The 71,603-nt window shown below is 45.1% G+C and overlaps 1 protein-coding gene and 1 long non-coding RNA gene across 2 annotated transcripts; one reads left to right on the top strand and one right to left on the bottom strand.

Annotated features, from left to right (window-relative positions):
* Positions 1–31,071: 31,071 nt before the first annotated feature.
* Positions 31,072–36,815, bottom strand: LOC103101611 (uncharacterized). Its single transcript, XR_468289.2, has 2 exons — positions 36,346–36,815; positions 31,072–31,967 (listed from the first exon to the last, which is right to left on the bottom strand). It is a non-coding gene; the product is annotated as an uncharacterized LOC103101611 (long non-coding RNA).
* Positions 34,643–62,847, top strand: PGRMC2 (progesterone receptor membrane component 2). The gene is made up of 3 exons (XM_001365537.5): positions 34,643–35,441; positions 60,713–60,868; positions 61,726–62,847. Exons 1-3 carry the CDS (start codon positions 34,982–34,984, stop codon positions 61,821–61,823), a joined length of 714 nt encoding a protein of 237 aa, XP_001365574.1. The 5' UTR covers positions 34,643–34,981; the 3' UTR covers positions 61,824–62,847.
* Positions 62,848–71,603: the final 8,756 nt, after the last annotated feature.

Genomic DNA, 71,603 nt, shown 5'->3' with positions numbered 1-71,603 from the left:
GCTCACTTTCTCCAGGACTTCTTTCTTTCCCTTTGGGCAACCAGTTCTTCCTTTGTGGGTCAGAGTCAGACTGGGCCTGCTCTGTAGGGCAATGGCAGCTCCCAGTCGTCACCGGCTGTGGGCTAAGCCCTGAGGAGCCAGAGAGCCAAGAAGCAGGAAACTCCGGATCCAGGGAGCTGAGGCCTTTCCTCGAATTTCCGCCTGGCAGTTAGTTTAACCCCCCGCAGTCTGGACTCCTCGGGTTTGCTCAGCACCTGAACTCCCAGCCTCAGTTCCGATGTTTTCCTCGAATCTTCTGTGAAATGACCCGCTTCGAGCTCTGCTCCTCCGTCTGTCCTGCGCTCAAAGACCCAAGGCTGCTTCCCCCGAGGTCCGGCTCCCAGAACGGATGCAAAATGAAGGGAGCAGAACTAGAGGAACAACAGGAAGAGCAACTTTGACAAGGGAATCCCCCAGGGCAAGACGAGCTTCTCTGGTGGACTCAACCCTCTCCACGTTCCAAAGGATGGAAAATGCTGTCCACTTCCAGACAGTGCCGATGGACTTGGATCACAGATGGGAGCACGTTTTCTTTTCTTTCTTTTTCTTCTTCTGTGTGTGTGTGTGTGTGTGTGTAGCATGACTGTTTGGCCTCATTTCACATGCAGAACGGGTGTTGCAGATCTCGCCTTCCAGGGGACAGGAGAGAGAGAGAGAGAGATTGGAACTAAAATTCAATTGAACTTTAAAAATTCAATTAAAAATCTTTAGGAAAAACCAGAACATTCCATGGATAGCACCCAGTATCACTGAGACTACCCACAGGGTATGACCTACTCCCTAGACAAGACTGACCCACCTCCCTACCCCGTGGGACATCTCCGGATTAGGAGGCCAAGCCAGTCTCTGCCATTTGCACACACTGCTTCTAGCACTCAAGGTGAATGGGGCAAAGGTTGCCCGGAGCCAAAGAACGCAGGCTGCTCTTTGTCCTGCTCTTTGCTCTGCTTGCTGGGGAGAAGGGGGACGTTGGCCAAGGAGCATGAAAAACAGAGCTAATGGTGAGCATCAATGCACGTGATGGGCCCCTCCCTGGCCATTTCCCATCCATACCCCCCAGACATGGGGCCATCTTCCTCATTCCTCTCCCATCGCTGCCTCTGAACCCTGGCCTCTACTAGGGAAGCTTTGGCCTTATCTTCCTTGAAACTAGGTCACCAGCTATCAAAGATTAAGAGGTAGCAATCTGGAGTTAAAAGGGCAAGTCACCAGATCCAGGTGAGCCACATTTTCCAGGGCTGTAGGAAAAGAAAAGGTCATAAATTTTGCATTAAAAACAGCAATCAAGCCAGCATTTATTACTTACCCATTATGTTCTAGGCACTGAGAAAAGCCTCGGACATACAAAGACAAAAACACAAGCATCCCCGTCCTTATGGAGTTTATGTGACAAGAAGGCACCTTGCTATAATTCATAATAAAAGTTAATGCTGGCTGGCACACAGGAGGGGGCGAGGGGGGGCCTCTTGCCAAAGGTGCCTCTTGGGCTGAGCCCTGAGGGAAATGAGCGACTCAGAGAAAGAGAGGTGAGGCAACAGAACCTCCAAACATGGGAGACAGTCCAAGGCATCTACATAGGAGGTGGCACTGAGGAACATCCAGAAAGCTAATGTGACTGAGCCAGAGAGTGAAGGGAGGACAGGAAGACACAGCAAGGGGTAACTAGCGGGGCGCCATAGTGCCAGACCTGGAATCAAGAAGAGTCCTCTTCCCAAATGCAAATCTGGCCTCAGACACTGACTAGCTCTGTGATCCTGGGCAAACCTTTTACCTCTGCCTTGGTTTCCTCATCTGTAAATGAGCTGGAAAAGGAAATGGCAAACCACTCCAGTGTCTTGGCCAAGAAAACCCAAATGGGGTCATAAAGACATGACCAGGAATATTGAAAAACAACAATAAGCAGTAAGGAAAGTAGATTGCTTTACATGGTAGAGAGACTCGTACCCAGTGCAGCTTGCCTGACCCAGAGTAGGAAAATGGGATTCCACTGGGCCAGGGCAGTTCCAGAAAATCTCAATCCCTCACTAACAGCAGGAAACAGTCAGGCCAGCACCCAGGCAGGTTCTGCTTGAGCCACAAAAATGGGCAGTTCTATCCCCCAAACCAGGCAGCCCATATTGGATCCAGAATCATGTAGGTGGTCCTACATGAACCATATTGGGAGAGAGGAGCAGAGAAGCATGTGGGAGACAAAGGATCTGCTCTCACTGCAGTCAGCAGGATGTGGTGTCAGAGTGTGCCATGGTCCCAGCAAGAAACAGAGCCAACTCTGGGCTCAGGACAGTGCCAGGAGGGGCCGAGCTCTAAAACCTGAGTTGGGCCACCAAGATTGAGCCGAAGAAAATACTGCACATGATGAAAAAATACTATGGATTGATAGAAGCCAAAAAGACAAACCCAGAAGAGAGGAACCCCACACCAAGTCTAAAAAGAGGTTCAAAGTAAAAATGACCTGGCCACAGGTTTGAAGAGTATGAAGCCAATATGAGATACAAAATATGATGCTAAGTGAAATGAGACCTAAAGAGGACAAAAATGATAAGTTCCTTAACCCCCATTGCCTAGCCTTTCCTATTCTTCTGCCTTGGAACCAATATACAGTATTGATTCTAAGACAGAAGGTAAAGGTTAAAAAAAAAAGAGGACAAAAAGGGAAAAAAGAGAACTTAGAACAGAAAGTGGTAAACCTTACCAGAGAATTAAACTCCCTGAAAACTAGCATAGAACAACCAAAAAGAACTGCCTCTGTGAGACAAGATATATTATTTCCTATTCTGTTAAACTTAGCAACATATTTTTGTAAATATTCATCCATTTGTTTAAGATTGACAGCTTTTTTTTTTACAGAGTTGGATAAAAATTCTCCTAATTGCTTTAAATTTATCTTCATTGGTAGTGCACCCACCCTTTTCATTTTTGATATTGGTGATTTAGTTTTCCTCTTTTTCATAATCAATTTAGCTAACAGTTTATCTATTTTGTTGTTTTAAAATAGCTCCTAGTTTTAGTTAGCAATTCAATGGGATTTTTTTCCATTTTCAGTTTTGTCTATTTCTCCTTTGATCTTCAAAATTTCTATTTTGGCATTTAATTGTAAGTTTTTAATTTGTTGACTTTCTCCTTTTATAAATTTGAATGCCAGTTTGTTCATCTATTCTTTCTATCTTATATTGATGAAAGAGTTTAAGAGATAAAAATTCTTCCCTAAGACCTATTTTAGCTGTATTCCACAAATTGTGACATATTGGCCTATTGTTATCATTATCTATAATTAAATTATTGATTGTTTCTATAATTTGTTCTTTGACTCATGTTCTTTCAGATTATTACTTAGTTTCCAATTGATTTTTTCATCTTTGCTTCAAAATTACATGAAATGTAATTTTTATTACATTCTTCTTGTCCCTTCTCCCCTCTCCCAGTACAGTCTTCTTCCTTGATACCATCTGAACACAATAGAATCATACCCAGATCCCTCTAACCAATTAGACTCTCTCTATGACCCCTGGTGATGATAATTTTCTGAGGGTTTACATGGATCATCTCCCCACATTTGTTCTCCTTTTCATGCTTCTCTTGGCTCCTGGGTTTGTATCTTTAATGATAAAATGACAAAACCTAAATGCTTTACCAGTAAGATCATCGGTGAAGCAAGGACATCCATTATCACCATCACTATAGAATAGTACTAGAAATGCTAGCAATAGCAATAACATAATAAAAATAAATTGAAGGAATAACTAACTATAGGCAATGAAGAAACATCACTTTTTGCTAATGATATGCTGGTTTACTTAGAGTCAACTAAAAACCTAATCAAAACAATTTAACAACCTCAGCAAAATCTTGGGGTATAAAATAAACCCACACTAATGATCAATAGTTCTGTATATGGCCAACAAAAGCCAGGAGGAAGAGAGAGAAAGAGAAATTCCATTTAAAATAATTGCAGGCAGTATAAAGTACTTGGGAGTCTATCTGCCAAGATACACATAAGTACCATATGAACACAATTACAAACTCTCGACATGCAAAGAAAGACAAGTTTAAATAATTAGAGAACTAGTAATTGTTCGTGGGAAAGGCAAGCCAGTATAATAAAAATGACAATACTACCTAAATTAATTCAATTTTTCAGTGCTGCTCCAATCTCTTTTCCTTCTCCTTTTTGGAAAAAGAAATTAAACCAATCAAACCACCAAAGAATACTTATATAATAACAAAATTCATCAGGAGAAACAAAAAGTCAATAATATCAAAGTAATCAATGGAGAAAATTGGGAAGGAAGGAGCCCTCACAGTATTTAATCTTAAACTATACATTATATATAGTAGTCTCTCGGTGATCGAGAATGACTATTGTCTTTGTGCAGTTTCATCTTCGGTGTACCCTCTTTGGAGTCCAAAGGCTGAGGCGCACAGTCTGTGGCACATGGGGCATGGGATACCAGTTGTTACAGGAGGTGCAGTTGTGGCCTGGTGTCGGCGTTCATGCGCAGCAGCAAGACATCGACGTCGCTCATCTTCAAAGGTGGTGGTGGCCTGGTGAATGTGGGTTTGCCAGCTGCTTCTGTCAGAGGCAGCGAGTTCTAGTTGCTTTGGTGTCATGCCAGCCCACTTCAAGTTGGACTTTAGCTGATCCTTGAATCTTCTCTTTGGTCAGCCTTGTTTCCTGAGTCCAGCTGACAGTTCACCATAGAATACCTGTCTTGGTATTTGCTGTGGGTCCATGCGGATGACGTGTCCAGACCATCGTAGCTGGGCTTTGAGGACCAGGACTTCGATGCTGGTGGAGTTGGCTCTGTCGAGGACTTCCTGGTGGGTGATTCGGTCCTGCCATCGGATCATGATTGACCGGAGGGAGCATTGGTGGAATTGCTCCAGCTGCTTCATGTGCTTCCGGTACAGTGTCCATGTCTCACACCGTGCAGGAGCGAGCTGAGGACCCTGCGTTGTACACTTTGAGCTTCGTAGCAATACTTACACCTCTGTGTTGGAAGACTTTGCAGCGCAGCCGCCCAAGTGTCTGGCTGGCCTTTTGGATCCTGGCATTAATCTCGTGGTCTAGGGACCCGTCGTTGGCGATGGTGCTGCCCAGGTACTTGAAGGTGTTGACGTTAGAAAGCTGCATGCTGTTGATTGTAATGCACGGCTGGTTCGTTGGCCTCCCTGATGCGGGTTGGAACAGCACCTCTGTTTTGCTGAGGCTGATCGTCAGGCCAAACAGTTTTGTTGCAGTGGAGAACATGTCCACAATGGTTTGGAGATGATTTTCTTGGTGGGCCATGAGAGCAGTCATCTGCGAAGAGAGCTTCCAGGATGAGCCTCTCTGTTGTCTTTGTTTTTGCAGTCAGACGGCGAAGGTCGAATAGTGAGTGAGCCATCCAGTCGGTATTTGATGTAGACGCCCAGGTCTAGATCCATCACAGCATGTTGTAATACTTGGGTGAAAAATAGGTTGAATAGTACTGGAGCGAGGACACAGCCTTGTTTCACGCCATTGGAGATGTTGAAGCGATCGGAAGTCTCTCCACCAGATAGGACTTCCCCTGTCATGTCGACATGAAAGAGCTGGATCAGTTTGACAAATTTTGCTGGGCAACCAAGCTTGCTGAGGATCACCCACAATGCGTCCCTGTTCACTGTGTCGAACGCCTTTGTCAGGTCTATGAGGACAATGTAGAGACTCAGGTTCTGCTCAAGGCATTTTTCCTGCATTTGCCTCACCGTGAAGACCATGTCGATGGTGCTGCGATCTGGTTGGAAGCCACATTGTGATTCAGGCAGGTTCTGCTCTGAAACAGATGACAGGAGTCTGTTGAGTATAACACGGGCAAAGATCTTTCCAGCAGTGGAGAGTAGTGAGATACCTCTGTAGTTGTCACAGGCTGCTCGTGAGCCTTTGTTCTTGTATAGGGCTACGATGGAGGCATCTCTGTCTTCCTCTTCCCATATGCTGGTCAGCACTATGTGGAATGCCTGGAGAGCCTTTCCATTTAAGGCCTTGTACACCTCGGTTAGGATCCCATCTTTACCGGGTGCCTTGCCTGCACTCATTTGTTTAATGGCTTTTTGGACTTCCTCTATTGAAGGAGGGACATCAAGTTGTTCAATGGTGTGGTTTTGGGGGATCTGGTCAAGGGCGCTTTGGTCGACTGAAGAGGGTCGGTTGAGAAGCTGACTGAAGTGTTCTTTCCACCTGTTGCTGATGCCTATTTTATCTTTTATGAGAGTGTCACCGTCAGAGGATAGCAAGGGAGTGGTAGTGGGTTTTGATGGCCCATAGACAGTCTTGAGGGCACTGAAAAATTGTTTGTAGTTTTTCATATCAGCAAACCGCTGGATTTCTTCTGCCTTTTTTTCCCACCATCGGTCTTGCATCTTCCTGATCTCACGCTACGCCATGGCTTGGAGAGACTTGAATCTGTCCTTTTTAGGAGCAGAGTTTGGGTTATTTTGCCACTCCATAAAGGCTTTGTTCTTCTTGCTCAATAGGTCTTCAATAGCAGTGTTGTTCTCCTCGAACCAGTCCTGGTGGTTGCATTGTTTTGGGCCTAGGACTGCCTTTGATGTTTCCTTCACTGCGTCTCTGAACTGGTTCCATTTCTCGGTTGAGCTTCCAGTGAGTGGTCCCTTGGCAGACAGCTTGTTGTCCAGGCAGGACTGGAATGTTTGCAAATAAGATGGATCTCTAAGACGACTCACGTTGTAAAATGCGCGAACTGTCTGGGCGCGTTTTGGATTGCGGGGCGCAATGTGCATTTGAAGAGTCGCTCTAACCAATCGGTGGTCTGTCCAGTATTCAGCTCCTCTCATGGCTCTGGTGATCTTTACATCCTGGATATCTCGCCGGCGTACAATGATGTAGTCAATGAGATGCCACTGTTTTGATCACGGGTGCATCCACGTTGTTTTATATTTGTTCATCATTCTGAACACAGTGTTCGTGATGGTGAGTTCGAACTCTGAGCATTTGCTGAGTAGCAGTAGGCTGTTGTTGTTCATTTTGCCCACGCCGTGTTTGCCGAGCACTCCTTTCCATCTTTCATGGTCCTGGCCAACGCGGGTGTTGAAGTCTCCCAGTAGTATCAGCTTGTCATTGGTGGGCACTGAGTGCAGGATGGCACTCAGGTCAGAGTAGAACTGCTCGATGGTCTCCTCTGTGCTGGTCAGTGTTGGGGCATATGCGCTGATGATTGTGGCATACCGGTCTTTGCTGAGAGGCAAAAGGATCTTCATGAGCCTCTCGCGGATGCCCACAGGCAAGTCTGGCAGCTGTTTGAGCAAACTGGTCTTGATGGCCAGGCCAACACCGTGGATTCTGTCTTCATTTGAGGCTCTACCTTTCCAGAAGAAGGTGTATCCAGTGGTGGGTTCTCTGAGTGATCCCTCTTCTGGTAAGCGTGTTTCACTTAGGGCTGTGATGTCGATGTTATATCACGCCAGTTCTTTACCAATTAGAGCTGTTCTTCTCTCAGGTCTTGGGGTATTCTCTCTATCAAGTAATGTCCTGATGTTCCAGGCTCCTAGTAGGAGTTTCTTTGTATTTTTTCTTTGATTTCAACCACTTAAAGGGATGACCCGCCAGACGCGGTGTGCTGACCGGGTGTTTATAGGGCAGGCAATGTTTGGGATACCTTTTCTAGTTCCCTCCCTTGATTAGGGTGAGCAGTACTGTCCTAGAGAGGGCTGCTCAGTCACCCAGGATGCTGCCGAATGTCCCTGTTGCCCACAGGGCCAAGCGACCACTGGTCCGTGGGCCGCCTACATGCAGGATCGTGACTACAACTGCCAGTGGTCACCTCCACCTGTTGCATCGCCACTCCCCCATCGCCACAGGTCTTGAAGAGGGTGGACGGGGTTAGGATAGATGAGTGTGCACAAAGACACTTGTATGTGAGGGAGATTTAAGTGGAACAGTCGATGCACAGAGACAGTCCCACTCTCTCGGCGCTGGAAGCCTGGGTCCAGTGGCACGAAAAGTCGTTACACCTGGAGACTTCCTCAGCTGCATTGGATGGCCGTGTTGTCTTTTGTGCTCCAACACGCCCTCAGCACTCCACAGTGCTTTGCTGCGTCGCCCTCTCAGCCGTTGAACCTTCTTATTGGTTTCTTCCATCTGTTCGGCCGAAGCAGTCTTCACATGCTGGGTGAGCAAAGCCCTGGTTCACCAGGGGTCGATGACCCGATGGCTACCCTCACATGGTTTAGCTGGCCTGTCGAAACCATTGCCCGGGGTGTGGCCGCTGCCGCATGCTAGCAGCTACTGGGAGCCACCAGTGAGAGCTGGGGGTCAGGTGGGGGTCAGAGGCTGAGAGCTGCCCTAGGAGGGCACGACAAGCCCTCCACACCAGGGATACTACCCCTCCCTGAGCACCCCATACTCATCGAAATAATTTGGTACTGGGTAACATAGAGAGAGGCTGATCAGTACACAGTATAAAGAATCAAATGAACAAGAGCCCATTTTTAGGGAGAGAAATCACTATTCAACCACACCATTAGGAAAACCAGAAAACAGTCCAACAGAAACGACATAAAGACCAGCATCTCCTGGTGTATACTAAGATAAGCTCAGAATGGTACGTGATTTAGATTGAAAGGGGGACATCACAAGCCAATGAGGGGGACACAGAAGAAGTTACCTATCAGACCTGTGGATGGGGGAAAGTTCATGGCCTAACAAGAGGTGCAGAGGCTCACTGGAGGCAAAATGAATGGTTTTATTGGATAAAGTTGAAAAGGCTAGCAAAAATAAAACCATTTAAAATGCGAAGAAAAGCAGGAAACTGGGCAGAAAGAAGGTTTGACATTTCTCTGATAAAAGTGTCCTTCCTAAGGTACGTCAGGAGCTGAGTCAAACTGACAAGAATCAAAGCCATTCCTCAACTGCTCTTGCGACACAACAGGTAACTTTCAGAGGAAAAAACCTAACCCCTCGTTAACCACAGGAGAACAGGCCCTAAATCACTAGTTATTAAAGAAATGCAACTCTAAGCGACCAGACCCTTCGGACTGGCTGGCATGACGGAAGAGAGAAATAACAAATGCTGTCGCTACTGTGGGGGCAAAGCACACTAACATACTAGTAATTGTGGAGTGGTGAGCTAGTTGAACCATTCTGGATCGTCGTTTGGAACAACTGGAAAAGGTAACTAACTGTGCACCTTTTGAGCTAGCACAACTGTTGCTCGGCCTGTGCCCTAAAGAGATCCCATAGAGAGGGAAGGGACCTCTGTGCTGCTGTCACACAGCAGAGCACGAATAACGACCTAACAGCACGGATCCCCAGAACCCTAGCCGTGGTCAGGATACGTGGATTCACGAGTTCACGAGCTAGGTGCTGACAGTGTGATCGTTAGCTGTGAACTATTCATTACTAACAAAAATAGCTACTCAGCTGAGGATAGTCATAGTACGGGCAGATAGGATTAGTTTAGGAGATTTTATTAAGATGGGGCTGTGGTAGATAGATTAGAGTTTAAGACTGATAAGATAAGGCAACACTGAATTGCATTACAAAATACATTACAACCCATGTAACAGCATGCGATACATGGTACATATGACATATAACATCACACGTGCAAACATGCAGATACATTGTAAATACTGTATGTTATCGTTAGGACTGTAAAATCAATGGTATTATGGTATAGGCATATGCAACATATATGTAAACATGATATGTATATATGTATGGCATGCGTGTACATATTGTGTGTGTATTATATGTAGAGATGTAAAACTTATGTGCAGAAATCATATTTGCTAAATTCTTAACATAGAATATGGTTATGTTTTGTTTTCATCTATTGTTAAATGTATTTTTGCATAAGTAAGGTTGATGTTTTGGTTTAATTTTTTGTAAAACTTATGCAATGTTGTGTTTATTGTATTTTCCAAAAAGTTTTGTCTAAGTTTGCAGTTTATGCATTACAATAATAGCAGAATTTTCTGTATTAGTTGAGAAGAGTAGTATTTCATAACTTTAACGTTTTGCATGAAATTTGTATTCGTATTTTGATGTTATTTGCTTATTTTGCTTTTGCATGTGTTGGATCTGTACTTTGAACTTTGTAATTGTTCATTGTATACTTTCCCCTTTTTTCCTTTCCTTGATTAAATCACTAAAATAGGATAGTATTAGATAGGATAAGATAGATGAGTGTAGGTTGTTTATTATTTGGGGTAGAAATTTTAGTTTAAAGAAAATATAACTTTGTTAGTGCACGAATGCCAAAATTGTGTTTTCAACATGATTCCAGCTTTGTGCGAAGGGGGGGAACTGTGGTAAGGGATTTTAGCAGGAGATCCTGCAGGCCAACATTCTGGAGCTCTAAGGAGCTGAGGAACTGATCACACAGACAGTTTCTGGGAGCAGTTGGTTGTCTTTTCTGGAGGAGAGAGGGAGACGTGAAGCTGCCAGGAGACTGGACCTTCCTACAATCAAAATCATCTTAAGAACGTGGTAGAGATAGTGGATAACAATTACACTGGTGGACTTTATGTGCTAATCCATCACTCCCCTTTTGATCCTGATTCCTGCAGTACTACTCTTCATACTGGGACTTTTGCTCGACCCAAAGTGGACTCCAGTTGTGTGAGATTAACTTTAACCCTTATTCTTGCTCCTACCAAACCCTCCCCAATATTAATTAGTAATTAAGGAGTTAGTTTAGAATAGGTATAAAAGGTTGTTAGGGTTTTAGTCTCTGATTTGGATGTAAAGTTAGATATTTCCTGATCCCTTTTCCCTTCTCTCTTTAGTTAAATAAATCTGTTCTTTTGTTTTATATATATATATATATATATATATATATATATATATATATATATATATTTAGTTTTTATCCTTATTTAACCCACCTATTTCAGTATGCAAAACTATTTATACCAGCTCTGTTTGTGGTGAACAAATATTAGAAACTGAGGGGATATTCATCAATTGGGAAATGTTTGGGTAGATTAGGGTATTGGAATATGATGGAATACTATTGTTCTGTAAGAAATGAAGACAATAGTTTCAAAGAAACCTGGGAAGAACTGTATAAACTGATGCAAAGTGAAGTGAGCAAAACCAGGAAAATAATTTATCTAGTAACAACACTGAAAAGATAATGAACTTTGAAAGACTTAGTAACTGACTGACACAGTGACCAACCACAGCTCCAAAGAATGATGAAATGTGTCCATTTAGATAAAAAAAACTAATAGTCAATAAATTATAGCATCTTTTCTTTATTGCTTTCTTTTTTGGGCTTGGTTAAAATGGGAATTTGTTCTGTGTGACTATACATATTTTTCTTCTCAATGGGTGGGGGAAGTGGTAAAGGGAGAAAGAGAATTCAGAACTAAAAATAAGATAAAATTGAATAAAAAATGTTAACACGTAAGAATAAGTAGATATTTCTTTAATATGGTAAGTAGAATAGATCTGAAACCAAGAGTCAACATTATGTGTAGTGGAGAAATGATCAGCCTTTCCAATAAGGAGGGGTAAAACAATTCTATCTATTATCACCACTTTTATTTTATATGGTTTCAGAAATGCTATAATGGCAAGAAAATAAAAAAGAAATTGAGAGAATAAGCATAAGCAAAACTATCACTTTTTTAATATTATCTTTCTTAAGAAACCTTAAATGTGCCAACTTAAAAAAAAGCTGAAATAATTTTTAATCAGCAGAGTCAGAGGATATAAAATAAATTGACATAAATGATTAACCTTTCTGTCATCAACAAAATCCAGTAGGAAGAGAGAGAAAGAGAAATTCTGTTCAAAATAACTATATAATGTACAGGAACTATACATATATATATACAGGAACTATATATACACACATATATATATAACTATACAATATTTAGGAAATAGGTAAATAGGGGAAATCTTTATAGAAAATTTTCTGATTGTAATTATTGAGAAGCCAGATAATTTCTTAATTTTAAAATTATTTATTAATTGGCTGCTCAAGGAAATCGAAACTAGTCAGAGATTCCCTCCACATGCTGAACAGACCCCAAGTACAGCAAGCAGGGCACATCTTGTATACCTCTTGTGATCCCATCATCAGGGACTGCCCTTCCCTGGACCTCCCAAAATATCTCCAATTGGTAAAATGGTAAGCCATTGAGGAGGTGGATTTAGAGACCTCATTTCCTCCCTCGTTGTTTCATCACAAGAAGAGGCAGGCAGGTCTTAGGAAGACACCAATATACCTCCGTCCTCCTCACCTGTGGCTGGGTCACCTCAGTAAAATATGGCAGCCAGAGCTTGCTGAAGTCATCACCCAAGAAAGCTCTTCTTTACAGATAAATAAGGAACGGGTCTTCTCCACTCGGCTTGTGACAAAGCCAGCCCAATGAGAAGCCTCAAGTCTGGGAGTTGATCTTCAAACCCAAGAAAAGGCTTCACATAAAAATCATTACAATTCAATATTAATTTTCCATATGATAATGGTCTCATGTCCAAGATCTACAAAAAGGTGATTCAAACATAGAAGAACATGAGCTGTTTCCTCATTTACAAATGGTCAAAGAAGATGAACAGGCAGTTCTCAAAGGAAGAAAGACAAGCTATGAACAACCAAAGGAAAAATATCATCCAAATTACTACTAAGAAGATACAAATCAAAGGAGCTCTGAAGTCATAGCCCTCACCTACCAGGCTGGCAAAGATAACTAAATGGAGAGCGAGCACTTGGAGGACTTCAGATAGACAAATGCACTAATGGTAGAACTGTGATGTGGGCACCTATTCTAGAAAGCAATTTGGAATTTTGTACAAAAATGTCATTAAACCACGCCTATTTTTTGGCCCAAACCTAACACTACTAGACCCATATCCGAAAGCAATCAAAGAAAGATAGAAGAGACCCATGTGGATCAAAGCATTTAAGACAACTATTTTTGTGGAAACAAAGATGTAGAAGCACAGGGGGAATGACTAAACAAATTAAGATAGATGATTATAATGAAATACTATTGTGCCATGAGAAATAATGAAAGGAACATTTGGGGGGGAGGGAACTAGAAACACTTAAATGAACTCCCATAGAGTGAAGTGAATAAAAACAAGAGAATAATTTATAAAATTAATCATTTGGACCATAAAGAAAAACAACTTTAAAAAAACTTGAGAATTTTGTTCAGTGAACAATGATGATTCCAGAAGACCAATGAGGAAGCCATAGTTCACCATTTCATGTATCATTTTCTTTTTCTGCTCTACTAAAAATGATCATTTTATTTTATATTTGCTAAGTTTGGAAAATGTTTCTGAATAATAGAAGGGATGGAGAGAGTTGTCTTGTGGCCCATGTAGCTTATAGATCTGCATGGGTCTGTCTTGTGTAAGATAATTTTAGCTTTGTGACTTGAAATCTAAATAATTGGTCGCCAGGGAAAATTCCCAAATAATAAAATACCCAAGTTAGCTGGGAATTGTGGTGATTTTAATTAATAGAGAACAAATTAAGGAAAGGAGAGAGAGACAGAGACAGAGAGAGACAGAGAGAGAGAATTAATTTAAACTGCTCTGGCTCAAGATGAGCCAGGCAGTAGTTAAAGGCCTTGACTAAAGTGGCCTCCCTGAGCCTAATTAGGGTGGAGTAATTTTCAAGTTTACAATCCATTCCTGATTCTGTTAGAACAAGTATCTCCATTGTTACAATAAGGAAATAGCTAAATCAAATCTTCTAAAGTACAGTGTGAGTAGTTTTTAAAATTCACACTTGATAAAGCTCACAAGGAGACACAGAGAGATAAATGTTGAGTCTCTGCCACTCAGGGGAGACTATTGCCAGGATGGAGAGGAAACAGGAGGCTGGGACTAGAGGCTGCTCACTCACTCTGCTCTCAAGAAAGTGCCTCGCTAGAATTACACCAGACTGGCCCCCTGAATATGGCTGTGATGGGGATATCATGTTGAGGCCAAGCTGTACTCAGGATCCCTATCCCGTACCAGGGAAGGAGTGTTCCATGATCTAGAGCTGAACCTTTACTCCCTTCCCACCAAACATCAGCTCTACAAAGATCACACCTAGCAAATAGCAAATAAAAACTTTTATCCACGCTGACATCCAACAGAATCAGAATAGATGGACAAATGAGAACATACCAGAAAACACACAGTGAGAACGAGCTCTCCCACCAGCAGAGAAAGCACCACCCACAGACCATCCAAGCTGTCACCTTGAGGGGAAAGCACACCAAGTCTCTCAGGAGGAAACAGGGACATGGGCAAGGGGCCAGTGACTCTCTGTGCTGGTTTCTTCCTAAAGAGAAGGGAAACCATATTACTTCTCTCTCCAAGCTGGAAGCTCAGAAATCAAGATCTCTCTTCTCTGGAACTTTCCACAACATAGCCCTCCACACAAGGACAAAGGATGGAGGAATTAGTCTCCACCAATAAGAAAAGACTTTAACAATTGGGTTTTGAGCCAAGAGTTACAATAAAGTAAAATGGAGGAGCCGGCCTATGGGGCCTCTATGGCCCCTTCTGGCTCTTGATTTGTGATGTGTAACATGAGAATAATAATGCCTATAAAACCTGTGGAGTAAAAAGAATACCCTACATCATTGTTCTGAAAAGAAAATGTCCATCTTACACTGAAGAACCAGTTCCTATTCCCTTCCCTGGCCCCCTACCCATAGAAACCCTGAAGGCAAGTCATCACATCCTGACATATGCCAGGAGTCAATAATGACCCCAACCCCAGAAGTCCTGTGCAGAAGTTCCTGGTCCCTCCAGTGTATAAAAGGATCTTCAAGCCTCAGAATCAGGGCTTGAGTCATATTAGAGTGCTGAGCCCAAGCTGCAGTTTGTTTAATAAACTCCCTCTTGTGCGTTAAATTGTTGGTCATCATTTCATCCTTTGGATTGATCACCGGGTACTTCAACACCAACATGTAAAATGAAAGGCCCTCTCTCATAAAAGGCCAGATTTATAGAGCATGTGAAGGTTGCCAAATAGTTTGATCCTCATAGCAACCCTGTAAAGTAGCTGCTATTACTATCCCCATTTTACAGATCAGGAAACAGCCAAGTAAGACTTCTGGATTCCTAATTCAGTGAGCTGCCCCCTGGGCCATAAAGCAGATCCATTGCCCCTTATTATTATTCCTCAGTGGCAGAGGAAAGCAGTAAGAAATCACTCTCCAGTTCTCAAATAACATGACAAATGGGAAATCTCTTCTAGGTTTTTTTGGCCCCTTGAGCTCAGATGAAGTCTCAGGAATCCACCACACATGCGTGCACACTCATGGGAGGGGGCGAAGTTCCTCCAAGGCCTGTACTTGGGAGCACAGAGCCACCTTCCTGGAGAGAAGAATCCCAAAGCCTGGGCAAGGTGGCTTTGAGGGAACCTCTGACATCCTCTCAGGCCAACCCCCTCCCTGAACTCCTACTCTGGTGCTGCCTAGGAAGAGGACCCAAGGGCAGAGCAGGCAGGGCCAGCTAGGGCCCTCCTCTCCATGGACAACAATCTTCTGAAGACAAACAAACCAAAAACTGTCTCCCTGCCAGAGAGGGCTCACCATAGCAGAGGAAACACAGAAGAGGCCCAGGAAGGCCCCCTGCCCCAGTGGTCCTGCCTACTGGAAATTCTTAGGGTATCAAATCCAATTAAGGGAGGAGGAAGTGCATTATCCCATCAGCCAGTCGCACCATAGTGTGAATCCATTTTTAAGTCTTTTGTGAGCAGAAATAACAGCATTCAGGGAATCAAAGTTGTTATTTGGGGGGAGTGGAGGAAAAGATCCACAAATGTAAAAAGACTTAAAAAGCAAGCAGACCTAAAAAATGACAAGTTGATCAATTCAAAAGGAATTGGCGATTGCCTTGTACCAATGAAAAAACAGGCTTCTTTTTATGCTATGTGTGTGTATGTAGGAGTATATAGGTGTGTGAAATAGTTTAGATAATATGTAAGTTAGCTAGTGCACAAATGCCAAATCCAAGATATTATACTCAAGGCAAAACCCACTGTAATTTTGTCTTGGAGATCTTATGCCCACGCTTATACAATTCTATCAAAAGAATCTTGCTATAGCTGAGACACACGTTAGCACTTGGGGATGTAAGGAAGATATCATCAACAAAATGCACTATTTTACTTTCCTGGAATGTTATGTTTTTTAGATCTCTATTTAAAATTTGTGAGAATTGGGTCGGTGAATCAGTGAATCCTTATGGAAGACGAGTCCACGTCCACTGAGTTTTTTCACATGTAAAAGCAAAGATCTTTTGAGAAGCCTCATGGATTGGTATGGAGAAAAATGCTGAGCATAAATCTACCATGGTGGAATATCTTGCCTGACTTGAAATGGAAGAAATTATAGCAGCTGGACTGGGTACAATAGGATATGTCTTTACCCCATAATCATTTACAGCTCTTAAATCCTGTATGAATCTACATATCACTTTGCCATTTTGATCTAGCTTTGGTTTCTTCATTGGAAGTATAGGTATATTATATTCTGAGAAGCAAGGTATTATTATTCCTTGTTGGATTAGAGATTTAATGATTGGTTGGATACCCTCTATTGCTTCTTTACTTAAGGGATATTGAGGTACACTCAATTATTAAGGAACTGGTCCTTTCTTAGTCCTTACCCTCATAAGATTAGCTAATTTCAATAGACCTACATCTATGGAAGACTTTGACCATAAATCTTCAGGTATATTCTCAGGTATAAGATAGATTGAATCTAAGTCATCCTCTGTACTGACTGAATCTAAGAACAGCAATGGAAAATCTTTCAGAGATTCTTCTGGTAGATGTAATTAAATATCACCAGTATCAGTACATTGGATTGTTGCTCGTAATTTACATAATAAATCCCTACCTAGAAGATTCATGGGACAATGTGGCATACAAAGAAATGCATTCTCCACAGATAAAGAACCTAAAGTAATAATTTTAGGTTGTAATTTTGGTACTCTCTCTGGTTTTCCAGTAGCTCCTTTTACTTCTATTGTACCAACAGCTCTACAATTCTTGGGAAGACTTTGCAAAACTGATTTACTGGCTCCAGTATCAACCAAAAGATCATAAATCTGATCGCCTATAGTGACAGATACATATGGTTCAGAACTGTTTGGAGGCTGAAATGTTTCTAAAACTGGTGCTAGCACAGTAACATCAGAACAAAGCTCAGTCATTTCCTATCCATCCAAGTTTACATCTGCTTGAACTACATGATATTCCCAGGATTTTGCATCTTTAACTCCATCATCAGCTTTTTCATTCCTCCCTTTTGTCTTTATACTCTCTATCTTGGTATCATCGTTCTCATTTACAATTCCATTATCATTATCCAGTTTACTTCTTCACTATTTTCCCTTATTTTACATTCATTAGAATTTTCTACTAATTTTACATTACAATTTTCTTTTTCCTTACAATTAGTAACACTAATTATCCTTTGATTCAAATAATTCATCTATAACTTCATTAATCTTATTACTAATACATGCATTTTCATTTACCCTCAATTCATTATCCCTTAATTTAATTACAGAACACTGGGGAAACCTTCATAAGGAACATACTCCCTTGCTCTGATCACCCTTAACCACCTGACTATATTTAGGCCTTGCTCCAGACTTAATGCAGTCCTGCATTGTGCTCAGATCTGGTGCTTGGGGTCCTTGGCAACAGGCATTTTGTCACACATTTCCATGATTTCTTCTTGAATTATTACTATTATTATTACTCCAGTCATTATTAGTATTACTTTAGTTATTATTGTTGTTCCAGTTATTTTGCCTATTAAATCCTCCATACCTCTTCATTTGCCTTGCAAACTAGCCTCTGTACCTACATTCCTTTACAAAATGACCGAACCTATTGCAGAGGAAACAATGTTGGGGACCTGATCTTCTATCCCTAGGCTTATAATAATTGTTATTAGGTTTCATTGATCTTAATGCAGCCACTGCCTTAACCTCTTTAATCTCACTTTCTTTAGCTTCATCCTCTGCTTCTCTGTTTTCTTTTAAGATCTTCCACTAGAGTGTCTCTATTCTCATATTAATCCTCATTATCTGTGCTCAAGTATGTTGCCTTCCTTCAAATATCTTCAATTTCCATCTCCTCCCAATAAGGATAAATGTTTTTAAAGAATAATTTTATTTGGGGAATAGCATTTTTTACAAAGATTCTCTTTAAATGTGCTATTGTTCCCTCTTCTAGGACATCTATTTTCAGGTAAGTCTCTGCAGCTTCAGTGATTCAGTAGAGGAATGATGTAGGTGTTTCAGTGGGTTTTTGTTTTATCCCTTCAAATCTGGACCATGCATTCAGTCTCTTAGTTTGTCTACCCATGACCTCTAATATTGCCTGCCTGTATTCCTTCATCCTGTCATACTGGACTTTGCTGTTCATGTCAGTGTCAGAATAATCCTCCAGCCATGGTGTCAACAAGTGCCTGGTTTCCTCTATGAACCTATTTCTCTCCCTTTTTGTTAAAAGCTCCTTCATTAACAGGGCAAAATCTTTGTAATCTGGGCCAAATAAATCAATAGCCCTCCTCATTTCCTTAATTACCCTATTAGGTTTGTCAACAAAGGCAGGTGTTCTTTTCTTTATCGATTCCAAGTCCTCTGGTGTGAATCTTTTATATGTCTTAACTTGGAAGATTCCATCTCTTGAAACTACTGGGAGATCTCTTAGGGGAAATAAATTAACCATCCCTTTAGCCTCTTCCTGTTGTAATCTATTTAGATTTCCAGGTTCACCAGTAATTTCTTTTGCCCCACAACCATATCCAGTATTCCTAAACCTTTGATCTTTTATATACACTTCCATTTGGTCCAATTGTTTTTTCATAAGTGTAATCATTTTTTTTTAGCTCAGAATCTTTAGTTAACCAAACCATTGACACTTAAAGCCATTTGCCAATAAGAAAACACAAAGACAAATACATAGTATGGGGATATAAGATAAAACAGTTTGTATAGTTATTCACATGAGGGGTTTCATCCTACATAATCCAATCCTATATAACATACCTTGGAGAATAATGTGAATAATATGTATGGGATGTGCAGAACACACTCCCATAATACTACCAAAAGATCCATCAACATGTCCCCAGACATATTCACATTCATGATCAACAGTGTATACACAAGTGAATCTGTGTTTTTAAATTCCACTTGTTCCCCTTATTAATAAACAATTAAGGAAATGGAAAAAATTTTAATTCAAAAACAATTCAATATGGCCACTTATATCATGTGGCAAAAGGTTTTTTAAACTTTAAATGTCTCTCCCAGCTCAGTTAGAGTCTCAGAGTTCCACTGGACCTTGTAACTGTGAAAATGTGGTTTTCCAAGACTGTGAATTGTCAAAACTGTAAAGATAATTTTAGTGTCTTGATTTAAAATTAAAAATAATTGATCGCCATGGGAAAAATTCCCAAATATAAAAATACCCAAGTCAGCTAGGTTTTATGGAGATTTTAATTAATACAAATGAAGGAATTAAGGAAAGGGAGAGAGACAGAGTAAGAGGAAATAGTACGAAAAGGCCTAGGCCAAATGGCCTAGGCCTAAGCCTTAAGAGAGACTAGTCAGTCTTATCCACTCACCACAAGATTTTGTCCAAGCAAAATTCCAACTAAGTTCAGAGAGCCAGTTCCTCCACACTAACTCCAAAACTCCAACTACCCGACCTCCTTGAACTGGTTCAAACAGCTCCTTTTAAAGAGAAATTTCTCTTATGTCACCTCCCCTAAATTTTCACATCTACCAATCACAGTAGACTTTTCCTACAGTACTGTCCATTCTTAATTCACATCTTCTTTTGTTATCACTTTCCCTGAGTAGACTAAAACTTCACACCTCTTGCTAAGCTTGCCCTTTGTAAGTTGCTTGACCTTTTAGTGATTAATTTAACCTTTATAGGTACTTAGTACCCTTTTGTATTAGATCTAAAAATAGACCTAGCTTAAGGGTTTTTTCTTCACTAAAAGTATGAGTTAGGGACTTTTTCATTGTTCCATCAGGAGTTTACAACTTTATCTTCTCCTAAAGTATTCCTAAGTATGGGTGGAGTAAAGTTAAAATTCCCAATATATTCCTGACTAAGTACCTCCATTGTTACAATAAGGGAATAGCCTTAACCAAATGTTCTAAGGTAGAGTCTGAGCAGTTTTAAGATTCACAGCCTCACTGTGGAATGTTCCACCTACTAACTGCTAGATGGATTCTTCCAATCTAACTGACTCTTGGTTCTATATTTCGAAGTCCTACTCCTGGATGGCTTAGCCAAACTGTTAAAATGATTTCTAGGAAAGGGAGGAAAGGAAGGTTACACAGAGGGAGAATTCACATATAAATAAAAAATGAATTTATTATCAAGTAAGGGAAAGGTTTTGGGAATGAGGGGAAAAGGTTAGCATCTGACAATTAACCCAGTTATTAAACCCACTATCTAAATACCTAAGTTTCCTAGGGGTAAGTCCAACGGGGAACCAGCTTTCTCACAAACGAAGAGTCCTTGGTGGGTCAAGTACAGGGATCCAGCTGAGTCCTCAATTGTCCCAGGGAAAAGAGGGTTTTCTCTAAGTTTCACTCTGTCCACCCCAGAGTGTATAGAGATATTCTCTCACCCTTGGTTAGTGGAATTCAAAGAGGCTGCTTGCTAGCTGTCCAGAGGAATCCAGGAGAGATCAAATCTTCACCTTTCAGCTCCAATGTGTCAGTTGGCAAAACTGTTCCTTGGAACTCTGATTCAACCAGCTCAGCATAACAGTTAAAATTATAGTTGAGACTGAAAAAATAAATCTACATTTAAATGGTCGCCTAGGGAAATCCCAAATAATAAAATACCTAAGTCAGCTGCCAAATTTTTATGGTGATTTAATTACCACAGGAGGAAGAAAATATTAGAGGGAGAGAGAGAGGGAGAGAGAGAGAGAGAGAGAGAGAGAGAGAGAGAGAGAGAGAGAGAGAGAGAGAGAGAGAGAGAGAGAGAGAGAGAGAGAGAGAGAGAGAGAGAGAGAGAGAGAGAGAGAGAGAGAGAGAGAGGGGGAAAAAAGGGAGAGAAGGAAAGAGGGAGAGAAGGAAAGAAGTTTAACTCAGAACCACTCTGGCTCAGGCTGAGCCAAAGCAGTCTTTAAGGCCTTGGAGAGCCAAGGCAGGGAAAGGGGTCAGTCCTTATCACTTATGTGACCAATCTGAAGGAAAGCAGTCTGCAGGGCTCCTCCAACCTCAAGCTCCTAACTTCCCTCTAGCCCTCCTCACAGGAAGTCCCAAGAATTCCAGAGGCTGTTCTCTACCTCACTTCCTGCGTCTCACATGTGCCAATAGTGGCTCAAGCTTGACGTAGGACCACCCAGAGGTCTGTCCTTTTTATGCACATGTCTGTTGAAGGCCATTTTCTCAAATAATTAAATCTTGAGTTTGATGCAGCCCTTCCTAATCTTGTTACACTGAGTGGGATGGAAAATGTAGTTTCCAAGACCTAATTCTGTTATTCTAAGTATCTCTATTGTTATTGATCAGGAAATAGCTAAATCTGATCTTCTAAAGAATGGTCTGAATAGGGTAGAGTAGTTTTGAAATTCACATCAGGCCAGATTCTATGTCTCAAGACCTGTCAAGCATTCTCTCCCTTGCTACAATATATATTTATGTATATGCATATTATTTCCCCCCGCTAGACAAAAATATTTATAGCTGTGCTCTTTGTGGTGGCAAAAAATTGGAAATTGAGGGGATGTCCATCAATTGGGGAATGGCTGAACAAATTGTGGTACATGATGGTGATGGAGTACTGTTGTGCTATAAGAAATGATAAGCCAAATCCGGCCTCAGCCACTTCCTAGCTGTGTGACCCTGGGCAAGTCACTTGACCCCCATTGCCTACCCTTACCACTCTTCTGCCTTGGAGCCAATACACAGTATTGACTCCAAGACGGAAGGTAAGGGTTAAAAAAAAAAAAAAAAAAAAAAAAAAAAAAAAAAAAGAAAAGAAAAGAAAAGAAATGATAAGCAAGATGATTTTTTAAAAAATAAGATGATTTCAGAAAACACTGGAAAGATCTGCCAGAACTGATGTAGCGTGAAATCAGCAGAACTAGGAGAATAATATAAATAGTAACAGCAATAGGTAATAATGATTTATCTATAAAAACTTGGCTATTCTCAGCAATGCAACGGTCTAGGACAGTCCTGAAAGACTTATGACAAGGAATGCTTTCCCCCTCTAGAGAAATAACTGTTGGCATTGGCTTTTACACCAACCTATTTATGAGGTTGGGGGGGGAGGGGTATTGGTTATGTATGAGTTTGCTCTTACAACATTGACCAATATGGAGGTATGTTTTGCATGCCAACAAAATAAAATTTTTAAAAATTGACTTTTTCTAACTTACGGTATGGATGGAATAGGAAAATTGATCATGGGGTCTGAGGAGATTGAGGAACTCAGAGGCTAGAGAATTGGAACAAGCCTGACCAGAAATCCTTAAGTCTTCTAATCAAAGGGGACTTGTTAGGGAATACAGGAAGACTGTGAATCAGGGTCTGAACTCTTTGAGAAAGGAAGGAGAAAGACTTGGGAGTCTGGAGATCATTGTGACTGGAATCTGGATCAGGTAAGAATGAATTTCAAAGCAGTTCCTGCAGCAAAATCAGAGGCTGAAAAAGATAAGAAAGGTCAAGACAAATTCTCATTCTCCCTCTAAGGTAGGATGAAGGGAAATGGAAGATGTCTAGAGATGCTGTGTGTTGTTTTCTTCATCCTCTGTTTTCTAAGAGGACCAATGGCATCACTAGTGATGTCTTGACTTGTACATGATTTAGATTTAAATAAGACAAAGTTGCACAAAGTCTTTGACCTTACTCTTTCTTCCAGAGTCATCAAAGTCCAATGGCAAGACACAAGTCAGGATAACTGGTGATGACTTGGGATACGATGGATTGCCTTCACTTCTTTGATGTCTAATCCAGCTCTAAGTGCAGTGTCAGGTGGGAGAAGCCAGGTCTCATAATACTGAACAGGATGGAAGACAAATCAGAACACTCACAATTGGAACACTTGGAAATCTCCAAAGGAAATTCTAAACTCTTCCAATCACCAGCATCCCAGCATATCTAATAACAGCAATCGCCTTTCATATTTATGTTATTAATTGATTCACTTTGCTATTTCATGCTAAAGTCACTTCCCAATAAACCATCCCTACTCATTGAACCATCATCCACAACTAAAAAAAAAACTGCTCAGCCAAACCAGTTCACACAGAGATTGTGTCTGATGTGGGATGTAGCAGTCAGACCTGCTGTATATCACCTTTTCCAAGAAGAGGATGAAAAATCTCTTTCTTTCCTTCGGGACCTTGATGAATCCTTGTGTTTCATCTTGGTTTTGATGCCTTTTCATGTTGTTTCATTTAGAGAGCTGTAGTTATTGTGTCTGGGTTGTTTTCCTGCTTTCTTTGCTCAGCATCAATTCACATGAGTCTGCCTGTGGTTCTTGGAATTCTTCATGCCTGCCATTTCTTGTGGCACAATGTAAGGGCCAGAAAAATTAAAGGGTTGGATAAGATATGTAAGAGTATGGTCACCAGGAATAAATTACTTAAATTACTTTTATGGTGATTTATCTATAAAATACAGAAAGAGTGAAAGTAAGCAAGTCAGAGAGAGGATAGGGTAAGATATCTAACCTAACACACTAAGCATTTCGCTCCAGCCCCTAGCTCAACCCAGGCAGGGTTAAGTAGTCTTCAGCCAGAAGGGCCTCAGCCTTTAGCCAGGGCCCAGGGGATGAATAAAGCAAGGGCGTTAGCCACAAAGTCTCTCTTAAGAGGGGAGGCCTCTTCTGAGGCTAGTCCTTCCAGAAAATCCAGGAAAGGGAGAGATTTAAGAACAGTTTCACCAAGTCCAAGGTCTCAGGTCCAATAAGCAGATTCTTCACCAGCCTCCAACTTGAACTCAGAACTCTGAAGAATGAAGAACCAGTCCCCCACAGGAAGTTGTAACTCCTTTTAAAGATGCTTCGTTGTGTCACTTCCTGTGCCTTCTCTATTTTTACGTGGACCAGTTGTAGTCTGTAAATTTTCTTCAGACTGCCCGGGGCAGTCAGTGGGTTCTGATTTGTCGCTGTCCACTTTCACAGGTGTGGATCCCAGACCTCCCCCACTTAAGGATAAGTGGTTCTGGTGATTAACTCTAAAAATGGGCAGGGGAGAGTTAATCCCATCTTCACGACACTGAGATTCATGTTTGCCTCTCACACTTCTTTGATTAGTGCTTATTCTCGGCATACGTCATTCATGGTTGATCTAGAGAGGTAGTTCCATTTGGAAGCAACTGGCTCCAAGTGGCAGCTGCGGCATGTGAGAGAAACATGACTGAACTGAAATCGAGTCAAAGGCTAACTGTCCAAAAACAAGCCACCATTTTCAATGGATCCATTCTGGTCAAGGTGGGGCCCTCTGCAAACCCGAAAGGCCCTCCATCGAGGCCAGGAAGTGCTAAAGAAGAATGTCTCCATTTGATTCCTCCATTTTGCCGCCCCCCCCACCCCCCCCCCAGAGGGTGGCTTTCTCCCAGCAGGTCAAGGAAGCTTCCCGCAATCCTCTTCTCCCAGGGGCTCCGAGCTTGTGTTTGGAAGCAGATGCTTTGCAGCTGTAGCCTCTGCGGATGAGGTCGCTCACGCGAGAGACAGAGAGGATGCTGGGACCACTATTTTAGGCAGAAATCAGAGCCGAGAATGGAACCTAAGCAGGGTGAGGCCGCCAGCTCAGCCCTCCGACTGGGGCCCTGACGACCCTCCACCAGCAAAGAAGCACCCGACTTGAACATCTGGTCGGCAAGAATAAATCATCAGAATTCCAAGTTCCCAGAGCGCCTTCCCCTCCCGCACGTCCATTCCCGGTCCCCGGCAGGACGTAGGGGTCCCGGAGTCCTTGCGCCTGTCTGTTGCGGGCCGCCTTTCCTGGGCACAGAAACGGAAAGCGCCACCTGAGCGCCAGTGTGCCGCTCCAGGTCGGCTACGATCCCAAAACCGGGAGAGGAGGGGAAGCAATGGGGGGGAGGGGGCGGAGGGGAGTCCGAAGCTTTCATTTGGACCATTAACTAACAAGGCAGCTCCCCTGTCGTTGGAAAGCCGACTATTCATCACTCACATCCGTGCAAGCGCCAGTGCGAAGGAAGGGCCCCGGTCGTGGTGGGCACACCGACGGCCACTTCCTCCCCGGGATCTCGGCAAGGTGCCCGGGGCCTCCGCTTCCTTCTCCGGAGCAGGAGGAGGAGGCTCGAATTGGCGACCCCTCGGGTCCCTTCCGGGCCCGATTCTGCCAGCCCCCAGGGCTTGGTGCAAGCCAATCTCGCCAAGTGGCATTCCCTGGCGGGAGAAGCCCGCCCGCCCGCCCTTCCACACCTGCCGAAAGCCATCGGGTCCTCCCAGCACCGCCCCCCCCCCGGGGGGGTCACCGGCCCTAGCCTCGGGAGGGCTCCGAAAGCAACTTCTGCCGAGGTTTCTAGGGGCCTCTCCCTGCCTTGTCCTGACCCTGGGCCATCCGAAAGACCTGCCCCCGGCCACAGGAGAGAGAGCCTGGCCAGTCCCCGGGCACAGCTCGAGCCTTCCGGGCATCCAGAGGCCCAGGGACCGACCCCAGCGGAGGAAAGGCAACTACAGATGAGGAGGGGGGGGCACGCACGCACGCACGGCCCGCGGTGAAGCGGTCAGAAATGGTTTTCTTTCCCCAAGGCAGAAGGGGAAATCTCATTTAAAATCGCCCTGGAGTGGGACGAGAAAGTGGGCCGGGCTCCCCGCCCCCCTCACGGCCCCGGGGCGGGTCTGAAGCAGCCGGTTCTCGGGCGTCTGGTGAAGGAAGGGCCTCCCTTTGCCATCCTTTCCAAGGTTGCCTTTCATTAAATCGCTTCGGGCCAGACTCCAGGATGACTTGACTCTTTCCCATGAATAATGAATAATTTAGCGCAGAGAGAAACGCAGGATGTTAACTCGGGCCCCTAACTTGTGAGAAACAGAGCCGGGGAGCAGGATTCAAATCCTGGTCGCGCCACTGATGAATGCCGTGCTCCCCGTTATTTCCCCAATCTAGTAAATAAGGCTTTGTCCCTGCTCGCCTACCTAAGCTAAAAAAAAGATGGAGGCAGAGAAACAGTGCCAGATCAAGCCCCCGCCCTGTATACAGCCTTTGTGGGCACCAAGCACCTGAAATCCCGCCCCTCCGATTCTGATTCTAAAGCCACTGAGGCACATTCTGCTTTCCCACTTAAATTACAAAATTTGCAACTCTCAGGAATCAAGTAGCAAGGAGCCCCCACGTGCACCCTGTGGTTTATTAACTATTGATTAAGAAACTCGATAAATCTGTGTTTCCTGAGCATTTACTCATACTAAATCTGGGGTCCTTCATTTTTTTTAACCTCTTATCTTCCATCTTAGAATCAATACTGTGTACTGGTTCCAAGGCAGAAGGGTTAAGCAACGGAATTAGGGGACTCCCCCAGGGTCACATGGCCAGGAAGGGTCAGAGGTCCGATTTGAACTCAGAACTCCAACCTCTGGCTCCGGCTCTCCATCCACTGAGCCACCCAGCTGCCCCCTCCTTAATCTTTTTTGCAAGGTCAAAAACCTTTTTAGCCATCTATGGAGCCTATGGACTCCTCAAAATAATGGTTGGTTGTTTTCTTAATTCATAAGCTCATTTTTAGCTAGAATTTAGTGAAAATAAAGATGTGATTCTTTTTCCCAAGGAAGTTTATAGACTCTCCAGGCTAAGAAACTCCACTCTAAACAGATCAAATCACAGAACTGTCTACACTTGGCCATCCAGTGGACTTCTGGTGAAGAAGGCAACAGTCAGGGCCTCGAGGAGCCTGGATCTTCAACTGCACACGGGAGCAAAGATCTGAAAGGGCACTTGAGATGATGAGTACCACCACGCCTCACCATTCAGTTCAGAAATGTACACGATGGCCAGATGGCTTTGGGTGGCCAACCCCAAGGCAGAAGCCAGAACAGGCTCTGATAAATGGGGCCTGAAGCCAGTGAGGTCCTGGCCCCAGCCTAGCAGAGCTGTGGGGAGCAGAGCCAGCTCCCAGTAGGTAAATGCACAGGGAAACCCAGCAAAAAGGGCAAATGGCTGGGGGGGGGGGGGTCAAAGCTAAATCAGAGACACCTGCTAGCTTTGTGGCAACCTGCCTGGAGGCTTGAAGTCAGACAGAGACAGAGACAGGCCAGGGTGGCAAACCTGGGCTGAGTTCAGGGTGGGAGGTGGGAGCCAGGAGTCATAAGACCAGCTTCATCTTCCATCAAGTTGGGGCCTGTTAGGGCCACCCAAAGAGGCTGGAGCCAGCTCCTGGAGAGGGATTATGCAAGAAGAGGAGCTAAACCCAGCATGGGCACAGAGCCTGCAGGAGGCAGACACAAAATCTGGGGCTATGGCAGAGGTCATGAAATGCTAACAATTACCTTCATCCAGAACAAAGAGGGAACCAGACCAAAGATGGCCTGCCAGCACCATCAGGGAGAGCAGACGCTGAGCAAAAGTCCCCAGCTAAGACCTGAGGCTGGAGAAAGGCTCAAAGCAAAGAAGACACCAACTGCTATTGAGAAATACTCTAGGTGAAGAGAGAAGAAAAGGGAAACCCAAAAGAAGAGAGGAACCTCCTTAAAAGAATTCGTAGAGCCTGGGGAATTGGCCACAAGAGCTCCAAGAATGGATGGAAGAAATGAAACAAGAAATCAAAATGAATTGAAACTACTGAGGAAAGAGTAGACTAGGGACCAAACAGCTTAGAAACAGAACTGGTCAAATTGAAGTCCCTGGTTCCAAGAGAAAAGAAGAAATATGAGAACAAAGCCAAAAGAGTGAAAAATTACAAGAAGGTGTCAGGTTTCACCTGTCAGAATTCAAGAGTTGTCAGACATCCTGGAAACAGTAAGAGATAAACCAGAAGAGCAGGTTTCAAGAACTCATAAAAGATCTATTAACATCAAAGCACAAGGTGAAAATAAAAAAGATCAACTGGTGTCTTCTTGAGAGAAACCTCAGACTGAAAATACTGAGGAATATCAAAGTCAAAATATTAAGCTTTTGAGTCAAAAGAGAACTCCCAGGGGGGCAGCTGGGTGGCTCAGTGGATGGAGAGCCAGGCCCAGAGACATGAGTTCTGGGTTCAAACTGGGCCTCAGATAACTCTCTAGCTGGGTGACCCTGGACAAGTCACGCAACCCCCATGGCCTGCACCTTCCCACTTCTTCATTGGAACCAATACAGTATTGACTCCAAAGTGGAAGGTAAGGATTTTTTTTTTAATTTTTTTAATTTAAATTTTTTATTTAATCAATTTAGATTATTTTTCCATGGTTACATGATTCATGTTCTTTCCCTTCCCTCCTTTTTTTTACATGTGTCATTGATCAAGACCAATAATATTTCCCTATTATTGATATTTGCACTACAGTGATCCTTTAGAGTCTATGTCCCCAGTCATATCCCCATCAACCATGTGATCAGGCAGTTGTTTTTCTTCTATGTTTCTGCTCCCACAGTTCTTCCTCTGGATGTGGAGAGCATCTTTCTCATGAGTTCCTCAGAATTGTTCTGGATTATTGCATTGTTGCTAGTAGAGAAGTCCATTACATTCGATTGTGCCACAGTGTGTCAGTCTCTGTGTACATTGTTCTCTTGGTTCTGCTCCTCTCACTCTGCATCAGTCCCTAGAGGTAGTTCCAATTCACATGGAATTCCTCCAGTTCTTTATGAAGGATTTTTTTTTTTAAGAGAAGAAGAAATGCCACAAGCAATCAGAACAAGAGTTCAGATAAAGAAATGACAATAGTAAATAAATCTGAAAAGACTTCAAGGGAGGCTCTTCCATATTGTCTAGAACTGCAGAAACATATATCTAGGAGAAGATGAAAACCAGGAGAGAAACCATTGTTGGATCAGGAAAACTGAGAAGCAACGGAGGCCAGAAGAGGGGTCCCTGGGTGGTCCAGCCATGCAGGAGGAAGCCAGCAGAGATCAGGAGGTGGGTGAGATGCCCACAGATTAACCAGAGGAGGAATCTGATGGCTGGAGGCAGATCCCAAGCCTGAGTGGCCAGAGCAGGGGTGGCTCCGCTGTCCCTAGGTGTCTGCACGGGGAGCATAGCAAGCCCAGCCCAGGAGTGAGACATCCCAGGGGCTTGGTGCCAGGGCCAGAAGGGAGGCACAGGAGGACAATAAGATCTGAGGGCTTCCACGGGAGACCTGACAGGACTCTGTCAGGGAATAGAACCAACTGTGAGAATGACTCTAAGACAGAAAGAAAGATGACAGCAGCTGGAGACAGACAAGTGTCCAAGAGAGAGAGTGGTCCATCCAAATCTCCAGCAGCAGTGTCCACCACACAGAAGGAAGGAAAGAAAGGCATTTATTGTGTCCACTCTGTGCCAGGCACTTTACAAATATGGGCCCTATTTGATCCTTGCAACAACCCAGAGAAGTAGATGCTAGCATTACCCCCATTTGACAGTTGAAGAAACTGAGGCAGACTGAGGTTAAGTGACATGTCTGAGGTCACAGCTGAACTCAGGCCTTCAAGATTACAAGGTTCCACATGCTCTCCATCATGTCACCTCTGCTAAATGCTTCTGAAGTGCTAAAGGAAAATGGCTAGACTACAGAAACCTAATGAAAAAATGAAGCTCAAAAATAGGAGCAAACAGAAGGTGACTCGAGGGGAGGGGCATGGGAAAAGGGAGTCTCAAGACAAAAATCCAGAAGAAAGTAGTCCCATAACAACTACAAATAGAGGGGGAGGCAGGGAGAAGAGGTTTGATCATAAGGACTAAAAGAGTGGCTGGAAGAAATTAATATCTCAGAATAGAACATAGAAAACCATTGGGAATGCAATTCAATGACTATGAGACAAGAGAAACATTAAAACAAAATTAAAAGACTAAAATCAAGAGGAGAAAATATAAGGTATCCACTATCAAAAGCAACAGTTCTGGAAGGAGAATCGAGGAGAAATAATTTTAGAAATCAAGCTCCCTGACAAACGTGACTAAACGAAAGAATAAGACATTGTGTGTATTTCAAGAAATCATACAAGAAACTGTCTATTGCTTTTAGAACCAAGGGGAACGGGAAAATAGAATCACCCCCAAATCTTGAATCGTGATATTGCAAAAGGCAAAAAATGTAGTCTTTCAACCAAAAATAACTTGGCCTGCAAAACTACCTATAATTATACAAGGGGGAAATGTATTTTTAACAAAAGACTTTCAGACACCCTTAAGGAAAAGAGTAGAGTAGAAACTTTGAAATGACCAAGGCAAAGGCAAGGGAAATCTAGAAAGGTGAATGCAAATCCACAGAGGAGACTCATACTCTGGGAAAAAAAAAACAAGTGCCCTTTCAGACTCCTTTAAGGATAAGAAAGAGGGGCAAAGAGGATGGTCTGGGTGGGGACTTGCTACATTTGCTCAAGAAAGAGAAAGAAAGAAAGAAAGAAAGAAAGAAAGAAAGAAAGAAAGAAAGAAAGAAAGAAAGAAAGAAAGAAAGAAAGAAAGAAAGAAAGAAAGAAAGAAAGAAAGAAAGAAAGAAAGAAAGAAAGAAAGAAAGAAAGAAAGAAAGAAAGAGAGAGAGAAAGAAAGAAAGAAAGAGAGGAAAGAAAGAAAGAAAGAGAGGAAAGAAAGAAAGAAAGAAAGAAAGAGAGGAAGAAAGAAAGAAAGAGAGAGAAAGAAAGAAAGAAAGAAAGAAAGAAAGAAAGAAAGAAAGAAAGAAAGAAAGAAAGAAAGAAAGAAAGAAAGAAAGAAAGAAAGAAAGAAAGAAAGAAAGAAAGAAAGAAAGAAAGAAAGAAAGAAAGAAAGAAAAGATGAAAAGGCGGAGGAACCACCTAAATCAGATATGTGAGAAGAGTAACCTGGGTTCCCTAGTCTAGGAGACCCGTGGGTGTGTCAGCTGTTTGGGAGGGAGGAGCTGGCGTGAAAACTTCAAACTAGTTCCCTAAAAAGGGGGTCACAGAAAAAGATGACCATGACTTGCATTAGACACATTTTAGGAAGTATTTGGAACTTTTATTACCTTCGTTGTTTGTATACTCATTCATTATCCTTCCTTCCCTCTTGTGCACTGCAGTTGAACACTAAGGAAAAGAAAACCCTCATCATAACTCTGCAGGGTCCAGTAAAATAAATCCCCACTTGGGCTACGTCCCCAAAATATGTCCATCCTGCATCGTAAAGCAATCACCGTTAGCCTCTGGAAGATGGGTCTGTTTCTATCGTCCTCCTACTCACTTCATTCTGCATCGGATAATAAAGTCTTCAGTTTCCTCTCAAATTGCTCCCCTCGTTCCTTTTTAGGGTGGGCTATAAAGCAGGGGTGCAGGGAGGACGTGCCCGTCGGGTGGGCCAGGCTTTTCAGGGCTCTGACCCGTGACTCCAAGAAGCCGTAGCACGCCCAGGGGCCAGAGCCCGGAGACCCAGGAGGGAGATGCCCCAGGCTTGGGAAGACCTCCACTGGCAGAAGGGACACGTGAGAGCTAGCCATGCAGCAGCAGCCACTTTGGCGTGCTTGGGGCGTGAAGTCAGCCACTGCCTCCTGGGACATCAGTGGTCATCCTGACCCTTGGCTGGCCACTGGACTTCAACGACTCTGGGCAACTCTGCCTCACCCAAATCCAATTTATGCTTCAGTCAAGACATCACCAACAATGTCATTTGGTCTTTGAGAGGGAAGGACAACGACGAACCACTTTTTGCAGTACAATATTACATTGCGGGGCCCCGGCCGGAGTCAGGAAGATTCATCTTTGTGAGTTCACGTCTGGCTTCGACCCTTCCTAGCTCCATAGCCCTGGATAAGTCACTTAATCTGTGTTCGCCTCAGTTTGTTCGTCTGTAAAATGAGCTGGAGAAATGGGAAACCTCCCCAGGATCTCTGCCAAAGGAAAATCCAAAATGAGGTCACAAAGGGTTCAACATGACTGAAATGACTCAACAAGATATTATATTAATACACTGTCACTTGTTTAGCCGTTCCCCGGGACCCCTCTGAGCTTCCATGCTTTGACCACTCTGAAGAAAGTTGTGATAAATATTTATGTGCCCATGGGAGATTTTCTTCTACATTCCATTTTTAAAAAACTCTTACTCTCAGTCTTAGGATCAGTATTGTATATTGGTTCCAAGATAGAAGAGTGGTCAGGGCTAGGCCATGGGGGTCAAGTGACTGGCCCAGGGTCACACAGCCGGGAAGGGTCTGAGGCCAGATTGGAACCCAGGACCTCCCGTCTCTAGGCCTGGCTCTCCATCCACTGAGCTAGCCAGCTGCCCTCAACAATGGTACAGATTGAGCAATGGGGTTTAAGTGACTGGCCCAGGGTCACACAGCTAGGTAGTGTCTGAGGCCACATGTGAGCCCAGAACCTCCCTCTGTAGGCCTGGCTCTCCAGGCCTTCGCTGAGCTACCTTGTAGAAGCATTGCTTCTACAAGAAACGCTGCGGCTTGGAGAGTGACTCTTGTGGAGAAGGGAAGGCAACTGTAGAAAAAAGCTCTCCTCCACAGGCCTCTCCCTGTCGTCTCTGGTGAGCTGGGCTCTCTCCCTCCCACTGGGAGAGCTCCTTGACCCTGCCCTTTCTCATAGAGTCCCGCCTGCCTGCCTTCTCCAGTCTCGGGGCACTATTCCCTTGGACACGTGGGTGCCCTCGCGATTCATGATCTGCCTGTGGCCACAAGCTCCTGGAAGGGGCAATGCTTAAGGAAAGTAGGGGGTGCTGCTTTCACGCCCGAGAAGAGGCTGCCTTTTAGAGGAGCGTTTCTCGGCCTCCAGCCCCTAGACCTCTGGGATGCAGGGGGCCCACAAGAGAAGGAGAGGCCAGCCTCATGGCCCTTCCGTGTCTGTGAGGGAGGTGGGCAAGGTTCCCCAGGAGCAGGCCCCTCCGCAAGCTAACAGCCCACGTGGGCGTCCGCATCGGACACGAGCAGCCCACTTCTGGGACAAGCGTGGAAGACGGGCAGTGAGAGCGAAACGCCTAGCCTCGCTGGAACGCCAAGCCAATAGAGGAGTGTGTGCAAGGCAACACAAGTCACCTGGGACGGGCAAGCAGCCCCCCAGCAAACAGCCGTCCGCCGGACCCCGAGAGAGCCCTCCCACCCCGGTCCCAGGGCAGCCCTGCCTATCAAAGGGAGTGAGATGAGTGGCCTCTCCCTCCTGCAGCAGGCACACCGCCAAACCAGGGTGCATGCGAAGGGAAGGCCTGGGGGGCCCCTTGGGGCGTCAAAAGGCCCACGGTCAAGTTCCTATTCTGCTTCCGACTTTCTGAGTGATTCTGGACAAATCACATCACCTGCACAGGCCAGACACGCTTGGGGAGGAACTGTGAGAGACAGCCGGGAGGCAGAGAAAGGGAGGAGGAGAAAAGGGGAAGAGAGAGGGGAGCAGGCCAGCTGGGAATGGGGGGCGCATAGGCTCCCCCAGGTCTTCGGGCCTCCCCAGCCCCTTTCAGGAGATTCTGGACAAGTCATGCCGTGAAGGAGAAACTTTTCAGCACAGGAAACAACCCAAAGGCAAACATGGCACCGTGTGAACCAGACCAAAAGGGATGACGGAGCGGCGAGGGCATGGGCAGGAGGGGGCCAGCTCAGACCAGAAAGCCAGGTGTTCACTGTGCTTTTCTCTCTTGAATAGCCCTTTCCTCCTGCCTTAGGATGCACACAGTGAATCGGCAGGCAGTGGGGGTTAAATGACTTGCCCAGGGTCACACCTGAGGCCAAATTGGGGCCCAGGACCTCGTGGCTCAGGCGGCGGCTCTCTCCACCTTGCTACCTAGCTGCCCCAATAAGGACATCTCCGTAGTTTGTCAGCAGACCCTGGGCTGGAGGCCACCGTTTTGAGCCAGTTACACCGAGCAGGCACGTCCTTTTGTGGTTACTCCAACTCATATGTGGTGTGAGTCTAAGCAGAGTGGGGGGCAGGCCTGCCCCCATTAGGCAAGGTCCCCAGGGCTACCCAGGAAAGGGCTTGCTTGGGGAACAGGGGGAAGGGGCGGGGAACGTGCAGCAGCAGCAGCAGGTATTTTATTTGGCACCTCGGGGGTGCCAGGCTGCCGAGAAGGCCATGGGGCACTTTTGTTCTATCGGGATAGGCACGAGGCAGGGAGTTAGGATTTGCGGTTGCACTGAGTGATCCTGGGATTCCTCTCGCCCCGGGAAGGCTTTGAGCGCCGATTAGAGGTCCGGGATGACAGTCCCAAACTTAGTCCCGAAGGAGGAGGGTTTCGAGGTCCAACCCTACAGATCAGACCGGTGTTTTGAGCCTCAACAAATTAAATCTAATTATACACGTGCAGCACGTGCATACTAGCACCGGGAGGAGCCCCCCAATCTGCCTCAGTTTCTCAGTCTGTAAAATGAGGAAGGAGCGGAACTTGATGGTCCGCGACAAGCAGTTGCTCCTTTCCACTCCGCTTTAAGATTGATAAAGCACTTCCCAACCGCCTCACCAGAGCTGACCCCGAAAGGTCTAGCTCCCGCGGGAGGTTCCAACTCGCGCATGCGTCTAGCTCACGGGCCGGCGAAGCCATCAGGATCTGCGCTTGCGCAATCCACGAAGGTTGCCGCGAGAAGGAAGAGGTAGGGGCCGGGGGGAGGAGAGACGCGTGGCGCAACGCACCTCGTGCTCGCGCCCCATCCCCTCCCCGCGACCAGCGGTTGAAGCCCCACCTCCCCACCTTCCCGCCCCAAGGAGAAAGGAAGGAGAGGCGGGCGTATGGGGCGATGTGGGTGGGGCGGCGTAGCGTGCGCGAGCGCCGCGGAGGGCGGGGAAGGCGCGAGAGGGGCGGGCTAGATCGTGCCAACGTATCCGCCCCGCCCCCTTCGGTCCGGCCGTGTCCCCTCCCCTGCGCGTCGCCATTTGTCGAGAGACGCCGAAGGGGCGGAGCGGGCGGGCAGTTATGGCGGTATGTGATGGGGACTTGAAGCTTAGGACCGTAATCGAAGGAGGCTGCGGAGAACCTGGCGGCGAGGAGGAGACTCCGGTTGTCGTCCCAAAGGAGGACGACAACGGCAGCGGCGGCTGGGTGCTTTGGCTCGTGGGTGGCGGCGAGGGCGGCAGCGGCGGCGAGATGCTGCTGAACATGCTGGTCGTGCTGCTCCTGCTGCTCGGGGTCTACCGGCTGTGGGTAAGCTGGAGCCGGCGCGAGCCGAGCGAGGTCGCAGGAGACGTCCCAGACACCCCGGCCGTCCCCTCCACCGCCGTGGCCACCCCTTCCAACGAGCTGCCGCCCATGAAGAGGCGCGACTTCAACCTAGAGCAGCTGCGCCAGTACGACGGCGCGCGCACGCCGCGCATCCTCCTCGCCGTCAACAGCAAAGTGTTCGACGTGACCAAAGGCAGGAAGTTCTACGGGCCAGGTATGGGGGGATCCGCCAGGGGGATGTAGGAGAAGCGCGCTGCGGGGGGGAGCGGGCCCACCCCACCCCACCCCACCCCCACTCCGGAGCAGGAGCCGGCCCCTGGGCCTGCACAAAGCCTGCACCCGCCCTTTGTCCTCCCGGCTCGGGAGCGCCCAGGCTCCCCCCTCCCCGTTCTCTCCTAGTACGACCACCACCACCTTCACCACTCCACCACCCCGGCCGGATTTAGGGACAGGATCTGACTCCCCCACCCCACCCCCGGCCGTTTTTAGCCCCGGATCCTGCCAGCGGGAGGGGCGGGGCCAGCATTCGCGCACGCGCGGGTGGGGGTTCGGGGGGCTCCCTGGGCTTTCCTCCAGCGGACTATGAGCTGAGGTTCAGGGGGTTAAGCCTGCTCTGGCCCGGCTGACCCTTGGCTGGGGAGAGGGACTGGGCCGCAGTTTCCAGCAGCCCTCGGCCTCCGCCGCGGTTCCCGGAGCAGGGGACCCCTTTCCCGACCGGCGCAGTTGCCCGAAGCCGCAGCTCGAGGCCCTAGAGACCCCAGGAAGCGCCGCGCTCAGGGCGCGGGAGCGGGGCCTGGTTCCTGAAAGTTTTACTGACCCTGAGCCGGGGTTGGGGGGGGGGAGGCCTTCTGGGAGCTCCCCGGGAGGGAGGTTTCTTTTTCAGGCTGATCCGGGCGGGGGACCCCCCAGTTCTGTTGTTTCGAGGCTTAGAGCACTCGCTGGGACCCAGACGGAGATGGGCACCGACTGCCCCCCTGCTCGGGGCCGCGGTTGGAGTCAGACCGGGAAAATCCACTTAATGGAGTCCCCGGCTGTGCTGGAGCTCGCGGAGCCTAATGGCTCAGACTCTGCCAAATGATCCGTTCGTTTCCTTCCTCCCCAAATCGCTTTTGACTTACGGGATAGGGACTAGAGAGGGGCTTCCACGGAACAGAAACGGGTCCATGAACTTCTTGTTTACAATTTGTGCCCAGCACATTCCACGAGAGGAAGCCGGGTGCCCCGAAAGGGGCTTGGATTTCTAAGTCGTCTTCCAGCCCCACGCAAAGAGGAGTCCCATCGTAGAGAGCATCCGGATTTTTCTTGTTTTAAATTCCAACCTGAGCACAGAGTTGCCGAGCCACTGTTGCTGCCAAGTTTAACAGAATCTGGAGGCCGGCCGACCTTTGAGCAGAAAAATCCATACGTCTCTCCTTGGATGGCTCTTACAGATGTTTTAAAATAGCTCCGGGCAAGGCGACCACAGACATTTTGTTGGGCATGCCCCGGGGTGGGAGAGCCCATGTGCTTTCTTTTAACCGGCTCTTGAACCAAAAAGGCTGCTGCCCCACCAAGACTTTCCTGCTTCCTCCTGGCTTTGCCCTGCTTCCACTTAATTCAGCCAGAGATATTTATAGACGAATGTGACACATGCTGCCCACGGCATTTCACGGGCCTGCAGTTTGCTTCATTTTTTGTTTAGCGTTCAGGATAAGAAGGGCCTTTTAGAAAAGCTTGCAGGGGAAAAGAGGACCAAAGCTGCTGGCAGGGTTTTTAGGGGACCGATGATTTCATTGGTGTGGAAAGACATACTTCCAATGTGCCTCTGCTAATTGCTCTTTCTCTGCAACTGAAGAGTTGCCTGGGACCCTTCAAAGTTGAGTGACTGGCCCAGTCAGGATGCCCCAGCATCCCTGGGTGGGTCTCGCTGATCACATGCAATGCTCTGCTACCTACCTTTACTGTTTACTGTTATTAGGGAATATACAGTATATTTAGGGCTTTAAGTGATTTCAGTTAAACAATTTGGTGCCCATTATTAATTTTATCTGAGGCTGACTCCTTTTTAAAGGTGGCTGAAATCAAGAAAGTTTCTCTGCAGCTCGAGTATCTTACATTTCACTAGGGCACCCTCCTTTTAGTTAATAACAAGCAGAGTGCCTAGTTTGCAGCTTTAAGTCATTTGATGGAATTAGCATTCACTATGATTAGTATAGTAGAAAGAAGCCCCGGTTCAGATTTCAGTTCCTCTACTTCTGCCCCATGTGACTTTTAGGCTTCTTTGTCATGGCTTTAGGCCTCAGTTTACTTTTGTAAAAGGAAAGGGCTTATTAGCCTGAGACCTCTGAAAATGTTTTTAAAATGTTTCTGTACGTTTTGTTTCCTCTGCAATCCTACGTGTTTCATTTTTTGCATTTTAAAAATGTGGTTCTGAGAAACAGGCGGCCATCGGCTTCATCCGAAGAGAGAACCAAAGCAGCAATCCAGGCAGCAAATGCTTTCTAAGGGCCCCTCCCTCTCGACATCAGTAATCCTATAAAGCAGATACAAGATCCTCATGGCCACATAGGAGAAGCATGTTGATCCGTACAAGGAACCAGGAAAACAAGGGACAGTGGTAACCGCACATACCACCAACTGTTTTTGGCTGGACTGCTTCTCAGGAAAAGAGCCCACTGGCAAAGCTCCACATTATTGTGCTTTCTGAAGTTGACTTCACCCAGCATCTTGAGGGAAACTGCAATACAGACACTCTTTTGAAGGGTGACTGTAGCTTTCGGATACAAGTGACGAAAGTGGCAAAAGGGACTTTTTTATCAGTTTCTTTTAAACTATTAGGGTGAGCTAAATTCACCTTTTGTTAAAATTAAGACTGGGGGGGGAAAGACTGATTTTGACATTTTTTTTATGAAACTATTCATTGACCAGTGATAGCGGGAGAAATAAGCAAGGTTGAAGACCTTGTTTTCAGTTGAGATTTGTTCCAGTAGTAGTGAATTGGTTTTTACAAATGTATTATTTCAATTCAGCAAACATTTATTGAGGGCCTCTTTTGTACAAGGGAGTGTGCTGGGTCTCGGAGCTACAAAGATAAGGCCAATAATCCCTGTTGGCCAGGAACTTCCCTTCTGTTCCTCCATTAACTGAGGAGATTTGCACAAGCCCAGGACTTTAGGTAGGTAGAGAAATTCTTTTATCTTCATGGGCTTCAGTTTTCTCAGCTCTAAATTTAGGGGATCCAGCGCGATGATTTCTAAGTATTTTTGCAGTGCTTGGATTCCTAAGTGCACGTTAAGCAACTGGACGCTCACTCTCCCTCTTATGAATGGTTTAACTTCCCCCGGAGGCAGACCTTTTTACTTTGCAAAGCCATTGGCTAGTTTTTGACAACAGCATTTTGGGGTGGTTATTAAATGATGTAGCTTTTTTTACTCAACAACTTTTCCATTCCTGAGTTTTACTTCAATGTTACATTTGAAATAATTCCTGCAAGATCTGCAAATTTGTGACTAAAATGGGATAATAGGCATCAAATTTTAATTACTTTTAAACATGAAGAAAATAAGTGTAGCTGCTATTGGGGGAGAAAAGAAAATGAGTTGGAAAGGTTCTTTGAGGGTCTCTGCTCCAACCAGAATGGATCTGTGACATCCAGAATAGGGGTCACTCAGCTGCTGTTTGGCGAGTCCAGGAATTGGGGAGCCACTGTTTGGTCAAACCTTTCCTGCAAACCAAAGACTTGATCCACAGAAGCCCAAGCCAAAGCAGAACGGAGGCTCTTTACCTACCTCCCACATCCACCATGAAGAGTGGAAGGGCTGGGAGGCCTCAGGTGCATGGCAGCATTCTTCAGTATCTGGAGTTAGGAAACCATTCCAAAGAAGAGTGTGTGTTGGGGGAGGAGGGGTGGATTAGCACACCTGCTCACCATTTGCCCCAAAGTAAATTCCAAGGTCAGCCCTTCACACTCATCACCTAAGAATTTAGTTGATCAACTAGTATTTACTGTACTGTGTTCACAGCCACTTGTCTATTCATTGGGATTTAAAGCAACAACAAAATCATGCTCATTGTAATGCAAAAAAAAAAATCTTTATTGACTTTATCATTCCAACGTCATTATGGCTAGCTTAGTGATAGGCATACTCAAAGGATCATAAATTTCAAGCCAGAAAAGACCCCTTCTATTTTGCAGATGAGGAAACTGATGCCCAGAGAGGTTAAACAACTTGTGCAATGTGACATCGATAGTGGCATTGCTAGGATTTGAACCAGGACTTGTGGCTTGACATCCAGGGTTCTTGCAGTCATACCACACTGTCAATTGTAATATAAAACAAAACTGGATTGTTGATTGCTTTTCAGTCCACTGCAAAAAAAAAAGTGATGAGGAGAGGCTGTAGATCATAAGGTCATCGATTTGGCGATTTTGAAGCCCAAACAGGCCCCAAGAGGAGATGGGACTTGCCCCCAGGTCAGAATCGGTACACAAGGCTTCCCCATCACACAAGGTTTCTCCAGTAATGTGCTGCCTGACTCCAAGAAAAGATTCTAGTCTCCCTCCACATGCTTCTTTACCTCCAGATCCCAGTCTTGCACACAGCCCCCTCACTTAGGCTGGCTAAAATAGCCCTATGAAAAGGCTAGACACTTCCAACTCCTTGCTATCCTGTAGCTAAAATAAAGCAGTTAAAATGAGTAATTATGACACTCCACCCCCAGCACAGAAGGAATTCAGGAAAGATTATCCAAGGCTCAGTTGAACCAATTTGATAGAACTCGTTTGCTGCTGCCAACTTTGTAAGAATTTAAGAGTTGTAACTTGCACTAAAATCCAGTATGGATTTCAGTCACCCCCTTGAATTAAGCCACCTTGTCTATGTGTGAAGTTACATCTCTTCCAAAGGATGTCACATCTAAGATTTAAAGTTTTTTGATAGAGCAGCGAGGAGGAAGTGACCGGAGGCATGGAACGGTGTTGGGACAGCCTCAAGGCAAGGAGAGGCAGGGAAGGACTGGTCAGATCACTAGACAAGATTATCAGTGCTTTTAGGAGTGACCTTGTCAGCTAGAGAGCTTGTGAGCTGGAAACATGGAACCTGCCCAAGAGATGCCTTGAGAAGCAGAACTAGGGGCAAAGCAACGCTTGATGGAAGGAGCCAGGAGCGGGCAAGCAGGTGATCCTCCCTGGAAGTGCCAAGACCAAGGCTGTTTTGTTGAAGACAATATAGAAGGGCTTCTTGTTAGGGACTGTTGGGTTAGAAGACCTGCTCTGGGTCCTGAGGAGGTCAATTGAGGGTCAAGCCCACTTCTTAAATAGGACTTGGGGATATTAGAACCGAAAGAGGCTAAGAAATCATCCAGTTGGTCTTCTCATTTCAGAGATGAGCAAACTGAGGCCCAGAGAGGTCCGGGTGATTTGGCTGGGCACATGTTTATTGCATTTGTGGCAGAGCCAGAACTGAGCCAGACCCCATTCACTAACTCATGAACTAGACAGAGAAAATGAAGTGGGCCTCGCCCTCAAGGAGAGCCACAACATGTTCCCTGAGAAGCATAATTGAAGGGAAATGGAAGTGCACTCCCAACGGGGAATCGGGGAAAGAGCCGGCACCAGCATGAGCCCACGAGGATTTCCAAGAAGCATGGCTAATGAAGAAATGCAGTCACTGCATGTGTACCCAGCTACAGGGAAGTGAGTAGATGTGGAATGCCGAGTTCAAAGAATGGCCGACCCAGGTCAGCAGGACTGAATGAAAACACTTGGGGCTGTCCCAGTGAAACATGTGTTGTCTTCGTATCCACAGTGCCTGGTACCTTGTTGGTGATTAATAGATGCTTGTTCTTTGATTGATTACTTTCAGCAAAGAGGGCCATTTGTTGAGTTTGCGTCCAGGGCTCTTTGTGAATGCCAGCTGTTGTTACTCACAAATGGTCTGGACTAGACAGCTCCAACTCAGGTTTGGGGGACTTGTGGCCATAAATAAGTGATCTCGAGCATAGAACTTCATGCACCAGATGTGTCCTAACTGCTACTGCCCGGCTGGGCCCAACCCTGAGCCCAGCTTTTCTGCTTGCCCACCTCGGACTAAACCCTGAACCAGTTGGAGACCAGGTTCGATTTGTGTAAGTGGGGTTCTTGCTTGCAGACCTCCCTGGCTGGGCAGGTCAAACAAAGTGTTTTGTAAAGTGCTTTATTAATGTACTATAGAAATTGGCAATCCCGAATCCTGTCATGTGCCCAGCACTCTGCGGTGTGCTTCACAGATCATTTGATCCTCACAGCAGCCTTGGGAGGTGGGTTCACCTGCTTAGAACCTGTACTTTAGAGTCCATCTCTCTCCTGTCATGGCCTTCATGAGGTCTCCCTGATCTCTTCACAAAGGGAGTACCCAAGATCCACCTCTTCTTGCGCTTCCCCAAATGCCCAGAAGAGTTTGCTTTCATCTTTGGAAACTTTTCACTTTTCTTTCTGAGTCCATCCCACTGTGGCTCTTTCTTACCCTGTGCACATGGACATTGCCATGCCCCCACGCATGCCCCTCCTCTATCCGCTTCCACAATCCCAGGCTCTTCTTTTTATGAGGTGTGTACCTGTAACAGCCCAGCAGATCACATTTATTAAGCGCACACTATATGTAGAGAATCCCTGCAAATGCAAAATAGTTCCTGCCTTCAAGAAGCTTTCATCCTGTGCAGAAGACAGCATGTACCTGTATAACAGATTTGGCAAGGGGCAGGCGGGTGGAGAGGGCCGTCAGCTAGGGAGATCTGGAAAGGCCTCCAATAGGAGGTGAGCTTTGGAACAAACCACGGGTGCCAGCTGGCACAGGGAAGAGGGATTGCAAAACCCCCTTATTGGAGACAAGAGTTGAAATATCCTCTGTTAGGAGAAGCAAGAAAGTCAATCATCCCATCTCCCAGCTGGCAGAGTTTCAGTCTCTTTGGGGCTGGATGAGCTGCTTGAGGAGAGCATTACAAGTCTGGGGTTTCTCTTGGCATTCGGAACTTGACGGGTGAATTTGCATAGGCTTAATACAGTTTTGTCATTTCAGATTTTCTCTTTGAAGTAAGGTAACCAGAATTAGACGGATGCTTATAGTCAAACCAGTGCTAGGACTCCTGTGTTTGGCACAGAGCTACCTCAAGCAGCAATGACGGCTTCATAAGAGAAATTACATTCTAGCTGTTCCGTGTCTGATATGTGAAATGCCCAACTGGCATGTCAAACTCAAATTCCGAGTGTTTCAGGCCCTAAAAAATGTCGTGTACTACAGCAGACTCTTGAGTCTGAATTTATATGTTTTACTATGATTACATGCAGGTTATGTGGCTCTTCAGGGGAATGATTTTATTTATAGCCTTGAGTCCATAAATGAACACCGTTGATTTTATAATTCTAGAAGTAGGATTTAATTCAAGAAATATTTATATATTAAGGTTTGCCATATAAGACTATTCTGTTCTGCTAATAGTTAACGTTAAGCTAGAAGGAGTTCCTATCCAAAGGAAGTGGAGGTGTTAACGTTTTGAAGATCAGATAACGGAGACAACTTCTTTTTGATCCAGTGACTACAAGTCTGAATTAGAAGGTTCTTGACTGAATGAACACATACATGAGAGCATTTATTTGGGGTCATGCTAATCTCTGATGGAAGAGTCAGTCCTTGCTTTTAAGGGGCTCACAATGCTTAGAGAGGAGTTTCCAGCTGCAGGTCAGACAAGCCACTCACTGGTCCTTCGTAAGACACAGACTAACAGTGTGTCTTCTGTAGTGTGTCACTTGAGTTGTTCAAACCACATCCATTTCTGATGCCCAACCACGGGAATGTGTTGGGGCCTTTGGCGGCAAGCTTTCTGTGCTCTGCCTCTTCAGCAGTTGAGACTGCCACAGCTGCTGAGGTTGTGGGCCAACAGGACACAGCTCCCCAGCTGGGGTTGCTCCCCTTGGGGGTGAAGTTCTCAGTTCTTCATTCTGAATGAGTATCCCAGTTATGGGACGTGTCAGTCATGCTTGCATTCTCCAGCAGCCACTGCTTTGCATAGCTGGGAGAATCTAGCCTGACCTCTAACCACTTGTGTAGCCTCGGGGATGATGTGGGATTTCAGCTCAACTGGAATGTGATGATGCCCTTCTTCACTTGAACCTGCCACAGAGTTCTATCTCACCGTTCCTGGATCTACCTAGCCTGCAGTTCCGTTCCCTCTGCCACTTCCTAAAGAGAAGTGCAAGCTAATTACCAGATCTAAATGCTAAGGGTTTTGTAAGGAAAAAAACCTCATTCCTCACTTATGTTTGGGGCACAGTCCTAAAGAGTCTTCACTTGTCCACAGCCTAAGCTAGTCACAACAGCAAAACTGTTTTCACCATCTCTTAGGAGGCAGTGGTGGTTGGATGTTTAAGAGGCGGAGGTCGTTTTGCCCTTATTCCCCATTTCATTCTGCCCTTTTCTTCCCCAGTCAAAATAATCGCTGATTAAATACTGTCTAGGGAGAAAATTGTTGCCCACCTAAGAAGGTTACTATCCATTCAGTACACTTGCATTTTAGAACTGTGATGTTTATTGATGGGGAAAGAGTAAGAGCAGCAGGTCACCCTCATCATTTCGTGGAATCCTTATTATCTTGGAGATAGGTGCCCGTATCCATCACCTTAACAAGAAGAAATCTAGCTGCAGAAAAGCTGTGATTCACCAAGGGAGTCTGGGTGCTTCGGGTAGGTAGTCTGACCAATCTCAAAGGTCATCTAAGACAACCCCTTTATTTAACAGATGAGAAAATCTGAGGCCAACAAATTAAGTGACTTGTAAGGTGGCATGCAGCCCAGAGCTAAGCTTTGAGCCACCCTCTCGCCCTTGGATGACCAACCCAGGCCTCTTCACACTCTACTGTGCTGTCTCACAGCAGTGTTAAGTGGGAAATCCATGTATCCTAAGGACTGAATTTTAATTCATTAAATTATTCTTAGTAAGATCCTAATCAAATGAGTTCTTAAAGAACTTCCCCTTTGTTTTTATGACCTTTCTTAGAAATCTCATCACTCCTTTTACTTTAGAGGTACAACTTTGAATGTGGTGACTAATTGCTAAATTTACTCGGATACTTTAAGTGTCTTCAATGAAATTATTGAAATTGGAATTAAAGTAAGGCAGTTTGGGGTACATTTGGCCATGTCTTTGATATATGATTAATAAGATATCTAAAAATGGCTTACTTGTTAAAGACTTTATGAATCATACTGGCAATAACCATTTTTCCTTATTAGAATTTCTCTTGAATTTAAGAATCTATTTTTGCCTTACGCCTGCACACTAGATTCCAAATGGTGATTACCGATTTCTGAATTTATCTTTTCTTTTTTTTAAACCCTTACCTTCGGTCTTGGAGTCAATACTGTGTATTGGTCTCGAGGCAGAAGAGTCATAAGGGATAGGCAATGGGGGTTGACTTGCCCAAGGTCACATTATGAAGTGTCTGAGACTAGATTTGAACCCAGGACCTCCCATCTCTAGACCTGACTCTCAATTCACTGAGCCACCCAGCTGGCGCCTGAATTTATCTTAATGAAGTAGGAATATCCAATTTGTGAACATTCCCTCATTTCCAGGACTGATGTTGTGTTGTAACACTATTGGCAGTTGGGTGGATCCCTATTTATTCAACATTATTGGAAGCCAAGTACAGCTAATAAAACAAGTTTGTTAGGTAAGGATTTACTAGAATAGGAATACGACTGATTTCTGGGGTTGTGCCTCTTTTTCATGGGTCTGTATTCCTAATACTAGAAAAATGAGTGTGTTTTGGTCTTCCATAACTTTCTGGTGAAAATGAAATCTGTTGTCACAAAGGTTTTAGAGAGCTCAATAATGCCATCATGTTTAAAGACGATGGGCTGAGAAGTTGAGTGGGGAAGCAGATCTCTTTATCCCTGAGCCATTTTTCTGAAACATACTTCTGTTTGGAGCATTGGATTTTAACTATTTAGACAAGCCCACTCTTACTTCAGTAGCTATCAAAAAGAAAAGACATATGCTTTGGAGAGGGACACATTTATTCAAAATTGAAACCTCCTGAAGGAAATTGGCATTACCCATAAATTAAATTGTGCACTAGGGCGTATATTAATTGTCTAGAGTTGGGAATTTTCCTGTCTAGCTGTTTTCAGAGATAATAGCCATCTTTTTTCTTCCCCGATCTTTCTGCCCACAAAATAAAAAACCTTGTAAATTGGCCCCAGGAACAACCGCTTCCAGATGGAGCGAGTCTCCACCAGCTCTCAGTCTCCTCTCATTTTAAATGTTTGGTGTTGGCTATGTCCAATTCAAGGACAGCCACATGAAGGTCTTGGGAGCCATCCTTGTAGAACTTGTAATAATCCACATGTCATTAATAGCTGATCATTAAGAGCAGTGGAGTCTTATTAGGTTTTTTAGGTTCTTCTGGGGAGCGATAGGAAGACGTCTGCTAACATCATGACATAATTCTCATTACCTCAAAGTGACCAGAACAGCCATGCTCAGCAATACTAACGGGGTTCGGTAGGAGTAGCCTCGAGTCCATTAAAATAATTAACTAGATTATTGGAAAGGTAGATTTCAAGCCATTGATTTTAACAATGAATCTTGCCCTGAGTGTATGTGATATCTTGAGATATTAGTTCATGCTAGCATAAAGCCATCAGAATGAACAAGATACTGAAAAACTCCTAAGCTTTTATTACCAAAAATCATGTACCCTGTATATATATCACCTATAAGGACTCCCGTGTGTCTGTATTTTAACAACTTGAGAACGGAATAGCCTGACCAGTTGTCTCCCAAAAGTCTCAAGTAGTTCTGAACCCATTTGTTAAAAATGCAACACCTATTGATTGTTGGCAAGAATGATTGACATGAAGAAAAATGGATATTTGCTAGCTAAATTTTGCTAAAAATTTCTACCTAATTGGTAGAGAAGAGATTGAAAACTGAATATGTTGGAAATTCATGACCAGTGGTGCATTTCTTCCATGGAAATCTTTGGGACACTTTCCTTGGGAAGTGTCTTTTCAGCCATTAAATTCAGGCATTTGTATAAGTATCTTTAGAGCCAGGCCTTTGAATTATTGGGTTTTAAACTGTTATGCCAAGATTTTTTAAATAATAAAAGTACATTTAGTCACATTGCTTTCACTAAAAATATTCCTTTTTTTGTAAGAGCAAAAGTTTTTTGTACTAAAAATGTAAAATTTTTTGAATGTTTATTTCACTTTTACATTGGCCTTTTAAAGGTTTTCTGTTTGTTTTCTAAATGTAAATAATATCTTTATTAATATTATTAACTATTATGTATATTAACTATAGTTAATACATTGAATAATTTATGAATATACATATATTGGGGTCTGTTCACAAAATCTTTTTCTAAAAAGGGGTACGTGATCAAAAAAGATTAGAGACCACTGCTCTAGAGAGTCTTAGCTCGTACCAGTTTTTATTCCAGAGACTTCCATATAAAATCACTAAAAGCAATTAAGCAAACTAGAATCCAATTCAGTAATATCTTTGGTAAACCATATTCATTTTTCTTTGCTTTCAAATGTTTCAAAAAGGTAATATTTTTAATTTAAATATTTCTTTGAGACAATTGAAGTAATTGTTTTAATGTTACAGATTTTAGCTAATTAGAAACCTCCATTTCCTTTGGAAGACAAATTAGAAAATACCTGGAAATGTTGCCCCTGCCCCACCTTTTTTTTGCTTCCATTATGTTAGCTTGAAAATATGTCATAATTAAAATGTATTAATACTAATTCTGTATACTAATACTAATTTGTCTTCATGGTCCATAAGACTGATTTGATGATGCTGCTAAACCCAAGAACTTTTTAAACAATCCTGGGAACAAAAAGGTTCCACGTTTCCCTTTAGGAAAGTGTTTTCTCTCCCTCGCCCATCCTTTCTTAGTTAAGGGGTTCTTTGAGGCACATGGGAGCAAAAGGGGGCTCTGAAATAGTCTTTGCTTGATAATGCTTAGATCAGAGGAGCCCCAAGACCCTTTCCAGAAGGAGATTCCCAAGAGAAAAGTGATGACTTTATGGAGCCTTCCACCACTTGTCTACCATTGCTAAATGAATGTGTCCGCACAGTCTAGGATATTGACTAAATCTCACAGTGAATAGAAGGGCAGTATTCCCACTCTTCTTATCATAAACAAGTCATGGGATTTATTCATTTGGTGATGATTCATGGTTCAGTATTGTTATAAAAGTGTGTACAGAAATGGAGGACCAAGAAAAATATAGAGCAAAAGCATGGTGGCCCAGAGCCTAGATCTCTACTGGACATGGGATCAGGAAGACCCTAGTTCAAATTCTGCCTATGACACTTGTAGTGTGTGTGACCCTGGGCAAGTCACTTAATTTCTGCTTTTCTCAGTTTCCTTATCTGCAAAATGGGGGTGATAATAGCATCCAAACTTCAAGGGTTGTTATGAAAGTCAATTGAGATATGGTTCAGTGTGTACAAAATGTCAACCATGATGGTGGTGATTGGTGGTAATGGAGACACTGTCATTCTCTCTCTCTCTCTCTCTCTCTCTCTCTCTCTCTCTCTCTCTCTCTCTCTCTCTCTCTCTCTCTCTCTCTCTCTCTCTCTCTCTTTTTTAAATAAACCCTTACCTTCCGTCTTGCAATACTGTGTATTGGTTCCAAGGCAGAAGAGTGGTAAGGGCTAGGCAATGAGGGTTAAGTGACTTGCCCAGGGTCACACAGCTGGGAACTGTTTGAGGCCAGATTTGAACCCAGGACCTCCCATCTCTAGGCCTGGCTCTCAATCCACTGAGCCACCCAGCTGCCTCCCCCTCTTCCTCCCCCCCCCCCCCCCCCCCCGTTTGTTTGTTTTTTAAGATCCTCCTCAGGGAACCAGAAAGCCCTTTAAACCTACAGACACTTTATACTTGGTAACATAATTTAAATCTTTCCAGGTATAACTCTGATACTTAATATTTAGTAATTGTTTTATTTATACATAATTGAAGCTTTTGGGGAGGGGGGAAGAGGACGATCAGTTTTTGAGACTAAGTAACTTAACCCTGTAGGTTAAGTACAGATTAAAGATTTAGAATTGTGAATTCTTTGGGTTGGGAGGAGTCTGATATCAGCTTCTTAGTTAGCTGTTTGTATTAAATCTGTTCCTTTGAATTATTGATGACCTCATTTTCTCCTCTCCTCTCCTCTTCTGTTTCTCTTTAGCCATTTTACTAGTTATCAATTAAAAGGTCCACAGTAAGTCACTTTCTTCCCTATTGCCACAGATGATTAGAATCTTGACTGAACTGGCAAAAAAGAAAATGAACCCTCTGGGATTTCCAGTCTTTCCCTTACCTCTTTAGATTAAGCAACTTTTTGTTAGGTAATGATTTTTAAAATACATTCTATTCATCTAGCTAACCTTTCCTGTAAGCTGAGTTCTGCCCCTTAACAGGAGCAAAGGGCAATTACTTAATTAAGATAGAGCCTCCTACAATGCATTTCCATTACAGTTTTCGTAAAAAGCATTTATGTTCCATGGAGTGCTATATTTTTCAGCTGGATATGAGTTAAACCTCGAACCCCAGCGCTCCTCTCAGGCCATCAGACCTGCTCTGATTCCACTTTCTTCCCTTCCCAGTCACAGCCCCCTTTATCTGGGGCTCCTGAATTACTCCTGGAATCCATTTTTTCCACTTTCCCTTGGAGATTGCCAAAGATGACTGAGATGACTCATTCCACTACAGATGTGTTCTTTAACTTTTATGGGGCCTCACTGTTATTCCTCCGAGTCATTTCCCTAGCCCATTCCCCAAAAAAGTTATTACAAATTTTCTTCTTTCAGACCTCTCAGCCACTCAGTACTTTACTAAGAAAGCTGAGGCCCTTTTAAGTTCCCACTTCATCTCAAAACCCCTTAACATTATCCCTTAACAAAACCCCTTAACATTATATTCCTACTCTTAATCCCTGAAAATAAGGTGGCCCTTCTTGGGTTAGACCAGCTTGTCTGTGTGTGCCTCAATTCCATCCCTTCCAGCAGGTTACCCCTCTGGTGTGCTCTTCCCCTAATCCTCAATTGATCGGTTCTTTTTGTTGCCTTCAAAACCACTGTTGTCCTATCTCCTCCCAGCCAAACTTCTAGGAAAAGCTGGTTACACACATTGCCCTGGCTTCCACTCCCTAATCCGTTACAATGTGGGTTCCAACCTCCTCTCTACTGAAAGGGACTCTTTCCAGAATTACCAGTGATGACTTAATTGCCAAGTGGGGTGGTCTTTTATCAGCCCTCTTTGTCCATGACCTCTGTCGTATTTGGCACTGTTGAACATCTTTCCCTCCGAGGCATTCTTTCCTCGTGAGTTTTTCACATCACAGTTCTCTCCTATTCCTTCACCTGTATGTCTTACATTTCCTTCCCAGGCTCCTGTGTGGAATCTTCATCTCTTTCGAGGCTCACCAGAGACTGTAGGCTGAGGGCCAGATCCAGCCTCCTTCCAGGTTTTCTGTGGCCCATTTATGTACCGCCCAGGAACTTAGAATGGTTTTTACAATTTTAATGGCTCTCCTTTTCTCTTGGGTCCCCTGAGTCTTGCGTAGTGTCTTAACACATGTTAGGCACTTAATCAGTGCTCACTGGTTTATGTCTCTTCTTCTTATACTCTTTCCTCCCTACACTTCTTTTACTACTTATTCCCAGTAGAGCATTCATTTCACCATTATGGGTATCAAATAGCAAAATGGTTCACAATCCCTCCGTTCCTTACTGAAGTGGTCTTAATTAGTTACAAGGCCGGAATGATCTCCAGGTTGACAATCCAATGGTATTTAGCTGCCATGAAACTGACTGGTCTTCAGACTTGTGAAGACTGTAATTCAAAGTCTTTCCAGCCTTGGTAGAACCTGCCAGAACTTGTCTGTGCTCTCACTGGAGCCATCAAAGCTTCTTTATGTCATGATGATTCATCAGAGTAGATAACCTTACTGTGTGCTGTGTGAGATGATGGGTAATTGGGAACATCACTTCCCCCATTTCCAAACCAGGTGGTTCTCTGAAAGGTAGCAATAGAGACCTTGTCTTATTTAATGTTGCTGTGTCTTTGTGACAGACTTCTAGATTCTAGTCATCTGCTTCTCCTCAATTATGTTAAAGGTTTTAATCGAATCTCACTTAAAAACATGCTTCCTCATTAGGTGACTGGCCTTCTTCAGTTTTGCAAACAAATTCATAAATCATAAAATTTCAATTTCTGAGATCACAGTATATAGTTGTAAGTTGTGGTCCTCTTCTCCTATATATTAGTTGAATTAGTGTTCAACTTTCCAGCATAAGGAACTAGATAGCCACCATGTTTGGTTAAAGAAAATGTTGCAAAATATGCCACATCAAGCAACACTTTGCATATTGAAAGTATACGTGGACTCTAGGACAGAAAAATCTTAATTATGATTCTCCAAAATACAATTGTTAGACTATAGAATTACAACAAAGAGAAGAGGGCCAAATGTCAACAAAGGTTTCACTTAAAAGATATCAGTTGCAGTGGCATCAGACTTCTCCAAAACAACCACATGGAATAAAAGTATACAGAAGTCTTGGGATGGGAGAAAATCTTAAAATCTCAAGAAAAAGCTAAAATTAGAGATATAAGCAATGGAACTTCAGACAGACTAAGTTAGAAAGGGCGGAATCTCATTTGAAGACTTCAGTTGTTGTTATGTTGTGTCTGACTCTTCCTGGTCCTATTGGGGCTTTTCTCAGTAAAGATGCTGAAGTGGTTGGCTATTTCTTTCTGCTCAATTTGCTGACAAGAAACCCCAGACAAACAAGGTTACGTGATTTGCCCAGGGTCACAGAGCTGGTCTGAGGCTGGCTCTTAACTCAGAAAAATGAGTCTTCCTGACTTCCTGCCCTGTCCACTGCCCCTGAGATTGTGCCAGATGGATAGATGGATGGATGGATGGATGGATAGATAGACAATGGAGTGAATTACTATGTGTGTATATATATGTATATATATATACACACATATTAAAGCTGTGCCATATTAACCTTTTTACCTGTAAAAGAAGCTAGTTTGGCTTAAAAAAATGTATCACTAGGAGCATAAAGGCACTAATAATTAAAATAAATTGTTTTATTTATTTTTAAAATATATATATTTTCCTAATTATGTGTAATAACAATTTTCCACATACATTTTCTGAAGTTATAAGATCCAAATTGTCTCCCTCCTTCTACCCCACCCCCCTTATACACGTATTATCATGAAAAACATGTTTCCATATTGGTCATTGTTGTAAGAGAATACTCCTATAAAGCCAAAACCCCAACATAAACACACAAAGTAAAAACCATATGCTTTAATCTACATCCAATTGTAACAGATCTTTCTCTGGAGGTGGGTAGCATTCTTTGTCATAAATTTTCATCTTTGTATTGCTGAAAGAAACTAAGTCTTTCACAGTTGACCGATCATTCTATAATATTGCTGTTATATGTGTATGATGTTCTCCTGGTTCGGCTTATTCTCTCTGCAACACTTCATGTAAGTCTTTCCAGCTTTTTCTGAAGCCCTGCTCATTTTTTCTTGTAGCACAATAGTATTCCATCACCATCATATTACCATAGTTGTTCAGCCATTCCTCAATTGGTGGACATCCCCTTAATTTCCAATTCCTTGTCATCACAAAAAGAACTATTATAAGTATTTTTGTAGAGGTAAGTCCTTTTGCCTTTTTTTTTTATCACTTTAGGATACAGACCTAGTAGTGGTATTACTGGATCAAAGGATATGCGTTGTTTTTTAAGCTCTTTGGGCATAGTTCCAAATTGGCTTAAGAACAGTTGGATCAGTTCACAACTCCAACAAAAATGCATTAGTGTCCCGATTTTGTCACATTCTCCTCCAAAATTTATCACTTTCCTTTCCTGTCATATTAGCAGAGTTGTTTAATTTGTATTTCTCTAATCAAGAGGGATAATCAATAATCAATACTCACAAGAGGGATTTGTGAGTATTGATAACTGATTTTTTTTTCATCCAAAAACTGCTTGTTAATATCCTTTGACTACTTGTCAATTGGGGAATGGTTTGGATGCTCATAAATATGACTTTGTTCTCTGTTGATTTGAGAAATAAGACTTTTATCAGAGAAATCTGTTATAAAAGTTCTTTTCCCAGTTGTTTCCCATCTAATCTTGGTTACATTGATTCTGTGTGTACAAAACCCTTTTGAGTTAATATAGTCAAAAATTTTCACTTTATATCATAATGCTCACTGTTTCTTGCTTGGTCATAAATTCTTCCCTTCTCCATAGATCTGCCAGGCAAACTATCCTATATTCCCCTATATACCCATTTTGACTTTATTTTGTTATAGGGTGTGAGATATTGGTCTATACTTTGTTTTCTTGTTTTCATAGCAGTTTTGGCAGAGTGAGTTCTTAACCTTATTCTTATTCTTAGGTTTATCTCAAACACCAGATTGCTGAGGCCATTTACCCCTATATATTTTGAATCTAATCCAGCAGTTCTCAACCTCCAATTTGTAGCAATGAGAATACATAATGCATAGCAGGTATTTACATTCTGAATCATAACTGTAGCAAAATTACAGTTTTGAAGTAGCCACCAAAATAATTTTTTGGTTTGGGGCCACGGCATTAGAAAGGTTGAGAACCACTGATAATCTCTCTCTTCCATTGGCCACCATTCTATTTCTTAATCAATACCAGACTTTTGATGATTACTGCTTTATGTATAGTTTGAGATCTGTTATTGTTAGGTCACCTTCCTTCACTTTTTTTTTCATTAATTCCCTTTATGTTCTTAAACATTTGTTCTTCCAGATGAATTTTGTTACTATTTCTTTCTAGTTTTATAAAATGATTTTTTGATGATTGATTGATATGGCACTGAATAAATAAATTGACTTAGGTAGAATTGTCATTTTTATTGTACTAATTTGGCCTACTCGTGAGTAATTGATATTTTTCCAGTTGTTTAGATCTGACTTTATTTGTGTGAAAAGTGTTTTGTAATTGTGTTCATAAAATTCCCTTTTTTTGGCAAGTAGATTCCCAAGTATTTTATATTGTCTAGAATTATGGACTTTATTTGTAATATGCAGAAATGCTGATTTATGTGAATTTATTTTGTATCCTACAATTTTGCTAAAGTTATTATTTCTGCTGGATTTTTAGTGGATTTTCTAGGATACTCTAAGTATACCATCATGGCATCTGTAAAGAGTGATAGTTTAGTTTCCTCATTGCCTACTTTAATTCCTTCTATTTCTTCTTCTCTTACTGCTAAAACTAGTATTTCTTAGTACAATATGAAATCATAGTTGTGATCATGGGCATCCTCACTTCATACTCCTGATCTTATTGGGAAGGCTTCTAGCTTAATCCCATTACAGAAGGTACTTGCTGATGGTTTTCAAGTAGATGGCACTTACTAGGTTAAAGAAAGGCCTATTGATTCCTCTGCTTCCCAGTGTTTTGAAAAGAAATGGATGTTGTATTTTGTTAAAGGTTTTTTCTGCATCTATTGAAATAATCATGTGCTTTCTTTTGGTTTGGTTATTGATGTATGGTCAAGTTGTGCTTATAGTTTTCTTAATATTAAACCATCCCTGCATTCCTGGTATAAATCCCACCTGGTCATAGGTAATGATCCTTGTGAGATATATAGATATATATGTAGTCTCTTTGCTAGCACTTCATTTAAGATTTTTGCATCAATGTTCATTAAAGAAATTGGTCTGTAATTTTCTTTCTGTTTTTGGACTTCCTGACTTAAGTATCAATATACCATATTTGTATCATAAAAAGAATTTGGTAGGATTCCTCCTCTGCCAGTTCCTTGATGGCTTGTTCAATTTCTTTTTCTGAGATGGGATTATTTAAAGTATTCTGTTTCCCCTTTCCTTAATCTGGGCAATGTACATTTTTGTAACATTTTGTAAATTTTGTAATTCCTCCATTTCACCCAGATTGTCAGATTTATTGGCATATAATTGGGCAAAATAGCTCCTGATGATTGCTTTGATTTCCTATTCATTGGTGGTGATCACATTTTATTTAAATAAGATTGAAATGAATATATGTAAAGAACTAATGAAGAAAACAGAATACAAACTCTTCAAAGGGCTCCTGGATTCTTCAAAGAAATTGATCAGTTATGACAGTAATAATAATAGCTATCATTTCTATAGAGCCTATTGTGTGCCAAGTGCTAGGCTAACCACTTTACAAATGATTTCATTTTATCATCACAACTCTGGGAGGTCGGTACTGTCATTCCATTTTACACATGAGGAAGGTGAGGCAACCAGGTTAAATGACTTGACCATATGGTCATATAGGCAGTAAATGTTTGCAGCCAGATTTGAATTTGGGTCTTCCTGACTCTAGGTCCAGTGCTCAAACTAGGCATTGTGCCTCCAGGGGACTCAAAAATAATATATTAACAATATTACAGATTGCCAATTTGTTTTACTAAATTTCTGTGTAAAAAGGAAAAAGAAAATAGATGCAGTCAGTGTATATCAAACACTAGAAAAGGAACAAAAGCAGTAGTCCATAGTTAAAACACAATGATAAAACGTGTTATAGAAATGAGCAGACTTAAAGATGAAACAGCTAGGTGTCTCAGTAGATGGGGAGTCAGATCTGGAGACAGGAGGTCCTGGGTTCAAATTTGGTCTCACACTTCCTAGCTGTGTACTCTGGGCAAACACTTAACCCCCATGGCCTAGCCCTTACCACTCTTCTGCCTTAGAACCAATACACAGTATTGATGGAAGGTGAGGGATTAAACAAAAGAAAAAAAAATAGAGAGGAATTACAAATGCAAAATACTCCGTAATTAGCTAATAAAATAGAATAATACTTGTAATTATGTTCTTATATAGTCCTTGAAGGTTTACTTTCAACCTATGAGATGTAAGGATTACAAGGGTTGTTTTCCCCACTTCACAGATGAAGGAAGCAAGGCTCAGTAGAATTCTGTGAGTTGCGCAAGTTTTTAACAATGTGTAAATGTCAGAGCTGACTTTTAAAGCCAGGTCCTTCCCACTAGCTCATGCTCAGATACATAGTACATTTCCAAAAAAAATTACTTGCCATGAGTAATAATGAACAAGATCTATAACTTGCACAATACTATTTCAACATTTAAAAGACGAGCACTAAACAAACCACCAAACCTCCTGATGTTATCAGTAGATAAAGGGCAAACACCTTTCATAAAATTGAGCATTCAGTTATAATTATTAAAAGAGCAAGAATGTAGACTCATATATTTTAGAGATATTTTCCCTCAACACTCAACTACTATAATCTAATCAATTGGAGAGTTCCTTTTGGTTATGCAGATAAGAGAGCAAACCAGCCTTGTTCTCATTTTATACAAGTCCTTCTACAGGTCCTCCTGACATTTCAAGGGCTATTGATGAAGCCCTTTTGGCCATTTGCCCACCATGCCTGCTCACAGCAGATGCCCAGCTTATCTTCTTTTTCTGGCATATAATTTCTTAAAACACACTCATTACTCCTAGTCCTAAGAGCTTCTTACTGGTTACTTGTACCCTTCCTACACACACCACGCACCTTTCCATTATTATCCCCTAGGTATCCACTTGTCTTTGGGTCTTGAGAAGTTGTGGTACTTCAGCTCATTGCCATAGAGCAACACCAATACAGCAATGGGAAGTTTGAGTTGAAATTTCCTCAAAAATAATCCAATCCATTCTTATTCTTTTCAGCTCTGAGCTCAGCTCTTTTTCTGTTGATGTATACATCCTGCTGGATGAGCTTTCTGCATGTTTATTCAGATGCATGTTGAAATCTGGGCAATAAACGATCTTTATAAAAGACCTTTGAGTGATCACAGGTCTCAAAGACAAGGGACTTTATATTATCTTCAAGCAAAAGTAAAAACAAACAAAACAGTATGTAAAGGGAACCCCTTCCTCCAAGGGTCATGAACTTTCTTCTTGTCCAACCCATCCCATTAGCGTGACTGAAACACTCCAAAGAGAGGTCACAGGTTAAGAGCCCTAGGAATATGACCCGGAACTAAGAGTTACAGGTCTAGATCAGAGAGACTTTGATTGGTTCCTGAGATGTGATAGACCAGCTCAGAGGGACAGGGAAGTGACTTGTGGAGAAAAAGGCTAAAAAAGATGAGACCATGGAGGACATTGAGGTCTTTGTTGTGAGTTTTCTGGGATTGATTCTTCTACACCATTCAGTGTTGGTGGCTCAGACAGAAGACACCTTTGTGGACTGGTAAGACTTACTCTGAAGAGACTATTGGACTTCCACATGGAGATTGGAACCTTGTCTGAGAGTAAGCTGAAATTGTATGGATCTGACTGTAGGGTGGTAGGCTAGGAAATAATTTCCCCCTTCCTCTTCCCTCTCTCTTCCTTCCTTCTCTATATTTATATTAAGTTAAATTGTTAAAAGCTACTATAATCCTTGTGACTTAAGAGTTAATTTTATAAATGGCGACCACAACCAATACTATTTAACTAATACTATTAAACAAAACCAATTTCTAAATATTACATGTAGCATTTTAATTATTACATATTACACATTTATTTTCATTATTGCAAGAGGAACATTAGAAATTTTTATGAAAAACTGGAACCAAACAAATATGTCTACTTGTATTTGTATCAGCCACTTATATTTAACATACAGGCAAGCATAGTGATAAGAGTGGTAGATGGAATGCTGACACCACTGTCCAAAACCCTGGCTTCTGAGGATTCTGACCTATTCTGTGTGTGCCTGGAGCTTCTATACCTTCATGCTTGTGATGAGGTTCAAATGAGACTAAGCATTCAGCAAACTTTGAAGTGCTGTGTATGTATCAGTTAAAATTGGTATGTTGGAAATGCTAGCAATTGCAGTAAACGATGTCAGAAATTAAACACTTATTTGCAAATCATTCAGTCATGCATCTAAATAATTCCACTACCTGCACCAGAAAAGTCAAGACAACTGAGGATTTAGATCATCAAGGGTGCAGTAAATTATTAATCCACAAAAATGTGTGCATTCTTCCAGGAAAATAATGTTTTTTTAATTTGTTTTTAAATCTAACAAAAACAGGCAGCTATTTGGGAATTGAATCCCCTAGGTACATGTCCTTCCATAGGGACAATGGTAAAACCCTGATGATGGAGCTAATAATAATAAACAAATGGAGTGACAGCAAATGACCAGGGACTGATTGGATCAGCAGAGGAAAAATGATATTCTTGGAGAGGCATCTGGAGGAAACCATCATCTCAAGGGATCTCCTCTTTCATTTGCCCTCTGGGGCAGGCAATTCCCATGAGGGCAGGAGGCACACTTGATGTGCTGCACCCGTCTCCCTGTTTGGTTTGTAATTAGCAGAGGGAGGCATTGCTTTTGAGGAATCTTGTATGATTTTGACATCTACATGGATGAGACCTTGGAAGAGACCACTTAAAGGCAACATTTTGCTTTACTAACAGACAAGCACAGCAGGGTCCAGTCTCAAAGCTTGTCAGCCAGAGGAATCGATGCAGAAGATGAGATCTAAAGCTGTAAGATACCTTTGAAACTTAGTCCAACCTCCTGCGGCCTCTGGAGGGGAAGTGATTTAACTGACTCAGAACCTGATGGGAGCAGAATCGCCGGAGTCCTCATTAAGGAGTCCTCAAGTGCTGTCTAGGCCATTCTGCCAAAGTCAGAGGGTTACTAGGGAGAGCCTGGACACGGATGCACAAATGGGAGCTCCCATACTAAAGCATAGTGTTCTGAGGTAGTCGTTCTCATGTACCTCGAAATGGTATCCTATTAAAAAGCAAAGGAACGAGGTGCTGGCAAAGGTGTAGAACAGGAACACCTGGAAGGCCGAGGTGGCTCGTTTTCTGTTTGGTTATGACATTCCAAACACGGAACGTCCCGATGTGTTTACTATTTTCATCCGAGAAACTAACCTGTTGCTAACAGAATTGCAAGCTAGTGCAGTGTTCTGGAGAAACAGTCTGGTAGTGTAGATTGCAGATGTTAAGACAAATAAACACATCCTTTGGTGCCAGAGTACTCGGAGCTCCAGGTCTGAAGTCAGGAAGACTTCTCTTCCTGAATTCAAATCTGGCCTCAGATACTTACTAGCTGTGTGACCCTGAGCAAGCCACTCAATCCTGTTTGCCTCGGTTTCCTCTTCTAGAAAATGAACTGAAGAAGGACATGGCAGATTATTCCAATATCTTTGCTAGGAAAACCCCAAATAGGGTCATAAAGAGTCGAACCTTGTTCACAAGGCCCTAGGCAAGTCACTTTGCCTCTTCCTTCTTCCATTTCTCCGTCTGTGAAAGGGGGTACACCTGCCTCCCAAGATTATGAGGATCAAACAAGATAACATTGATGAAGTGCTTTGCGAACTTAAAACAACAGAAAATGTTAGCTGTTGTTATCATATTTATCCTGTGTCAGCCTAGTTCACTTCACTTCAGTTCATACAAGTCTATAACTATTTTTCTCAGATTATTCTAATTTAGCACAGCCCAGTGGAAGTCCAGCGGATCTATGGACCGCATTTTGTTGAGCCATCCTCCAGATGATAGTGCCCACGTTGTTTGGGGTTCTTTGCTACAATAAACCTCTTTGAGGTATCGTCATAAGGTTTTCTTGGCAGAGATACTGGAATGGTTTGAGAGACTTGCCCAGTCACAGCTAGTGAATGTCTGCGGCTAGGTTTTGATTTTCCTGGCACCAGGATTCTAGCATTCTAGCCACTGAGTCACCTGGCTACCTTGAGGTCCGTGGCGATAGTACTCCTTGGGCAAAGGATACGTATGACGTAGTGATTCTTTGGTTATAGCTATCGTTCAACAATTCACAGGCCTGCCACGTTCATCTTTTGTTATATTTGCCACTGCAGTGGATAGGAAGTAAAACCTCAGCGTTGTTTTCATTTCCATTCATATTTTTCCTACTAGTGTCTGTCATTGCCCAAAACTAGGAGCCCCCTAAATTTCTCACTCTGTAGGAATGGTTGGATAAGCTGTGGTAATGAAATAGGGCAGTGCAAAGGCTCTACCTACGTATGAAGAATCCAAAGAAATAAGGAAAGACCTTTTTCGAAATAATGCAAAGGAAAAGTGAAAGAGAGCACCAATAGGCAAAGAAGATTCTAGGGAATGAAAAGTGAATTAAATATTGTATTCATTAAAACTCAGGCCCAAAAAGCTTAATTGCTTCTATAAGAATTTAAAATGGAATGATTTCTACCGTCAGTAAGGGTGAGGCTCTGAATACAAGCAGAGCATAGAAAGAGCTTGTAAAAGAAAAATACCGAAGGCCTGGAGAGTTCCCAAAAGGCTATTTAGTCTGGGAAGAATCTGGGAAGTATAAAGAAGGTGGTGATGTCCTGGAGCTTAAGAAACAACGAAGATGGATATGAGAAGAGTCAGAGGTGAGATAGACATCAGGGATAGGTTGGAACCAGTGACCTGTTCAGTATGACACGGGGAAAAATTTATAGACGAAAATTGCAGGAAGAGCAATCGGCTCAGAGTATTTTTTTTTTATCTTGACCTTCTGTGGTAGAATCAATACTGTGTGCCAAGACAGAAGAGTGGCAAGGGCTAGGCAGTGGGGGTTAGATGACTTGCCCAGGGTCACTTAGCTAGAAAAGAGAAAAGATCTGAAGCCAGATTACTCTTACCCCCCCCCCCCCCCAAGATCTAGAGCAGTCTGAAAATGGAATGAAGTTAGTCATGAAACAGTAGCCACTGTCTCTTGGAAGTGTTCAAAGAAGCCAGACAACCACTTGTTAGAGATTAATAGGGAGGGACTCAATTATCATGTTACAAGAGATGGCTTTAAAAATTCCTTTTAAAATTAGGATACCCTGACTGATTTTGGAACTGATTTGAATATAAGGACAAAGAGTGGCATGAACGCATATAAATTGAATTGTCAAGAGACAGAATTGATCGAGAGTTTGGTTCTGGATGAGGTCAAAATAGCAGGTCTGCTAGTCTCTTCGTTTAAGGCACCACCTTCTTTATTTCTAGTAAATTCAGGCATTTCTGCTGTCAAACAAACAACATCAGCATGTGGCTTACAAGAAGATTTCATTCAAGAAGGCTTGGTGACGTGTTAGCTTTAAAATTTGAAGGGGGGAGAGGCACTGGGATGGACTCCCAAGGAATTAGGTCCAGGACCTTCATGCTTTCATTTTGATAAGATGATTTTAAGAACCTGAAATCATATGGATTCCGTTTTATGCGCGTACAGAGTTTGACTTGGACCGTGAAACCGACTTTTTACTCTTTTGAACCTACTGGCTTCTAACTGGAGTAACCTCGGTGATCCTGGCTAGCATCATTTTGTACTTGTCCATGAAAGGCTTTTGGAAACAAAGACTAGACACTAAAGCGTGGGGCGTACAATGGGCTCAACTTTTAAAATCCTTCTTTTCTCTTTCTCTCTTCAGCGGGACCATATGGACTATTTGCTGGTCGAGATGCCTCCAGAGGCCTAGCAACATTCTGCCTAGATAAAGAGGCACTCAAAGATGAGTACGACGACCTCTCCGACCTGAATGCTGTGCAGATGGAGAGTGTTAGAGAGTGGGAAATGCAGTTTAAAGGTACTGGGGCTGGCCAGGGGGGCAGGCAGGTGGGCAGCCAGCCAAGCCAGGAGGATATAGAAGACAGAACGATCTCTATCATTGGCAAATGGCATTTACTCTTCTCTTACTTGCTTTGAAAGCCCAAAGATGGTATGCTCTTATTAAGATATTCTCGTATTTGCAAAGAAGGCATAATCGAAGGAATATTAAAAATTGATTTCAAAACAGTCCTGTGCCACACATAGAATGTAGCAGTCCTGCTTGCTACTCTTGCCTAAAATCCCAAAGATAGCTTTATTCTCCAAACTGTTGATTCTAGCATTGACTTATAATTTAATTACCATTCGAATCCACTTTTGCTTTTTCATTTTGTTATGCCTTCTGGCGTGTGTTAGGAAAGTGCTGCTTTCTGAAGGTTTCACTAACCCCTGTAGGCTACTCTTGCAGCCTCCCATCCGCGGATGCCCAGGACTGCTGTGTGATGTGCAGAGCAAACTCTGCTCAGAATTCAGGCTGCCCGATAGTGAGCAGGAAGGTCATTTCCGAAGTCGCCACAAGGCGCAGATGCGTGTGTGCGTGTGCCCACAGGAAAGAGGGAGAGGCTTGTCTTCTCCAGCAGGTTCTTTATTTCTCCCATCATTTCATAGCTCTTCGTGAGTGTTAACGGACTTTGAGATCCTGTTTTCTTTTAGCCCAGCAGAGAGCTGCCTGCTGCCGGGAGCTTGCCGGTCCTTATCAGTGAGTGGCTGGCTGTCCACGGAATTAACGGGCAGCCTCGCTGAATGGCGGGGAATGGCTTCCTCGGGCGGAGCAGTTTCTGACCTGCCCCTTCTGAGGTGACCCAGAACCTGACGGTCTTTTCCTGTTTCTTCCAGAAAAATATGATTATGTTGGCAGACTCCTAAAACCAGGGGAGGAACCATCAGAATACACAGATGAAGAAGATAACAGGGATCAACTCAAACAGGACTGAACTTTGCAAACAACCAAAGTCAGAGGCCTTCAGAACTGCAACCTCTTTGAATTCCCTTTCACAGAATGGCCTGCAGCTTTGGGTTTGGTTCATCAGCTGCGAGAAAAAACGAAAACACTCGACAGATTTTGTTCAAGAAATGTGCGGACTTGTTCCAGAGACCTGCCTGCTAGACACCGCTCGTGCTGCCCAACATTGGCGGGGCCTCTGGGTGGCTGAGTCACTGAGCAGATGGGGTGGGGCGGAACTGCACAGCTGTTCCTCTTTGGTGGCTCGCACACACCCAGTGCGCATTCACTGCTCGGGAAGCACCGTATGCCGGTCTCTGTTGTTTGTTGTGCCGCCTCTGGTTCAGCCCTGAAGGAAAACTCCTGTGTACCTCCCTTTGAGTAGTTGGCCTACCGAAACATTAAAATGTGAATTTCCAACCGTTGTCACCGAGGTGTTACTAGCTCTGGCGAAACAAGTCAGCAGAGAGCTCAGTGCTCAGAAACCCCGGCAGACCAGAAGGGGGTGTCGGGTGGGCCTTTCCCGGGGGATTTCTGTCCAAACTCGCTTCCCAGCATCAAGACCCCCAAAGCCAGCCTTTGCCCCTTTCCAAATCAAATCGACATGAATTGTGCCTTATTTCACTTAGGTAGACGTGGATGGTTTAAGGGGGAGCCCCGGTTGGGATGTCCCAGAACGTTAGCTTGACTGGAAACCTCACCGTCATTCTGTGGGTAGAGAATGGAAAAGGGAGATTCAGTGTTAACTGCCATATCTAGTCATGTACATGAACTGAATCAGCACTGCAATGGCCAAATACACCCTCCATGATCTCGTAAAAAAGCAAGCCAAGACCAACAGGAAGCTCCCTGTCCCCAGCAGCCTTCCTCCCCTTGGGGGCCCGGCCCTGCGTGGGCGGAGGGCGGTCTGGCCGGGCGTGTGCATGCGTGTGCGTGGGACAGGGCCTCGGGGGCTGCTTCTGAAGATGCTGTAAATATGAATGCCATTTCAATAAAGCATGTACCCTGAACCAAAACGAGCTGAGTCGGGCCTTTCTATGCAGCGTGGAAGACGGCACGCGTCCTCAAGGGAAGCGTACGCTGTTCAGGTAAGAGGCCGGGCCTAGAGCGGGAAGATCCGTGGTTCAGGGTTGTCCTCAGCCACTCCCCAGCTGTGTGACCCTGGACAAGTCACTTGACCGCCCCTGCCTGGCCCTTAGCACCCTTCTGCCCTGGAGCCCATCGTTGCTATCAAAGACAAGGCAAGGGCTTAAAAGAAACAAAAGTAGCCGCTCTTGTCCTTTCCGTTTTGAGGACGCCCACCAATGATCCAGCGAGAGCACTCCAAGTGGCGATAAATGGACCGCACTGTCCGCAGACTGCTGCCCAGACAGAAAAAAGCCCGTCAGCTGCCCGGGCGTGGGCTTCCCTAGAGGGGACGCGTCCGCCAGGGTCTAGCAGCGTCTTCGCCGCCAGCTTCCGCGCCCACTCGGGAGGGCTCGGGCCTGGTGTGGACGTGGCTTTGAGGCTGGAGGGAGCGCCGGGCGCCAGGAGCCCTGGGCGAGCCGCCTGCTCCCAGCCCTTCTTCCCCTGATGGGCGGCCAGAGAGCGCCTTCCTGCAGCCCCAGGACACCCACGAGCTTTCTGGGCCGTGGCAGCCCCCCACAGTAAACCCCGGGACTGGTGCTCCAAGGCGCGGCGGCCCACCCTTCCACAGACGCCGCCGAGTCTCCCCGGAGCGGCCCCGAATGGTGACCGGGCCCGTGAAACGTCGCTCCCGTGGCCGTGGCGCAGGCGTCCTAGGACGGAGCTGCTCAGTGCCTGCCCTCGATTGGGGGGAGGGAGTGCTTGGGCAGTAGGTGGGCCTGATGACCGCCGGGCAGAGTACAGACTGGAGGGGCTCCGGGAGAGGGCCAGGGTCGGGAATCGAGTGGGGCAGAAAGCGAGCCCCCCAAGCCAGGAAGGTGGGAGATCGTGACCCCCGGGGAAGGGGCGGGTTCAGGCAGGGCCCCACCACCGGACGGCCCATGACCTGGAATTTTATCAGTGGGTCAGCGGAGATGGGCTGTTTTTGAAGTACAGCCCACATCCATGGACGGCTTCAGGAAGCAGGAAGCGGTGCCCTGGGGGGTGGGGGGGCACCCAAGGCCCTCCACAGCCACCCCCTCGCCACTGGCCCTCCTTGGAGCCTGCTAACAACCTGCCAAGCACCCAGTCTTAGTCAATTGGCAAAATAGCTGTTTTCTTGGGCTGACACTCCACAAAGGTGTTAAATGACGTCTCAATCTGGGGGGCTGGAGAGGAGGCCAGCACAGGTGGGAGGGAGGGAGAGTCTTCTGAGCTCTGCCCTGGGGCAGTTTGGGCACCATCACTTTCTCCCTCTAATTGCCCCATCCTGGCCCTGTAGGACGGGAGTCTCTCCAAGCTGCCCCTCCCCTCCCGTTTGGGGCTTTCTGGGGAGGAGGCTGATGTCTTCCCTTGTGCTCCTCGTGATTCCTGTCCCTTTGCTCAGTGACCACTAGGACTCTGCCACCATCTGCTTAGGAACCATGGCGGGTGGGGGCACAAAGGAAAATGGGAAGCTTCCTGCCACCTACGTTACTTATTTCCTAAAAGGCAATGAAAGCAGTCAAAACGTCATTGATCCACAAGTTTGTGATGCAACCATGACCCAGAAGGGCAAGGGCTAGGCAGGGAGGACGAGCCTATGGCACGCGTGCCTAAGATGGCAGCGGGGCCCTCTGGGCCACCTGCTCCCCTTTCCCTCTCCATTGCCTAAGGCCGTGATGGCAAACCTATGACATGTCAGCACTGACACGTGTAGAGAAGGACGTTTCATTCTTGGCTCCTGCACAGCCAGATGCAGTCGCTGAGGATAAAACATTTGCTGTAGTGTAGTGTAGACACTGGGCCGGGCCAACGACGCCCAGCCACGGGGTGCGCTTCCCAGAGTGCTACTCACGTGGCGGGTGGGGCGCTGTGTCCCTGGGCCCCTGGGCGCCCACCTCTTCCGGGTCCAGGCTCTGCTGGGGCAGCTCCGCCATCTCTGCAGTCCTCTGCGGCAGGCAGCTTCCCAGGGGAGCAGAGGGGGCGGGCCTCGCTGCTCAGGCCTGGGACTGGGCCCCATCGGCTTTGAGCTGGCCCTTTGCATCCCTCTGTGTCCTCTGTACTTTTGTGAGACTTTATTCTCAGCGCTGGCTTGGGCTTGATGCACACAAAACACCAACCTTCAATCGAAGATTTGGCCAATGAGCTTCAGCAACAAAAACGGCACTAATAGGCAGGTTATTAAAGCATTTCCCCTCCCCCACACACACAAGCTAAATAACATCAAGGCCAACAAAAGAGACCGGCTGACACTACGTTAAATAATACGTTTTTGACTTATTAAATACTGATAAATATTACAATTATACATTTTTGTCATTTAAACTATAAATATCGTGAAATTATGGGGTTTTTTCCCTTGAAATGAAACATCACCCAAGTTATGCTCAGTTTTTGGTGATTTTGGCACACAAGCTCAAAAGGTTGCCCATCACTGGCCTAAGGACATTTCTCACTTCCCGCCCTCTGCCCAGCAGCCAATGGAAGTGCTTCTTCCCCCCAACCCTTCTGGGGAAAGGAGTGGGGGAGTGTCGAGGTGGGAGGGGTATGGCACTCTGTCTCTAAAAGGTTCACCATCACTGGGCTAGGCAGTCAGGGAGAAGAGGTCTGCCTAGGGGCATACCTCTGGCCTGAGGCCACATTTGAAACCAGGTCCTGTCTGCAAGGCTGGCGCTCTATCCTGTGCAACCAAAGTGCCCTGAGAGGTCTACTTCTGGACACAGCCAATGCAGGAAGCTTTTTGCTTGACAACGGAAGTTTGACATGCTTGTTTTTCCATTCTCCGTTGCCCAAGAGGAGTTCCAGACCCTCCCTGTGAAGGAGTTGGTGAAAGCAGGCCTCCTCGGGCAGAGGCTGGAGTTCATCATTTCTCCATAGTTCAGGATGCCCTCTGGAGAGGGTGGGGAGGGCACCCTCGGGGGACAGGTCTTCCTGGGATCCAGATCAGAGGAAACGGCGGCAGAGCCCGCCTGGTTCCTAGCAAGCGGCTAATTCATGGGCCCCGTGGCGCCCAGACCCACAATAGTGCAGTTCGGAGGCCTCTTCTACCTCCTCGGTCTGGAGCGGAGGCTGACCGCTAGAAGTGCACAGGCAGAAGGATGGCGTGTCCGTTCAGCTTCCTGTCAGTGTGATGGGCGGATCGCGCTGCGCTGCTGCCTCCCAGCCACGGCCTCGGAAGCTCTCTGGATTGCCCCGTGGCTGTCTTACCAGGCTCGCATTGAGTCCAGACAGTCCGGCACGACTGCGCTTTCTCCGAGTGCTCATCTAGGCCCGCAGCTCGCGAGAACAGACAGGGATCCTGTGAAACATCCGGGCCTCCTCCACGTGCCTCCCTTCTGGATGTCCCTTTTCACCCCTCCTCGGGCTGTGGGGATGGCGCTGACCCCCCCCCCCCCAGGTACCAACTTCGGAGAGGCGGTGACGGCCCTCCCTCCCCCTCGGCGGGCTGCCCGAGGCCCTGGCGGTGTGTAGAGGGCGGGCTCAGGCCCCTCTGCTGGGCCCCCTGGTCGGACGCTGGGAGCCCGGGGGGGCTCTTTTCCCGGCCTCGTTTCACTCTGACCCCCGTCGGGCCCTCTCGATTTGGGAGCTCCGTAGCCCAACCCCCTGATCCCCCTCTCCTCCGGCGTGCCGGGCCTGGTCTCCTCGCGGGTCTCCAGCCCGTGTGGTCCAGGAAGCTCCGGCCCGGCCCCTCGCCGCTGGCTGGGCACCAGAGCTCGGGCCGCCCCTCAAGGCCTCTCCCGTAGGATTTTCAGGTCCCCGCGAAGACCCGGTATCCGCAGCTGCCTAGGAAGAAGAAAGGGGCGGGCCGCGATCGTGCACGCTAACGCCCCCCCCCCCCGCGAGGGGCGTGGTCTCCGGGCTCCCCGCCCGCCGCCTTCTCCTAGACTGCGCAGCGCCGAGCACGTGTCCCTTTACAGGGCGGCCTGTCCCGAGTCTTCAGACTCCCAGGAAGGTGGCTTCCCTGGGCCTGGGGAAAGGAGGCCGCAGGAGGCTCAAGCGGGCACCAGGGGGCGAGGACACCCCCGCGGGGCTGCCTACCCCTGGACAAGGCAGCCCGGATCAGAGATGGAGCCCTCTGCCCCCGCCCAAAGGCAGGTGACCGAGGAAGCCCCACCCCCTCTTGGGCGCCCGCCCGCCCGTCTCATTCTGCTCTGTGTGGGCAGCTGAGCAGGCCCGGCACCCAGCGCGGGGTCTGGGGCATTTGCGTGGGTCCGTGGGAAAAGGAAGGGCAGAAGCGGGAAGGCGCCGTCAGCCTGGCCTGCGGACCGGACTTGAATTGATAACGGGAGACCATTATCAGACACCCTTCCCTGCCGTCATACACTCACACTGCCAGCTTGGTACGGGCTAGGCAGAGGGCCTGGGACTGGGCCAGGGTCACCCCGACTCGGAAGCCAGGCCGCAGCAGCCCCCACACCTGTGCTTCTCTGACGGGCTCCTTCCTGTTCACTGTGCCTCCCAATGGAATCGCAGGAGACCCCCGAGGCATCCCTAGTCGCCCAGCGCGTCCTTTCAGCTTTTTCTGCTCCGGCACTCAGAAGCCGTGCCTGGCACGCTGCAGGCCCTCCATCGGTGCTTCTTTTCTGACCACTTGAGAGTTCTCTCGGCGGCCCTTTGGCAGAAAAACCTGAAGACACTGAAGGATGGTCGCGCACGTACTGTCAGAGGCAGGATTTGAACCCAGGGCTTCCTCATTCCCAGGCTGGCCTTGTGTGCGTTGCCTGGGGAGCATGGGATGCATACAAAACAAACCCAGCCTCCACCATATAACGCCCCAGTCCTGGTTTCGTGGCTCAGAGCCCTCTAGCCAGCGTGCCCGTGCTAGGGACCATTTTCCTGAAAGGCTTGCACGGCCACGGTTCTGGCAGGAAGCTCGCCCAGTAACGCGGCTTGGGTGCAGCCTGTGGGCGCCCTTGACCCGAGGAGTGGCCGCTGATTTCAGCTCGGGGCTGTGCTTGAGATAAAGAGTGGCGATTCAGCTAGAAAAGGTGGCCTTTGTTGTCCCGATGGCGGTAAATCCTTTCTCGGATGCCTTGCCTTCTCTGCTTGAGAAGATAGGATCTCTGGGTGCTTCCGTTACAGCTGGCCGCCCTTTCTGAGAGCCACTCGAGCCCTGCATGCAATGCCCTTATCAAGGCGAGCGCTCTGGCTCGGGATCAAGTCCAGAAGAGCTCCTCTGGGCCTGGGAGCGCGCAAGCACCCCAGTTCTGGCCCGCAGCCCTCCCAGCCTCTGCCCCTACCTCCTGCCGCACCAAGGCCAGAGCAGCTGAACTCCGAATCCCCAAGGCCGGGGACTTGGCATTTTCACGGACCTCGCCGTAGTCTTCTGCTCCGTTATTTTGGCTACAAAGCGAGGGGGCGAAAAGGAGCCACTGCGTCGCGGAAACCCTCCATGAACCCTTGTTACAGCGATGTGGCTCAGCAAACAGGCCTCGGACCTTCCTAGCTATGGGACTCTGGCCTAGTCTCTTCACCCTGTTTGCCTCAGTTTCCTCATCCATAATATGAGCTGGAGAAGTCGATGGCAACCCACTCCGGGATCTCTGCCAAGAACCCTACAAATGGGGTCAGAGGAAGAGTTGGGCACAATGGAAACAACTGAACAGCAAGAGGTCATGTCCGTGCAGTCAGTGGTAAAGTGGATTTTCATCCCTCACACTGACCCCTTCTGCGCTCTGCCCACCAACAGAGACCATGGGAAAAGTGACTGACAGCCTGAAGGCCAAGGTAACTGCCGGACCCAGGGCAGTCAGCCCAGTCCCCACTCACCTACTCTAGCAAAACCCTACCAATAGAACCAGATCCAATAACAGTCAAGAAATCCAATGACAAGCTGCAGAAGGTGACCTTGCCCATGGGTTCAAATCAAGAGCACATGTGATACCCAGTGGGATCAGGCATCGACTACGGGGGGGGGGGGGGGAGGGAGAAGAAAATAAAATGATCTCTGTCTTTAATGAATAATGCATGGAAATGATCAAATAAAATGTTATAAAATTAAAAAAAAAAAAGGTGACCTTGCCCACCCCAAAACTAAACCAAAACATCACCCAGGAGCCCATGAACAACAGGGAAAGAGATTATGCATGCTGTTGACAGGGCTATAAAGTGGGCCAGCCATTCTGTGAAACAATTGGGGAAATGTGTAAGAAAACTGCTTACATTCCGTCAAAGGGCATTTACTCAGGACCTACTGTATGCCAGGCATTGAACAAAAAACGGGAAGCCAAATGTGCCCCTGATGACTGGGAAACAACAGCGTGAGGATGTGCTAGAGAATATCGTATCAGAACGAAGTCAGAAGCAGCCTGATGACCAGAGAAGGGCCAGAGGCATTTGCATCCTGCCAGATTCTGTATCTGGAGGTAGCAAGAGTGAGAAGTTCCCCATAGAAAGTCCTAGGAGAGTCAGAACCCTGGAGAGGGGCATTTGGAAGCAGCTATATGTGGCAACCAGCAGCTCATCGATTGGGAGTCTGGGCCCAAGGACTCCCATGTTCCCAGCAATCTGTCCAGAAATGCCCCTGAAGATCCTCAAAGATCCTCAGACTAAACCAAGGGTGGCCAACCACACCAGTGAAAGAGTGCAGCGGAGCCTGGCCCTGGCACAAAGACCAAACTCAAGGATTAAAACTGAAGAGATGAGTAAGCTCAAAGTGGGTACCAATCCTTTTGGAGAATTAACCCCTAGAAGGAATGAGGAAAGATTAGAAATATAATAAAAGCTTTAGAGAAAACAATGAATTATAAGGAAAGCATCATAAGAACTGAAAGTTATAAACCTTATCTAAGTCCCAAGCTCCCTAAACATTAGATTAGATCAAATAGAAATCAGTGACTCCATGAGTTGCAAACATTTAGAAGAACAAAAGCAAAACATTGAAAAACTAGAAGAAAAAAAGTTAAAGGTATCTGTTAGCAAAAACTACTTCCTGGAAAAATAAATCAAGGACAGATAATTTAAGGATCTCTGGACTCCCTGAAAACCATGGAGTTTTGTTGTGGTTCTTTTTTAATCCTGGATGCTTTATTTCAAGAAATCATAAATGAAAACTGTCAAGATCTATTAGCATAAGAAGGCAATATGAAGATAAAAAGAAACCACTGATCATCACCTGAAAGAAACCCCAAAAGGAAAAGTCCTAGGAATATCATTGCCAAAATCCATAGCTTTGGGTCAAAGGAAAATACATAGGGCATCCAGCAGGAACGTGATCAAGTACCAAGTACCACAATTAAGAAAAAACAATTGAAAACACAAATGATGTTTCCATTTATAATTCCTTTTGCCTTTCAGTTTCGGGTTGGGTTTTCGCACAGAGGGTATACTGTTGGCTTCTCCTCATAGGGTTAAAGGATCATTGGAGAGGACCCATCTCTCTAGGCCAGGGAGACAAAAAAGAGAGAGAGAATGGAATGAATGGGAGCCAGGAGGGTCAGAAGAGGAATGGCCCTAGCTAACCCTTTTCCCTAGCCCAGCCACCGTCAGACAGAGTAGCTCTCCATGGTGTTGGTTTTGTTTTTGTTGTTCAGTCATACCTGGCTCTTGGTAACCCCAAGGACCACAGCCGGACAACCCTCCTAGGCTCCCATTCACTGTATCTTTCCATCTCACCCTCTACTGCCCCAGGAGAGCCACTGGGTAAACTGAGGGAGGCCCAGAATAAGCGTGGGAAGGGTGCTGGGTTCCCCACCAGCAGCTGTATTTGCACCCTATTCAAGGCTGGCTGAGGAATAGGAGAGCATTGAGAGCAGACAGAGCGAAGGCCGCTTTTAGGGTTTGGTGGGCCGGGCAGAGAGCCGTGTTAAGGCCAGGGCCAGTCTGGGTGAGGGGCAGGAGTCAGGGAGCCAGAAGAGTGGAGGTCATTGAGAGAGGAAATGACCCAAAGGAGTGGGCTCTGCAGGGGAGGGGACTGCAGGTTGTGAGGAGGTAAAGAAAGGCCGGAGCGCTCCCAGCCATTCCACTGTGAGAAGTCACTTCCTGCAGGGAGCAGAAGGATGGGAGGCTGTGGGAATGGTGCAAGGAGCAGACCTCTCCTATCCCGAGACAGGGGCGGGGAGCAGGGGCCCCAGGAATGTGAGCCAAGCTTGGATTGTGTTGGTGACGGAGCAGGAAAAACCACCCAGGGCAGAAACAGCGCGTGGGAGCAGACAGGAGCCTGGCATCTCATCCAGGAAACCGGCCATTGGGGAAGGAGGCAGCCAGACTCACAGCAAGAACCCAGGGTGGACACATGGACAGCCAGACAGTGGCTAAGCTGCAACAAGCACCTGCTGTGTGCCAGGCACCAACTAAGTGCTGGACATTCACAGGAGAGAAGAAATATGCCCTGCCCTCGAGGAAGCTCACAGGCTAATGAGGAAGACAAGGCACAGATGACTGGACAGGAACTGCCAGTCAGAATAAATAGGAACTAATCCACAGATAGCAGGCACCCAGGGCAGCTAGGTTGCACAATGGTTAGAGCGCCTGGCCTAGAGGCAGGAAGACTCCTCTTCCTGGGTTCAAATCCAGCTTTATACACTTACTAGCTCTGTGACCCTGGGCAAGTCATATAACTCTGCCTCAGGTTCCTCCTCTGTAAAATGAGCTGGAGAAGGAAATGGTAAACAATTCTAGTGTCTTTGTCAAGAAAACCCCAAATTGAGTCACTAAGAGTCAGGTGTGACTGAAAATGACTGAACAA

This window comes from Monodelphis domestica, chromosome 6 (assembly GCF_027887165.1).
Source record: "Monodelphis domestica isolate mMonDom1 chromosome 6, mMonDom1.pri, whole genome shotgun sequence".
NCBI classification, from domain to species: Eukaryota; Metazoa; Chordata; class Mammalia; order Didelphimorphia; family Didelphidae; genus Monodelphis; species Monodelphis domestica.
The sequence above is the reverse complement of the archived record's forward strand: the minus strand, read 5'-3'. Positions and strand labels throughout refer to the sequence as shown.

Coding starts and splice junctions, on each gene's coding strand:
- PGRMC2 (XM_001365537.5), top strand. CDS start 34,982: ATGGCGGTATGTGATGGGGACTTGAAGCTTAGGACCGTAATCGAAGGA. Junction 35,442..60,712: donor CAGGAAGTTCTACGGGCCAG/GTATGGGGGGAT, acceptor TTCTCTCTTCAG/CGGGACCATATGGACTATTT. Junction 60,869..61,725: donor GTGGGAAATGCAGTTTAAAG/GTACTGGGGCTG, acceptor TGTTTCTTCCAG/AAAAATATGATTATGTTGGC.